The sequence below is a fragment of the Olea europaea genome, chromosome 6 (assembly GCF_002742605.1).
Source record: "Olea europaea var. sylvestris chromosome 6, O_europaea_v1, whole genome shotgun sequence".
In the NCBI taxonomy this organism is placed as follows: domain Eukaryota; kingdom Viridiplantae; phylum Streptophyta; class Magnoliopsida; order Lamiales; family Oleaceae; genus Olea; species Olea europaea.
The window spans coordinates 7,282,093-7,354,181 of NC_036242.1; the positions used below are offsets into that span (position 1 = coordinate 7,282,093).

Consider the following 72,089-nt stretch of genomic DNA (forward strand, 5'->3'; position numbering starts at 1 on the left):
TTTCATTCATTTGTTAGACAATTGGGTGGTCAAGGAGACAAACCTTACTAAATGATAAACGAAGTAGCGAAAATTAAGGAGTCTAGTACTACACTGATAACTAAAGAAAACATCCAGCACTAGATCTCATATGCATCGCTTCATTTTACATCAAATTCCATATTTTCTAGGCTCCTCATAAGGGTAGTCATTGCCTTCATTTATACATGCAACAAGTTTTTTTAAGTTTAAATGCCTTATAAGCAATTTTGAACACTTCTATTGAACACATATGAACTACGCAAAATAATTCAAATTTAGGTTCTTAGTAACAATACAAACCTTTCTTCTACCAATGAAAATTCAAGCTATATCTAGCCATACATAAGACAAACTGTTCACCATTTGCAGTTTAAGATTTGCACATTTCAATCTAATTTTATCTTCTTAATAAAATCTCCACGTTCTACTAGAGAATAAGGGGCATTAGTGGAGTTTGAAGTCTCTTAAAGTTAATAAATTCTTTTGGATTATTAGAAGAATGCAATTTTCATTTGTGGAAAAACTTCCATAATTTCCATAATGAAAGATACCACATCCAATGGAATCGTTTCTCCGGTTTGATAGTCAAGCCAAGCTTGTTTTGTTAATGGAAAAAGTGGAGTGCATAATGGTGTGATGAGCACCACTCCTATATATTGTTGAAACCGTGTTGTGGAATTAATGAATTTTAAATTGAGTAAACGATTAAAAAACTTAAACAAGACAACTTAATCACCGTTTGTTGAACGCCAACCATAAATATCAAAAATATTTAATATATTAATTTTTCTTGACTAAGATGGTCATATCAACTACCAAATACCGTATGGAAAATGCTGACAAAAGCTATTGGAAATTTAGCGAAAAGACCAATGATGATTAGTACTTGTGCTTTATCTATGTCTATATATTGTAAGTTGAACCAAGTAAAATTAGCAGGAAACTTTTATTTAATATATACGCACACTTGTATCGAACGCATCATTAAAAGCCCATTTCAAATTAGCCATGGGAAAGAATGTCATCTTTACATTGCTGGCAATTCTTTACTTACTTATCAACGTTGTTGCATCTCTAAATAACTCCACTGATCATTATGCTCTTCTATCCATCAAATCTCAAATAACTTTCGATCCAAATAAAATTTTGGGAAAAAATTGGTCACAAGGAATCTCATTCTGTAGTTGGATTGGCATTACTTGTGGCAAGAGATATCAAGGAGTTAGGGGCTTGAATCTAGCAAATATGGGTAGAGGAGGTACTATTGCTAAAGAAATCGGTGAGCTCTCTTTTTGGGATCCTTGATTATTAGCAATAATAGTTTCCATGGATTTATCCCAGACGAAATTGGTAATTTAAGCCAGCTTCAAGAACTAGAGATGCAGGGCAATGAGCTAAATGGCCCTGTTCCAGCAAGTCTTGGATTTCTTGGAAACCTACAAAAGTTAAATCTCAGCGAGAACAGACTTTATGGGGAAGTTCCTAATAGCATTTTCAACCTCTCTTCTTTGACAGAAATTAGTTTAAGAGGAAGTAGTCTCTCTGGAAGTCTACCTATGGATATTTGCTACAATCTTCCAAAGCTAGAGAGCCTAAGGATTTCAAATAATCAAATGAGTGGCAACATTCCTCCAAGCTTGGGCAGATGCATGAATCTTAAACTACTTTCCCTATCATCCAATAATTTTTCTGGAACCATTCCAATGGAAATCGGGAACCTGTCAAAGCTTCAAATTCTCTATCTCCATCGAAATAATTTGATAGGTACGTTTAAAGCACTGTTCATATACATACATCTTCCAATGCACTAGATAATGTATTCCTAAATTTTTGAAAATTGACCAATATTGTTGTCCATTCACATCACAAAATATCTCTTACATGTATAGTGATCTTCGTGTTGATGCCAATGGAGTACGTCTTTTTACATAGCTACACTAAAAGTAGGCATATCCGAAACCTCAATTATGTATTTTGAAACTGGGAACCAATTTTGGCCCATAAAATTTTCTTGCAAAAGCATGTAGAAAAGTCCACCAACAAACTTATATAAAGAATTAAAGATGCATTCCTTTTTTCTAAAAAATAAAAAAAAAGGGACGCAAAATTCAATTTGACTTTACGGTACAATGAATAAAATCACCTTTGACAAATGTGTTTCACCATGTATAGCTTTTTCCAAATATTTATTAGATGTAATAACATCAAATTCTACGCACCCAATCGGCTTGGGATGAAGATGGATACTGAAAAAAATTATTTGACCTAGAACGCTTAGATACGCTAGAAAGTTCGACTAACGTGATACAGTATCAAGTTCAAATTGTATGCATTACCAAGTTTACGTTCTAGATTTCACTTTAACCAATTTGACTTTACGTGCGGAATTAATCTAACTAAAGCAACAAGTCACTTTAATTAGTTGTCTAGGTGATTAATCATACAAGTCAATTAACCTATGTTGGAATGCTGCAGTTTGTATATTATGCAAAGTAGTAAATAACAAATAATATGATGACGGAGAAACCCCAACATTGGTAAAACTCCGGGACCAAGCCAGTTACCTCCACTATACCAATTCAGTAAGTACAAGTTATACCAAACTCCGTACCCAATCAGACCCACTGTTCCAGTTTCACGATCTACTGCTGTAGATACTTCTAGCCTCTCGCTAGACTTCCTGATCTACCTCCTGCAGCCCAATCTGCTGTCCACTACAACCTCCTGGTCCTTAGCTAATTGTATCACCGAGTGGAACAACCATCCGTTCTTGTGCTTGTAACTGCGCCTCAATCCACCTCTCTCAATCCTCCAATGAGGGAGTCCCTTCCTCAATAAATTAAGGAAGCAAGGTGTTTTGGGTTATGTAGATTCGATGATTCCCCCCAAAACAATGGTTGCCAAATCAAAAGAATTATGTTGATGAATTCTCCAATTGATTTTGCCTTAGATCTCTTGAACAAAGATATGAAGATGTTATGTACTCAAAGAATAATGTGGCAACCTCTAAAATTTCGTCCTAGGGCTTGAGTATTTATAGTATGGGCCGAGTAAAACACTTCAACAATGCGAAATAGGGTTTTTTCCGCATAGGAGTGCCGCTCAAGCAAGAGCCAACGAGAATCGAGCGAGATGTATTCTGTTTTTGTCGCTCGAACGAAATGCCAGCAAGAAGCGAGCGACAGTGAGCAGTTATCAGTATTTTCATTATAACTTTCTCGTTCGATGTCCGATTGAGGTGATTCAAGTTTCTTTGGAAAGCTAACGCAAAGGGATATAATTATTCTAGAATTATCCTTGTCCAAATTCCAACGTTTTCTATGTGAAAAATACATTTCAAGTTATGACTGAAAATCTGGAACATAATTTGTGTGGCTCTTTGATACCCGTTAGACTTCCAATTGCATTCCGATGATCTTGTGTGATCTTCTTCGACATCTTGGACTCCTTCAACGACTGAACATTAATTTACCTCATCTATTCAAATTGCAACCTAAGTCCTTGACTTTTACACCAATGGTCATTAAGTCTCTAACTTTTATAATTATACAATTTAGTCCGTTTTGTCCACAGAATCGCCAATTACACTTTTAGACCTAACAGATACCACTCACAGCAAGCCTCATTATAAAGTTCAGTCAGTATTTTGTAATTGCTTCGGTATTAATTGGATTTTTTTTAAATTTTAGTTTGTTAGTTTGAGGATGTAGGATGCAGTTTCAGTTACGATTAATGATTAGGTGTTTCTTGGAGTATTTTAGATGTAATAACATCAAAGATGAACCTTGTGTTTTAGAGTATTTTGATTAAAACATTATAAAGTCGATAGAGATTTTCTTTTAAAATTTCTAACTTGAAATGCTTTCTGCGGAGTTAGCGATTGTTCAACTGAGATCAATTATTCGTTATTTAATTGTGAATCGACGAAGTATTGATTTTTAAAATTCTAGGTGCTTTTAAGAGTTAACATGGTTTTATATTAAAATTTGTAGCTCAATCAACAAATCTAAGTTTGAATGAATCTATGAATCAAATAATACAGTGGTTGAATCTAGAGATCAAAGAGTGATGATTGGATATTCAAGGAACCATCTCTATGGAACAATATGATTCAACACACTTTGGGATGTCCATAGGGAAGGATATATGCAAGAGAAAGTGTTTGGGATGAAAAGGAATTGAAAAATCAGTGTTTGAAGCAAAATCGAATTTTGGACATCGACCTGTCGCTTGAGCTTTGGGCTAGCAATAGATGAGCGGCAATTGAGTAGTTTTCAGTATTTTTATCATAACTTTCTTTTCCGATATCAGATTGAGGTCATTCAAAATACATTAGAAAGTTGACTCAAAGGACTACAATTCTTTTAGCAATGGTATTCTCCAAATTTGAATGTGTCTATGTGAAAAATGCGTTCAAAGTAGCGACTACGAATTTGGAGTATAATTTATGCGGCTCTTTGACACCTTTTAGACTTCTAATTGCATTCTCTTGATCATATTTGATTTTCTTGGACATCTTGGACTCCTTCAGGACCTAAACTATCAATCCTTAACTATTTTGACTTTGATTATAACTGGATAAACTTCTAATACAATTCAACAAGAACTTAATTTTGACTTAGAAAATTGCCAATTACAATTCGGACTTAACAATCTTCGCCTTTGGCATTCGATGATAAAATCATTTATTTCAAAGTCAAAAGTCCACTACACTCTACGTAATAAACACTTTTCAAACTACACTTCTGACCTGTTTCCTGAAACACACAAAAACCATAATACCAAGTGAAAAGTAAGAGGAAACTACCAAAACAAAAATTATATAACTAAGTTAAATAAAACAACATAATAAATATGTGTGACACCGAAAGGTACAATATCATGCGAATTATAAACTTAGAAATAAATCATAGAATTTTATGTCAATATAGACAAAAGACATCACTATATCAATAATAAAATTTCAACAAATATATCAAATGGCTTTCTCTAAGTCATCTATCAATCAACAGATTCAAATTTCTTAAAATTCTCCCCCTAACTCATAAAATCAACTCCTTGAAATATATATATATATATATATATATATCCCACGACTAATAGAGGAAAGATACAATAATGATGTAAAACACAGAGAGGAATGAGTAAAAAATATGCACATGTATAGTGATGCAAAGATTATGCAAAAACATGTGATAGGAAAATAAAAAAATTTCTATTTTGAGACCAACTGTTTTTTTTTTAATTGATTTTCATCTTGAACAGTTATTTGCTTACTTATACATGCATAGCTCATAAAAAAGAAAACTTTTCCCATATAACTTATTTTAAACCTAAATGGAGTAAATTGTATAAGCTACTCGTGTGATAAGTGGCATAAACTACGGCAAGCAAGTCTCAAAACCTTAAATCAATGAGAAGGATATGCAAAAATCACTTGTGAATGAATATATCCTTCAACTCATGAAATCAAACCCAGTGTCACTAGGGCGTTTTTTAAAAAATAAAAAATAAAAAATAAATCTTATATTGATTTTTCAATGTATAACTTTTCTTTCTCATCCTATAAGTGTGGTTTGATGGCAAGCCTCAACTTCGTGCTTAGACACTCATTTTAAAACACTAATTAAATCTATTCAATTTGTTTATTTAGGGCCTGTTTGTGCTCTTTTAATTTCAAAAAGTGTTTTATAGAATAGTGATTGATGTTGGTGTGGTTAAAAAAGAGGAAAAAGTTTTTTTTATTTTTTTATGTGTAATATCATTTTAATGAAGAATGTGTGGTTGAAAATGAGTACTGTAGAAAAATAATATGGTAGAATGTGGTAGAATGGTTGACAAACAAAGACTTAGTGTCTTGACAAAGATTTATGCCACAACTTTACCTATAAAATTGTCATTTATAACAAAGATTTTTATGCCGGTGAAAAATCTAAATGAGCTTTAGGTATCCACCTATGCATTTTACACTCTTTTGGCAAATATTTTTCAAAATGTGTGGTATTTTCCAAATAACTATAAGAAACACAAAATAATCACATCAAATGCTAAGTACCCAATATGACTATACTTTCTAAAATTTTCAATATTAATTGAATTTAGTTTTTTATTTTTAATTTCTTAGTTTTAGGACCTAGGATGCAATATCAGTTATGAAAACTTTAAATTTAAAATGCTCATCTTTAACAAAGATTTTTATGTTGATAGGAATCTAGCTGAACTTTAGGCTATCTCTTAGTCGTTTTAAAATCTTTTTACATATACTTTTCAGCTTGTATGACATTTTTCAAATAAATATTAGAACTATATCATGGAACAGCAACTTCATAGTAACTTAATCATCAATTTCAAATTAGTTGTTACTCCCCCTCTAGCATAAGATCTATTTTGTGTTAATTTAACATTTTATGAACTCCAGGTTTCCACCTATGCATATTACGCTCTTTTGACAAATCTTTTTCAAAATATATGGTATTTTCCAAATAATTGTCAAAAATACATCATACAACAATAACTTCGTAGGTTCTTCGCATCAAAATCAAATTAGTTTCTACTTCTTCTATTTCATTACATCTATTTTGTGTTTATTTAACATTTGATATTTTAAAATCTATAGGTTTAAATGGATTGACAAGAAATACTCCAAATGAAAATGGAAACCTATTAGCACTTGTATAACTAGATTTTGTGGACAATGGTTTTAATAATACGTAACTAGATCTCCCAAGCTTGTTTAATATATTAAATTCAGAAGCCTAAAAAGCATAAAGTATGAAGAGTCATGAATGCCAAACTTCGAGCTTTTACAAGCCTAAATGTGCTAGGCATAATAAATATAAAGTGTTGCTTGGTGTCAAAGCCCGGATTCATGCACGGACGATCTTTTCAAAACACCCATTAAATATATTTCAATTTTTTTGTTCAGTCATGACAAATATTTATAATAAAAATCTAAATTTAGAGATCTCATACATAACAGAGATTTTAATGTTGATGGAAAATCTTAATGAAATTTAGGTTCACGCATAGGCATTTTACAATTTTTGACAAATGTTTTTCGGCATGTATGCACTTTCCAAATAATTATTAGATATACATCACGTGACAAGAATTTCATTGGGACATCATTATTAAATTCAAACTAGTTAGTGCTTCTTGTTTATCATTAGATTTATTTTGTGTTAATTTAACATTTGATATTTTATATGTTTAAATGGATTGACAAAATATGTTCCGAATGAAATTTGAAGCCTTGTGTATCGAGATTTGGGGCCAAATGGTTTTAGCGGCACGTAACAAGATCTTCGAGGTCAAGGTTAATTAGCCTTCGGAGTTTTACAAGCCTAAACAGTCTAGACATACAAAAGTGACTGTGTGGCTAGGTGATAGGGCCAACTTTATGCCTAAACTCATTTTTTAGGACACCGATTAAATCCATACGATTTGTTTATTTAGTTTCATGACAAAGACTTATATCAAGATTTTAAATTTAAATTTTTCGAATACAACAAAAATTTTAATGCTGGTGGAATATCAAAATGAACTTCAAGTTACCACCTAGGTATTTTACACTCTTTTGACAAAAAAATTTCAAAATGTATGTCATCTTCCAAATATTTATTAGAAATACGTCACGGAACAGTAACTTCGTGTGTACTTAATTATTGAATTCAAATTAGTACATACTACTTCTCTTTCATTAGGTCTATTTTGTGTTAATTTAACATTTGATCTTTTAAAATCTATATGTCCAAATGGATTGACAGGAAATATTCAAAATGAAATTGGAAACCTATCAGCAATTGAATATCTAGATTTGGTGTCCAACAGTTTGAGTGGTATGTAACTACATCTATTAAACTTATGTTATATATTAAATCAAGTGTTTTAAAAATCGTGCCAGCAAATAAAAGCGTAAAGTGTGGTTTGGTGGCAGCGCTCAACTTTGTGCTTAGACACTTTTTTTAAAACACTAATTAAATCTATTCAATTTGTTTATTTAGTGTCTTGACAAAGATTTACACCACAACTTTAACTATAAAATTGTCGTGTATGACAAAGATTTTTATGCCAATGGAAAATCTAAATGAGCTTACCTATGCATTTTATATGCATTTGGTAAAATTATTTTTTGAAATGTGGTATTTTCCAAATAATTATTAGAAACACATCATAATCATATCAAATCCTAAGTACCCAACATGCTTATACTTGCTAAACTTTTCAATATTAATTGAATTTATTTATTTATTTATTTTTAAATTTCTTAGTTTAAGGACCTAGAATGCATTATCAGTTATGAAAATTTTAAGTTAAAAACGGTCACCTTTAACCAAGATTTTTATGCTTATGGAATCCAGATGAACTTTAGGCTATCTCTTAGTCGTTTTACAATCTTTTGACAAATAATTTTAAGCATGTTTGACATTTTTCAAATAATTATTAGAAATATATTATGTTACAATAACTTCATAGTTACTTAATCATCAACTTCAAATTAGTTGGTATTGATGCTCCCCCTCTTTCATAAGATCTATTTTCTGTTAATTTAACATTTGATGAACTTTAGGTTTCCACCTATGCATTTTACACTCTTTTGACAAATTGTTTTCAAAATATATGACATTTTTCATGTAATTATTAAAAATACAGCATAATTACTTGGAATCCAAATTACCCAATATGCTTGTGATGAAGATGGATAATAATAACGGCTAGTCTCACTATAATGTTTTACTTAGTACTTGCTAACCTTTTCAATATTAATTGAATTTATTTATTTATTTATTTAAACTTCTTTTAGATTGCAGACCTAGGATGCAATTTCAGTTGTGAAGACTCTGAAGTTAAAATTGTCACCTAAAACAAAGATTTTTTTACGTGGATTGAAAAATCTATATGAATTTCGGGTTACCACTTAGTCTTTTGCGATCTGTTAGAGAATAACATTATAGTCACTTAATCATTGACTTCAAATTAGTTGGTATTTTCTCCCTTTCGTAAGATTTATTTTGTGTTAATTTAAACATCTAATGAACTTTAGGTTCCCACACATTCATTTTATGCTCTTTTGACATTTGTTTTTCAAAACGTCGAGTATTTTTCAAATAAATATTAGAAATACAGCATAATTACATCAAATCCAAAGTAACTATTATACTTGAGATGAAGATGTATACTGCTAATCATTATACTATTTAGTTCGCACTCACTAATATTTTAAATATTATTTGAAATCACTTTTTTATTTTTAATTTCTTAGATTGAGGACCTAGGTTACAGTCTCACTTACATAAACTCTAAATTTAAAATAGTCACCATTTTAAATGGATTTTTGTATTGATGGAAAATCTAAATAAGCTTTAAGCTTACACCTACACATTTTCAACTCTTTTGACATGTTTTTCCAGCATTTATGGCATTTTCCAAATAATTAGGAAAAATATATCATACAACAATAACTAATAGTTACGTAATAATTAACTTCAAATTAGTTGGTACATCGAGTCTTTCATAAAATCTTTTTTGTGTTAATATAACATTTGATGAACTTTAGGTTTTCACCAATGCATTTTACACTCTTTTGACAAATGTTTTTGAAATGTATGGTAATTTCCAAGTAGTTGACATAAATACAACGTAACTACATCAAATCCAAAATACCCAATATGCTAGGGATAAAGATGGATACTGCTAGCGGCTAGCCTCATTATAATGTTTAGTTTCTACTTGCTAATCTTTTCAATATTAATTCAATTTATAGAGACTATGTGATGCCCCGAACTTAGGTTTCGGGGGTCACGTACTAAATATAGTAACTTCTGCCTTTGATACATGTAAATACTCTTAAATAGAAGTATTACATGTTAGAAAACTATTTTCGATTTCGTAAAATATCTCTCATGAAATTTAATGGCCAGCAAAAGTGCAAGTCGACGTGGAATTAAACTTTACAAAAAAAGGACTCGGTACTGCCACAGTTAGTTAGGGCAGCAAGTTCAACTATTTTTATAAAATTCATCCCAACTCCGTTTTCTATGAAATTTTTGGCATTAGAAAGATAATTTCAAGTAGTTTCCTAGGTTAAAATATGAGAATTTTCTGAGATCATATAGTATGGACGTTTTACTGAAAACAATGTAGTGTTGCACAGAAAATCCAGATTGACTCTTCAACGTTTAAAAATTCATATCTCAGGCCACGGACATCCAAATTGAGTGATTCTTGCGCCCATATTTAGAAAACTAAAAGACGAACGCAGTAATATTTTTAGATTCTCAAATGGATGTCTATAGAGTTAGAAATAATGTTTTGAAGATGACCCAGAAACTGCCCGGATTCTGCCCTTTTTTATCATTCAAGAAAAAGGTTTATAATAATGTCTCTTAACATAACATGGAAGATATAATTACATAATTTACTTCCGGTACCATAGTAGATCATGTCTTATACAAGTTTTTATACAACACCATAAGAAAAACATTTGGAGAGCACTCGAACAAACATGCAAAAATAATACTTCGATGCAAAATAACCTTCGTCCTTAATCCATCATCGATTATGCCAACTAACTTCCACCAACTTCACATCTATGGATCTGAAAATTTAGTATAGAACACTATGAGTATAAAGAATACTCAGTAAGATACCATGCTTGGATTTAACATGTTAATATTACACAAAAGAATGCAATCAAACACATTCTTGCACATTCCGGCTTGCCGGTGCCCTTCGGACTTGTCCTAAGGCATAGATATCTAACTTTGTGGACTTGTCCACACATTCATTATGGTTTTTCACACATAGTTTAGGCAAAAATATTATCATGAAATCCTACCACTTAAGCAAAGAATGTATCTTACAATAAAACTTGGAGAAACTTCGGTTGAAAAACAAGAACTTGAGAGTGTAGGCTTTGTTTTCCTTTTTCTTCCTTTCCTTTTCTTTTTTTTTTTCCTTCCTTTATTCCTGACGATTTTCTCTCTATCTCTCCATAAAAATTCTGACTTTGCAAAGATATATAGGCTGCTCATCTCTTGGTTATACATATATAGAAGCAAAGTGAAGATAATTAACCAAAATTGGTGCCTACATCTACACGTGGTTGCATGCATGTATCTCATAAACTTAACTCAACACCTAAGGTCAGGTTGTGCCATAATTTAACACCTCCTACCTGCTTAAACCACCTCATGCATGCATGTTACTACAAAGATAGCTTGACACCTCCTACTTGTTCAACAATTAACACCCCATGCATGCATTAGTTAAATCTTACTTGAACTCTTCTCTAATCTGCCGTCCAGCTGCATTTATATATGTATATTGCATATGTGTGTGTATAAAAAAAATGAGAGAAATGGTTTAATTTGTATTCCCACTTGTCCATGTATTAGTTAATTGCATTAATCCTCTACAAGGTGGCGGCAAAGTGATAGAAACAAAGGGAAAATATATTAATGTAAAAGGTATAGAATTTGACAATTATTCTAAACCCCTAATTAACTAATCTTGGTAAACATTTAATAAATCGACCAATGCAAATTTGGCAACCATTAATAATCTTGGCCATACTAAATTTTTGAAAAGTTAAATTGCTAGCTTAAAAATTAAATGAGCAAATTAAACGTGCATAAAATTTCGGAGTATTACAAAATATGACCGGGATAAAGATGCATGGATACTGCTCGTGGCTAGCCTCATTATATTTTTTAGTTAGTACTTGTTAATCTTTTCAATGTCAATCGAAATTTTTTCTTATATTATTTAGTTTGAGGAACTATGATGCACTTTAAGCAACAAAAACTATAAATTTAAAATGGTCACCTATAATAAAGATTTTTATGTTGAAGGAAAATCTTAATGAACTTTAGGCTACCACCTAGGCATTTTACTCTCTTTTGACAAATGTTTTTCAGCATGCATGGCATATTTGAAAAATTATTATAAAAATATCATGCAACAGTCACTTTATTGTTACTTAATCATCATCTTCAAATTAGTCCGCAGTTCCTCTTTTTCATGAGAGCTATTCTATGTTAATCGAACATTTTATATTTCAATTTCTATATGTTTAAATAGATTGACACAATGTTTTCCAAATGAAACTGGAAACTTATTAGTTCTTGTACATGTATATTTGAAACGCAATGGTTTCATGGGTTCATATCTAGTTCTCCTACATTTATTTTATATATTTTATTCAATATTTTAAAAAGTGTAAAGCATGGCTAAGTGTCAAGACCAAGCTTTATGTTACCATCTCGGCATTTCACACTCTTTTGGCAAATGTTATTTTACAATGTATGGCATTCACCTATTAATTACTAATAATACAAACATCAAATCCTATGTACACAATCAACGTGGGATGAAGATGAATACCGCTACTGGCTAGCCTCATTATAATTTTAGTTAGTATTTTATAATCTTTTCATCCTTAATTGGATTAAATTTTTTAATATAAATTTGGTAGTTTGAGGACCTAGGATGTAATTTTAGTTATGATTAATGATTTGGTGTTTCTTTGTTAGCTGCAAAGATGAGCTTTGTACTTTGGAGTATTTTGATTAAAACATTGTAAAAGTTGTGAGAGTTTTTCTGTTACATTTTTTTACATGAAATGCTTTTCTATGGAATTAATGATTTGTCGACCTAGATAAATTATTCGTCATTCAATTGTGGATCAACTAATTATTGATTTTTTAAATTCACAGAGGTTTATTCTTCATTATTGTATATTGTTCCTATTGCGTGCACCACCCTATTTACTAAATAATTAAATATTCTAAATTAATTTATACATTTGTCATTCTAGTATCATTCTTAATTTAATAATTTATTTTGAATTTGTATTTTGATTATATTTAATATTTAAAATTTCAGTATTATTAGCTGATATAAAATTTTTAATATTTTACTTTTGATTTCAATTTTTAATATCCTAAAATGTATTCACAGGAAGCATTCCATATGAAATCGAAAACTCCTTTGCACTTGAATATTTGTCCTTGGGTTATAATATCTTAACAGGTACCCATCTACAACTCATTAGTACTTTTGGTATTCATCAATTTGTGTTGACAAACACCATAATGCAGGCACAATTCCAAATTCAATTGACAGTTCAGTTGCTCATTTTTAGCAACAGAATTTTGGGTCAAATACCTTAATCTATCTTCAATCTCTCCATGTTACAAGCACTTTCTTTTAGTAGCAATAGTATCTCCGGCAATCTTCCATCGTCAATTGCCAATGGTCTCCCTAATCTTGATTGTCTTTTACTTGGTGGTAATCAGTTGAGTGGAAAAATCCCTGCCTCTATTTCCAATTTTTCAAAGCTTGTTAAGCTGGATCTAGGTCTTAACACCTTTTGTGGGCGAGTACCCGAGAACCTTGGGAATTTACAGAACCTTCAATTTCTAAGTTTCCAATCTAATCAGTTGACAAATGATCCTTCAATGCTCAAATTGGATTTTCTTATTTCATTGCAAAATTGTAGGAAGTTGAAGATCATATGGATGGGAAGCAATTATTTTGATGGAATATTACCAAAATCCTTGGGTAATTTGTCAACATTCGTTGAAAATTTTGATGCTGATCATTATGGTATTAAAGATATCATTCAGAACGAAATTGGTACTTTGAGCATCTTGATCAAGTTAGACATTGGAGGCAATGAATTGACCAGAAGAATTCCTAACACATTGGATCAATTAAGAAAATTGCAAAGGTTGATACTCTGTGTAAATAAATTACGGGGGTCATTATCTGCCAACCTTTGCTATTTGGTATATCTGTATTATCTGAATTTGGAAGATAATCAGCTTTCTCAACAGTTGCCAAAGTGTTTAGGAAATCTTATGTCTTTACGAGCAATTTATTTAGCTTACAACTCAATGACTTCTACTATGCCATCCACACTATGGAATAACAAGGAAATTCAGATTTTGAGTTTCTCTCATAATTTGTTGAATGGGTAGCTGACAACAGAAATTGGCAACATTGAAAGCATAAGAGGGTTATACATATCGGGAAATCGATTCTCAGGTGATATTCCAAACACTATATGGCAATTTCAAAATTTGGAAAATCTAACATTATCAAACAATCGATTACATGGTTCTATACCTGAATCGTTTGGTAATCTGATTTCATTGAAAATATTGGGTTTATCGAAGAACGAACTCGATGGTGTAATCTCCAAGTCAATGGAGAAACTTGAGTATCTTGTGTATTTCAATGTTTCATTCAATGAACTCACAGGTAAAATTCCAAATGGAGGGCCTTTCAAGAACTTTACCTCAAGTTTTTTCACTGGAAACGGAGAATTGTGTGGAGCATCTCAATTTAAGGTCCAGTCATGCAAAGGTGATACAACTCGATTATCAAGCAATACAAAATTCTTGAAGTACATTTTACCATCAATTGCTGTTGTATTGAGTCTAGCCATTACTATGGTTTATTTAATAAGACGCCACAATAGAAATACACTTTTTCTAGCCCAGTCTACTCCCCCTGTCACTGTCAAGAGAATTTCATATTATGAAGTGCTAAATGCTACAAATAAATTTGGTGAAGAGAGTCTAATTGGCAAAGGCAGTATTGGTTCGGTGTACAAGGGAATGTTTTCAGATGGAATGATTGCTGCTATTAAGGTTTTTAATCTAGATTTGGAAGGTATAAACCAAACTTTTTATATTGAGTGCCAAATGATGTGCAACATTCGTTTGAGAAATCTTGTCAAGGAAATTAGTAGTTGCTCTAACCTTGATCTTAAAGCCTTGGTGCTGGAATATATGCATAATGGAAACCTTACCAAATGGCTATCTTCAATCAACTATTTCCTAAATTTAGCTCAAAGATTGGAAATAATGATAGATGTGGCATTTGCACTAGAGTATCTACATTATGGGCATTACTCTTCGATTGTCCATTGTGATTTGAAATCGAGCAACATACTTTTAGATAGATGGTTTCCCACATTATAGACTTTGGCATTGCTAAGCTTTTCACGAAAGACCAGAGAATTACGATTACCAAAACGTTGGGCACCATTGGATATATGGCTCCAGGTAAATGGTTCTGACATCTATTTATGTATCTTCGAATGCTAACAATGTAACCATGTATTACTTATTAGTTCTTATTTATTTATCCATCATTTATCATTTCACTAGCTAATTTGATCCCACGTTCCAATGTTGTAGAATATGGATCAGCTGGATTGGTATCAACTATGGCAGATGTTTATAGCTATGGGATTATGCTGATGGAAACATTTACCAAGAAGAAGCCAACGGATGATATGTTTGTCGGAAAGTTCACAATTGGGTGCTTGAATCATTTCCAGATGCAATAGCACAGATAGTGGATGTTGATTTAGTGAATGCTGTTGAAGATAATATTCGAGCTAAGGAGAGCTGCTTCACATTAATCATGGAACTAGCACTAGAATGCATGACAGATTTGCCCGAAGAGAGGCTCAATGCTAAAGATGTTCTAGCGAGGCTCAAGAAGATTAAAACTTAATTTTGTTAAAGCACAACAGAGGTGGAACAAGATAAAAAGGTTTGGTTCTTAATGAAAACAGAAAAAAAAATGATAAGTTAATCAAAATCTATTTTCTATTTCATATTAATCTCTAAAGCTTATTAGATGTTTCTATTGCAGGAAACTTGGCTATCATTCTAAAGATTTTAAAACTCTTTTGGCTTCCATTGTTGTGTTGCAGTGTGTTGTAGTTGTGTTTGTGGCCCCAAAATCCTTAAGTAGACAACATTTAAAATTTTTGGTGTAAGAAAATGTTTTGATACCATAAATAATCTTCATTAAGTGAGAATATTGTTATCCTTTTTCTTATTCTCTTCATTTGTCCTTGACACCAGTCTTTAATATGAAGCAAGGTAAATTATTAGTACAAAATGCACAAAAATGAAGCTTTTTTGAAACATGAAAGTAAAAAATAATAACATAAGCTATTAAAAGTTGAAAAATACATGAAATTTTTTATCATAGTAAGAATGGAAAGGAAACAAGATGATAGTCATTCATTTCTAGTAACCAAAGTGGTACATCGTTTTATAAAGACTATAGTCACTTAACAGTTTGCCGAGTCAATCATTTTTATAAGTAATAAAGTGGAAATTAGAGTCTGAATGTCATCCCGTGGATATTAAGTAGTTTAATTCTATCTAACTCGGCCTTAACCGAAACTAGATAATTCAAACAAGACTTTTGAATTAGCCACCATTTAACCTAATATGCAAATCCGTATGACTCGGTTGAACTAGAATGCAAAAGTGATGTTTGAATGCAAAATTGGTGTAATCAATGAATATGAATCACATTAGGATCACGAATCCCCAAGCATTGTTCACTTTTAACCCTAGTTTCACAAATTTTAACACGTTGATATTTTGAAAAATCAATGCTTCTAATCAACAATCTCTCTCGAGTAAAGTTGAACATATTCTCATATACCACCGGTCATATCTTTATGACGGGTGTAAATATACAAAAATGTATATGGTTTTGCGAGCACTTAAAGATTCATACGAGATAGTATATCTCTATCCCCTGTAGGACCCAACGATGATTTATACCATGTCGAATTCATTTCCCTTCTTTCGAATACTGGAAATAAGTAACCATATTCATATAATTACGTGCACAAAATTATTGAAGCAATTGATAGTATATAAATCATTTAAACTTCAAGAAACGTGTTTTTAGGTCAAACTTGCAAAGCTAGAAATTAAAAAGTTACATCACGAGGTTCATTGATTTTCTAGTACATGAAAACCTAGCCTAGGATGGAGAAAATAACAAAATACACAATAACTCTAAGAAATGACATCACCGGTGTAGGATTTGGCGTGTAATCTCATTGATTTTCGTGTTTCTCTTCCTGATTGTGGTGTAAAATCTTCTTCAATATGTATTTTCTTCTTTCCCGAGGTGTTATCTCTTTCAATTGATGGCTCTAGGGTTTTTATATGGGTGCCACAGCTTGTTTCCATAAGAGTTTGAAAGGAAGAAGGAAACTGAAAATCGCACAACCCGAATGTACCATGTGATCGCATGGTATTGTGTGTTGCCTGACTCTGAATTGCTTAATGCCACCATGTGACCTCATGGTGATCCATTTTCTTCTAATTTTGACAATTAGGACCCTGATTTCCGATTTCTCGCGTCATGACTTCTTTTCTCCATTGTTCTTCTCCCACTATTCTTCCATAAATTGATCCTTAAATTTTTCACTTCTTCGTTTGTACCTCCAGTTCATCTTTTGATTATTTACATATTGGTCCCTAAACTTTTATTCTTTTCCGTCTTGATCCTTTTTCTCAAATTTCCTTCTAATGCCTCATACTATCATTGAAGTGGTACTTAGCGCGTTCATATTCTAGATTCGTCCTTCGGGTCAACTTTAGATTATTTGCGGTCCCTGAACTTTTTTTCTTTCGTTTTGGCCCTTTTCGCATCTTTTCTTTTAAATTCCGTCACATCCATCAATATGATCCTACAAAAATAAAATTGCATAGAATTAAACTATATTCAACCAATTTCATCAGCAATTAGTCATGTTCTGTGAACCAAATAAGTGTGTAAAAACGCACTTATCAAACCCCCCAAACTTGAACTATTGTTTGTCCCCAAACAAGATAATGATTTAACTCTACACAAAACATGGCTTGATAAACTCGTGTCTCAAGATTGGAATTCAGTAATTAAAGCAGGAAATGGCCTCAATAGTGCAAGAATAAAATCAACCTTTACCTCTAAGATGCAAAACTCAACGTATGTGTATAAACTCATGTCAACATATCAAGCTAATGATCGGATTATTCCCAACCCACGGTGATCAAATATATCTTTTCCCTGCTCGAGAGATGCACACTCCCTAAACTTATTCTTTTCACTCACTTATCCCGAGGTGTGCTCTAGATTTAGGAGTTTAAACTAATGCAGTCCTTTCCCTCTCTTAGCTTGGATAGGTATCACGATTACAAGTTCACATGTTAACAAGTAGAGGTTCTCCTATGTTTTGATAGCTTCAACCCTTAAGACTAAACTAGGCTACTAGCCTCGCATCAAAAATATAGTTTTATCAACCAAATATCCAAGGGCTTTCTTCACATTATTGTATCTTTCATTCATTTATTTTTTGAATTTTTTTGGGGTCATCTTCTAATTTGCTTTCTATATAACCCTTGTAGCGAACTTTAGGTAGGTGACTCTCAAAACAGTTGGCTTTAGTGCACCAGGTTTTAAACCCTTGCAAACTTATTCACTTAAGTTATAAAGGTTCGATAAGATGACTTTTTATTAACTTCTCCCTTTCTTGCTTTCTATATAACCCATGTATCGAGCTTTAGGTCGGTGACTCCTAAACTAGTTGGTTTTAGGACATCAGGTTTTAAAATATCCTTGGAGGCTTACTTGCTTGAGTCATAAAAGCTTAAAGTGAAGTGTTATTTTCACCAAACCTGGCTTTATGTCCTTTTTATTTTCTAGACATTCAGTCTCCAAAACCACCCCCCAACTTAAGGCTCACGTAATTTTCATCTTAGTGTTCTAGGCAATCTACACAATAAAATTTCATGTATGGAGTCCTCACCTATCTCAAAGTTCCCCTGTAACTGTTTAACCATCTCCAAAATATTCTAAAAAAGGGTTTATAGGGTTATACAATAGAGGGCTTTTGGTTTTCTTACTTTATTCATGGTCCCACTAACTAACCTAACATGTAAGCATGAGTACGTGTGCAAAAAAATGTCAAATATAATATCAACAATTTCAAGTTAATCAAATTTTGCACCATATCCACAATTCCTAAAGCATAACTATTTCAATATTCACATCGTAGTTGGCAGACTATTATGCCCACACAAGCACACAAAGACATAAAAACTGAATAAAACATCCAAATTTTATGATTTTTTTATTGAAACACTCGACATGCATGCAATACCGTAATTAAACACATTTATTGATGAACATATACAACGTGACGAATAATAGGTGCCATGCCAAAATTATACCATCTCTACCCAAACTTGTACAATACATTATCCTCAATGTAGGAATAAGTGTAAGTTTAAATAATTTAAGGACAATATCAAAATGCAAGCACAAAAGTGGGCTATTCAATACTTCTCTAATCAGTATAGTGGTGGTGATGGAAAGTTGGGATCCGCAGTGTCGTCTCCTGGTGATGGGGTTGTCGAGTCAGGATCTGCCTCATCAACTCAGACTACTGGGCCTGCTCGGCCTACATATCTTGAACTCCAAGTTGCCTAAAAGGTCCCATGTCTAATTTACTCTCAACTGGCTACCGTCCACCCGGTCGACGTACATACCCAACCGCACATTCATGGTTTCTACTTCTCTTCTCGAGGCCAGGGACTCTCTGCTGGCATTTGATGTAAAGTTTCATGTGATGTGCATGTCTTCCTATACTTGCTGAATTCCGTACTTAGACCTCTAAAGGTGAATGTAAAGCTTAGTCAGGATGAATGGGAGCTTTTATCTGATCCATCTCTATGTCGACGACTTGTAGGGAGCTTGAACTATTTGATGATTACTCGACCTAATATCTCATTTGCTGTGCAATAGGTTAGTCAATATATACAGGGTCCTCGTCAGTCTCACTATACGACGAATTCTTCATTATCTAAAAGGTTCATCTGGTCGTGGGTTGTTTTTCTCTATTGGCAACTCCTTACAGTTAATGGGTTGTAGTGATCCTAATTGGGCTGGTTGTATGGATACTCGTCGGTCAGTTACTAGCTAGTTCATGTTTCTTGAAAATGCTCTTATTTCTTACAAGAGTGAGAAGCAGGATAGAGTTTCGAAGTCCTCCACTAAGTTTGAGTACCATACCATGTCATCAGTCTATTCAGAGATTGTTTGGCTTCGTTGTTTGTCAGGCAAACTTTGCATTCCCTGAATTATTGCTGCTCCTTTTTATGCTAATAATACCAGTGCTATTCAAATTGCTATAAATCCAATATTTCACGAACGCACCAAACATATTGAAATAGATTGTCATTATATTCGTGAAGGTCTTGATCAGTAGGTAATTACACTTCCTCACATTTTCACTGAACATGAGACTGTTAATATTTTTAACAAAGCCTTATCTCGCCACCACCATCAGATGATGATTGAAAAATAGATGTTTCTTGATCATCCAGCATCAATTTGAGGAGGGATGTTAGATAGGATTATTCTTGTTACTTCAATTAGCATTTTTTTTATATAGAATAATATATTCTTTCTATATTTAGAGGGAGACAAATTGATGTAATTTCTTGTATATTAGTCATGTATAGAGCCATGACTCTCTATATATTGAAATGTAAATCCTCCATTGAGAAGCAATTGAAATCAAATTGATAGGAAACACTGGTATTATTGTAATTGTAGCAACCAACCGTGCATATATTCTTGACTCTGCATTGTTTAGACATAGAAGATTTGATAGACAGGTAAAGATACATTTTATGTCTGTCTCTAATTTTAGTGTTCTCATACTTTTGCAATTTTTAATCATTTTACAGGTAATTGTTGATGTCCCAGATATTCATGGAAGAACAGAGATCTTAAAGGTCCATGCTGGAAACGAGAAGTTTGATTCTGATGTATCTCTTGAAGTGATAGCCATGAGGACACCTGGTTTTAGTAGAGCAGATCTTGCTAATCTCTTAAACGAGGCTGCTATGCTGTGGGTTGATGTGGAAAGTCTGCAATCTCATCTAAATAAATTGATGATTCAATTGATAGGATAGTAGTCGGAATGGAAGGGACCGTTATGACGGATGGCAAAAGCAAGTCTCGTAGTATACTATGAAGTAGGCCATGCCATGCCATATGCGGGTAAGTACTGTAAAGAAGTTCCATCTATAGATTTTTTTTATATATATACATTAGGAATTTGGCATTTTTATCGTCTAGCTATATATATATATATATATATATATAAGGGAAAATTGCAGCCACGGTATCAAACCTTTCGTTTATTAGCAAATTTTGCCAAAACCTTTCATTTGTGCCATCGGAGGTACCAAACCTTTAAAAAAAATCTGAGCCAGAGTCCAAATGGATGGAAACCATTCGTTTAACCGTTAGTTGACCAAAATAATTAACTTTGACCAAATATAAAAGGGCAAAATGGTAACTTTACAATTTTAATATAAGATAACTTTAAAAAATTCAATAAAGAAAAGAAAAAAAATGAATACCACTATTTACCTTCTCCTTCATAACCCCATCCCACCCCACCCACCGCAACATGAAAATCAACCACCAACATCATTACCCTTTCACAGACTTGTATGTATTTGCTAGAATCTAAATCCCCTTGTATTTTACTTTGGAATCCTTATCGATTCTGGACCAAAACCCTTCATCTTCAATTCCAGATATCAAAAAAATCAAATATGTTCGCTTAGCGTATAAATCGAAAAAGTTTTCCTCCCCATTTCATGACAGTTCACTTTTGGTTCAATGCTAATAATGACAACGGAAAGTTAAATCCATGCTGGTGCAGATAAGCTCGGCGTGTAATTTCAAAGTATTGTTGGTACGAATCTGATTTGATGTTGAGGTGAAATTTGAGTTTGGTGAAGAAGGACCGCTGTAGAAGCGACGGAGGAGAATGGGATGAAGAAGATTAGTAAGAGGGGAATGAGAGGCGGAGGTGGCATTTTTCGGTGGTGGTTATGGCCTGAGTATGGTGGCTTATAGCAAAAAAAAATTGAAAATGGAATGGAAAAGAATGTTCAAGAATTTGATTGGGGTTCGAAAGTTGAGAAGAATAAACCTGCGGTGCCGATGGCTGTGCGATATTGGTGTTGCAGCAGATTTTCCTAGTGGGTTAGGAAGGGGAAGGGTTAATGAAGGAGGAGGTAAACAATGGTAGCCATTTTTTTCCTTTTTTTTTTATTGAATTTTTTTAAAGTTACCTTATGTTATTATTGTAAAGTTACTATTTTACCCTTTTATATTTGGTCAAAATTAATTATTCTGGTCAACTAACGGTCAAACGGATGGTTTCCATAATTTTGGACTTCAGCTAAGATTTTTTTAAAGGTATGGCATCTTTTGTGGCACAAATAAAATGTTAGGGCAAAGTTTGCTAATAAATGAAAGATTTGATACCATGACTGCAATTTTCCCTTCATTTTAGGAGAATTTGCGTTAAATTGTGTGGTTACACATGGTGTCTTTAGAATGAACTGTTTTAATATATATATATTTTTCATTTTATCTAAAATAGATAATTCGCACTCCTGATATTATAAATATAACCATTGTTTAAGCCATATTCTTCAATCAAAATACATTCTTTTATAGTGATTTGACATTATTTTAATCGCACATTTTTTAATAAAATAATGTTATATGCAAACTCAATTTTATTTTTTATTTTTTAACCACACATTTTTCAATATAATGCTATTTCAAAATGTATTTTTTGAAAAAAAAAAAAAAGGGACTCAAACAATCCCATAATTAAATAAACTGTTTTAAATAATTTTCTTATGGTCCACTTGATTGCAAGAATGAAATTTAGATGGAAAGAAAACGAATTACAAAGAATTAAATTGCCTATAACTTGTTTTGTCTGAAAATTGTCAATTAAATGTATTTGTTTGGTATATTTTTTTATTTGAAAAATGTGAAAATTTTGGATATTTTGATATTCTTTTGATTTTATTTTTCATAAAAATTATCAATTAAAGGGATAGGAAAAACTAGGGATGGGCAAATCTCTCGAACCGAACCCGAATCGAAACGAACCCGAACCCGACGGTTCTTGTCAAATTAAATACTCGAACGGGTATCTGAATTGAGAACCGATGGGTACGGTTCGGTTCTCGATTCTAGACCAAGAACAGAATAACCGAATAAGAACCGAATCTTTCTTATTTTTTTTATATTGAATAAATCAAATTATTTTAATTTTAATTTTTGCTAAACAAATTAACAAATTAACAATTTCTAAATTCAAATTTTTGGCACAATAATTTGTTTCATTTCTAATTTTTTAATTTTTGGCCCAATTACCCATTTTATTGTCTTATTTCTTAGCCCAACAAGATCCAACCTACTAAATAACCCTAAACACCTACACTAAAGTGCATAACACTATCTCGACTCTCGCAGTCTTGCTGACATTCCAAAACCTATACAATCGTCGACCGACGCTATGACTTCCGATCGAAGCTGTAACCTTCGCCAACCGAAATTTTGACCGTAGCGATCATTTGAACAAGGTAGTCTACTAGTCTCTGACATTTCAAAATCATTGAACGTGTCATTAGTTGTATTTATATAATGTTGTTATAAATGTTAAAAAATTTAACTATAGTAAAGAACCGAACTGAACCAAACGGAACCGAACCCGAACGGTTCCATAATTATATTTGGACCCGACGGTTCCATTTACTAAATACTCGAAAATTTTTGTTCGATTCGACTAAAAAAAACCCTTAAAAAGTGAATTTCTACCAAAACCATGAGAATTGAAATTTCATCAAATCAAACAAAATGGGTCGCGGGGTGGGGGTGGTTGCGGTTGGAAAATGAATTGGAGGAAAAAATTTAGCAATCAAACCATCAAAAATGGAAAAAAATTTCCATGAAAATTCTCCGCAGGCCCTCAGATTAATAAAGGATAATTTTATTCTTCACAAGAGTATTATTTTTGACATCCATGAATGATGAAGGATAATTTTATTCTTCTCAACGACTAAGTCCTACCTACCCGATTCATATCCACGTATCAAGAAGACGAAGCCAAGGAAAATTGAGTTGAAACCCACCAACAAATTCTTAATTTTCTGGGCAATTCTCGTTTCAGTAAGAGAGGTTTGTCGTTATTTTATTAATTTATTATAACTTTCTTAAATTGATCAAATGTGATGGATTGCATATTTTGTTCAATCAGTTTTTTTGTAGTTCCATGTAGATGTTGGTAGTATTTAACATGATGTAGATCAAGGCCAAAGTTTGACTTGGAGAGCTTAGTAAATTTGCAGATGTGGGGGTAACTGCATTCCAAATTTTTTATATGGCTTGTGAAACCCGTGGAAAATTTTGAAAATATTGAGGGTAGAAACTGCGTGCATTTTATCTTTACAGAGCAGAAAGGGTTGTCATTATGTAGAAAGCTGAATCATATATTTTGCTGGAAAAAATAAGGACACAAATTAGCAAAGCATATGTGTGAAAAGAAAGCTTCCATTTGTATGGTCTACATCAGACACTATGTGAAATTATAGTCCTTGATGCTTGGAATTTTCACATAATTGTTAGTACTTATGGGTAATTACTGAATTTTGATTCTAGTATAAAAATTGAAAGTAATAATACAATGTATGTTTTGCCTTGTGCTTGGGTAGTTTGGATCAAAGCCCACAGGGTGAGATATCTTTTAAGTTTTAACTGAGGAATTTTTTTTTGATCTAGGCAGAAGTTGAAGCTAATTTGTACAGAATCATTGATTGTGATAGTATGTGGGAGATTAGAGTCAAATATGTATCATGACCTAGAGAAAAAAAGTGAAGTTATAGGGTTATATATCAGGTTAACCGGAACACATTAAAGTTGTTTAAGCAATTGCTCACAAATAAGCCCTGGAGAATTTATTTTCTGCTACTTTTTTCCTAGCATCCGAAAGAACGCGAACAACTTTTTGGTTTTCTTTTTAAACGACATTACTATATGAAATGAATAATTGATGCAGAACATCACTTGAACATGGGGGTGAGACTATTTTTTAAGGTGTTGACCCTAGAAGAATAGCGCTTGGGGGTGGATTATCGGGCCTAATCATGGCTGATAAAGGGTTTGATTGTACCTCACCTGCTAGCTATAGATTTTGCTAAAAGTGGTTGCAACTCCCTACATCAACAAGTCTTACCAAATAATATAAAGATGCTGTTGAAATTAATCTTGGAGTTTTGGATTTGAAAGGGAAAAAAAGGTTTGATGAATAAGTGTTTCATGTAAATAGTAGAAGGTTGGAACAAAATATTGTGGGTAAAGAAGCAAAGTGAGGGAGGCGTACCGGTAAGTAATTTACTAATGTTCATTTATGATGCTCTGATAATTTGTTGGCTTCCCTCTCTAGATGTCTGTCTTTGAGATCTGTTTGATTGCTTGCATTGCAACTGGCAACCATTCGTCAGTTCCAGTGGTGTGCTTTAAAGGAGTTAAAATTGGCCGTTGCATAATTGGTGGACTCATTGAAACAATTGTTTGAAACTGATACATTGACAGAACTTCAATGTAGGTAACCAGGACCCATTTTCTTGTAGCTGTTTTTAGAAATACTTTCTTGCTGAAACAGTTTGTGGATCATTTTCTTGGGGCTTGACATCTGTCATCAACAGACTTTTACAGTAACTGTTTGCTTTATGAGTCACTTTCTGTTTGGATTGGCGCATGGTTGCCTCTTTAAATCCTATCTTTCAAGCACATACACACGTGACCTCGCTCAAAGTTGTGGACATTGTATCAAGAGTAACAGTCTTATATTATGGTACTATTAATTGATGTGCAACAATTCTAAGCATTATATATCAGGATTTTGTTCTCATTTTGTTTTCCATTGCAACTACGGGCTTCAATATGTTTACAACAAATAAATCTCCTGCTGCAAATTTATTTATAATGATCCTGGAAATATAATCTATTATTCTTATGACAATCTCATGTTTCCCAACATCCATGCAATTTGTAGGTGTGCAACTAGTATTCTGTTCAGCAGACACCGTTATTTTCATTGGCTTTTGATACATTTGTCATTTGCTGGATAAAGGCAAACTCTCAGATATCTAAGTATTTGTTCAAAGATGGCATCTGATAAAGGTTAAGTTTGTTTTCCAGATTTTTACTTTACCCTTCCTATTGACTCCATGATTGATATCTCAACAACCTTTATATAAAAACCTAAAAACATTAAACTTTTTCTTTTGATGTCATTTGATTATGTTGTCTCACATTTTGTTTGCTATTTTTTCACAGGAGTAGCTATTGTTCTTATGGGAGTCAGTGGTGCTGGAAAATCGTGAGTATTAAAATTCCATTTGATATGGCCTATAGTTTCATCACTATCCTTTTCCTTTTCGTGTACTTTTGCTTTTTCAGTTGATACCGACCTTAGTTAGTTATCCATTTGCTGCAATCATCTCACTATTTCTTATCTCTGTGTTTTATTTGTACAAGTGCTGAAGCCAGCCACAGTAAAATTGTGATTATAAATATAAGCGAACTCCATAAGATTTTGGTTCTCTATCCATTTCCTAGTTATGTGACATGGGAAATAGTGAATTTCCATCTCAACAGTCAGCATCTATGATTAGAAGCATTGTATCCTAAACTGCAATTTGGTAAATTAGATTTATGAAAAACTATAGCCAAGACTAAATGGCTCCTGCAAATTTGTTATCACTTACAATGCAAGTTTCACATGAAGTTGGATCATCACGATTTCTTCCAACTATTGGTTCACTGTGGGTTTAGCAAATATAAGCAGCCACTATAACAGCTCTTGTAACCAAATTTTGCATTTGTTTCTTCCTTAAATTTCTGTTTTAAGTTTCTCAAATTAATAATTATAGCTTAAAACTAATGATTTAGTTCCTTTTCAAATTTAGTTCCTTTTCAAATGAATCATTTCCATTTTCAAACCTCTTTGTCTCCATTTCTGTAATTTGCATTTTAATTCAAATCTTAGAACAAAATGTTCTGTCACTTGTATCTGCTCGCACTTGACTTATCATGTCATTTCTTCTCCAGAACAGTAGGCGCAATGCTGGCAAAAGTAATCAATGGACACTTTCTTGATGCTGATGACTACCATCCACAATCAAACAAAGGTAGGGATTTGCATTAGAAGATCACGTTGTCGTCAGATATATATAGGAAAAATTGTAACAGAGGTCCCAACCAATGCGTGATGTAGTACTTAGGTCCCTAACATATGTTTCATGATATCTGGTTCACTCCCTTTCAGTTTTATCACACTGGTGGATAGTTTCCATCCATTGATTCCATTTGACTGTTAAAAGCTCAGATGTTTCACACCTGAAACACTGGCTACAAAATTGAAATGGTGAGGACCTAGATGCCGATAAACTTAAGTTAGGTCACCAAGTGCTACATTGTGCATAGGTTGGGGACTTATCCAGATAGAATATAGTATGATAACATTTGTAACAACACAGAGAAGATGCAGAATGGGATCCCTCTTTCAGATGAAGATCGCATTCCTTGGTTAGAAACTCTACGCGATTCCCTACGGGTTGGCTTGTTGAATGGAGAAACTGCAATTCTTGGATGTTCGGCTTTGCAAAAGCGGTACAGAGAAATTCTTAGATCAGCTGATCCAGATTATATACCAGGTTCTTATTTATGTACGGTAAAGTTTGTTCTGTTGGAGGTTCCAGCTGAGGTGCTTGCTGCTCGACTAGAGAAAAGAGCTGCGGAGGGGAATCATTTCATGCCCGCTAAGCTCTTGGAATCTCAATTGGCTTTGCTTCAGATCGAGGAAGCCGAAGAGATAATGAAAGTGGATGCTTCACTAGACCCTCAAGCCATTGTTAGAACTATACAAGCTTCAATCTGAATTTATAAAGCCATTTATCTTGATGTATTAAGAGGGTGTTTGTTATTGCTTATAAGTACAAAAATGAGTATTGCACAATGCCTGATTACTTGATTTCGATTTGGAAGAGTTCTTGTAACTTGATATTTGTGGAAGAGTCTCCATTACCAAATTAATTCAAATATTAAATGATGATATTCTTGTCAAAGCCTCTTCGAAATAAATAGATATATGAATAAAATAAAATAAAAATAGAGAGAAAAAAAGAGAAGTTTCTGGAATTACAAAAATGCTACTTGCACTAGGAAATTTTACACACTGGCTTAGGGGGTTGATGTGACAAATTTGATTGGTTGGTTTAACTTTCTGTTTTGTCCGAAATTCAATGAGATCTCGCCACCTGTAAACCAATCTGTAAATTTTCCCGTACATGAAGCACTTGTCCTTGAATTATCAAACTGAAGCTGCTATGAAGCCATAATAGCCATTGTCGGGTACAACAATTTCCACTATTGGTGACAAATTATTGGGCCCATTAACTAACCTGAATGGGCCTCGTGTGGAGGCCCGACAAGCAAACACAGAAGATATCCCTCACGTGTGGGTGGGGTTTTGAGGGTTGGGGTCCACACGTGCAAGCGTCCAATGTCTTGTCAAGGTCAGACACGTGTGTGGTGACGCTTATAAAATTGCCTTCACAGCCACCCAAAACTACGGGCCTTAACTCACTAAAATGGGACAATTCCACGTGGGCTCTTTGGCCCATTTCCGGAAACTTTGGTGATTTGTTTCTTTGCTTGGCTAAATTTGTCTCTTAATTAAAATGTCAGTAAAATTATGAATAACCATGATTCATGCATCCCCAGTTCGGGCCAACATCACAAAATATAAGTCCTATAATTGATTTGATTGTTTGATGTTATGTTCATACACAATTTATACAAATAACAAAATAATTTGAAAAACGAAAACAAGTCAATTATTTGGCATACAATATTGGTATAATATGATCACTACTACAAATCAAATTTGGAATACAGAAAGAAACCCATTGGTTTCATCAAATGATGCGGAAAGTTTAAAACTAAAACCCACAAGCTCGTCTAGAACGCATCATAAAGGTCACTTGTTCACAAGTATTTTCACCGTTTGCCACAACAACATCGTTTATGGACCAACCCTAATTATTAGTGGATTAAGAAATGAAGGAGAGGAAGAGTTGGAGAGTATAAAGAAGAGTATGTTCTAATTAACCTACTTTCATGCATTAAAGTACCATCTAGATGCCCGAATCTAACTAACACAAATGAGTCACGGAGCGATAATCCAGTAAAGATGTACTACTTAATCAAAGTCACATAATCTAGTAAGACTCAACTAAATAGTTGCTCGAACATGACGACACCAATACCTTATGAGCAATTATTCATCTTATGGATTATCATTAACTTTAGAGTAAGTGGCTCATTGCTGTCACCCTCATTGCTGTGTGGATTGCCTGAAAAAGTTAAAACTAACTATCTCCCTATGAAACAAAAAGTTTTTTCCATTTTAATCTTTCTAACTCTATTATTGTTGAGATGATAAAATACCAGGCCATTTAATATCGAAAATGTGGAAATTGGTTAATTTCCTATCATAATTATTTTGCAGTACTTGGAATATTGAAATTCCACCTTTAATATATGTCCAATTTATTGGGGACAATTTGCAGAAGATTAGGCATGTCAACACTCAAGTAACTCAATGCTGTAATTTAGATGACCTTGATACTATTATCATACTATTATCACTAATTATCTCAGCTATTTAATAAAGTTGAGTGTGTTGGTATGTATGGCAATGGGTCGAATCAAGTCGTTCCATGAGTTCAAACTATAGGCTCAACTTGGCTCATTATCAAAATGAGCTTATACTTCTGGTCCCAAGATTCGGGCCGAGCCCCATGACTTGTTGCCTAAAAGTTGCGCTTGTAGTCCTAGCTCTTCATGAGTTGATTCAAGCAGGGCCACGAGTTCTGCACACCCTTTTTTTTTTTTTTCCTTAAAGTTATTGAAAAATAAAACAAAGAATTCCTCATAAGAAATATGACAAAATGTCAATGGTATAAAAAAATTACAAATATGTGATAGATTTACAAATATATATATATATATATATATATATATATATATAGGAATAAGTTTAGCGAGTCGATCCGTCAAGCCTACGTGCCTAGTCACATGGCCTCGACTTGGCTCACTTGGCTAAAATTTGTGTTCGGCCTGGATCCTGGCTCTTTTAAAAAGGAGTCGTAGCCCCGCTGGCAACTTCACACTTATCGACATGAATGAATCGTCCGGGAAGGGCCAAAAGTGGTAATACGGTGAACGGACACGTAGGTGGTCCCCTCCAAATATCCAATCCGGTCCGAATATTAATCCCGAATTTTACGCTTACATGAAACAAGCTACTACATGGAGCGTGGACCCATACACATAGTTTATTATTTCCAATTCTCTGTAGATATGTGGACAGTGGATGGTCTTTATCCATCTCTATCTTCGGCGTGTGCTCCTCGCCAATTAATTGAACCATCAATTCAGTGAGGAAATTGATTTTTAATTATTGTTATTTGTTTTCAAACAATTTCTCACACAATAATTATACAATTTTTTTGTCTTCACTTGAGCTGAGCTATGTGATCAAAACTTGCCAAATTGACAACTTTACCATCGAGCATTACTATAGAGTTGATGACAAAGTTTTTGAGTCCATTAATCGACTCCAGAAACTTTGTTACACCTTGATCTCAATCTACCTCGAGATTAGAATTATGAATTGTGTATTCTAGTGATCCCATTTGTTAGAATCAGATAGCTTCTCGTACATATTGAAATTACAATAGCTAAATGGCCACAACGTTCGAGTAGAGACATGGTCACTTGTGTTATTATAGAACATATGATAGTCTTTCAAATATCAAAATGCAAAGGTACACTGAGTTTGAATTACAATATTTTAAGTATCAGAGTATCTATCATCATTACGATCCCTTTTCTCGAGTCGCTAACAATTTCTCGTGTTTTTAATCCACACATTGGATGGTGTTTTCGAATTGAAGGTCGAGAAAATTGAGGTGGACAAAGCTTATTATTACAAAAACCTAAGTTATTATGTTTCGTAGGTAAGTTAAGAAATCAACATGATATCACAGCTTTAATGAAGATCTCGTTGTGCAGTAATTGTCTTGTCTGTGTGTTTTTGTTGAGCCTGGCAGGAACAATTTCTGCATAAATATATATTTCATTATCTTATCCGTCCTTCACAGCAAAATCGTTTATTGCCATACTTCAGTCAAAGATTCACTCTGGCCTCTTTACAAAGGAGTAACGATGAGACTTGAACCCGTGATTTTTCTTCTGTTTTTATATCATGATGAATCGATTAATCTAAAAATTTAAATTGTTAGATAAACATATTACATATGTATGTTATCTAGAGGTCTTAAACAAAGTGAAGTTAACAATATTAATGGAGTCGGTTCGAACAAAAACTCGAAACACAAGAAAATGTAGGGTAAACTAGATTCTTGAAAGTTCAAATAAATATACTTCAAATTGAAATGTTTTAGAGATAGTTTGACATAGTTTTTGCTTTTACTTGTGCTTCCTGTAGAAGACTGGTTCATTTTTATTTTTATTTTATTTTATTTTATTATTATTATTTTGGTAGAAAACTACCTCAATTTTAGTTTGATAACTAAATTTTAAAATAGCTTCTTATTTTGAAAATGTTTTTAAAGGAAGTCACGTTAGATCAATTTCCTTTCAAAACTCTTCTAATTCCTATAAAAAAAAAAAAAGAAGGGTTTCATAAAACTAATCAAATGGGTTCAAAAATAATTTTTGAATTTCAAAAGTTCCCTTTAATTTTTCAAAAGTCATGTTAGATGGATCCTTAGCCTACCCACCTCTAGAAGCTTGTGTAACCTAGCTAAGCTAGGCCCTTTTTAGGGTCTAAAAAAGGATAAATGAAGCTATCCATTAATTCATCTTTAATTGAATAAAGTCCTTGATCCCATTTTTTAAAATTCAATTTTCTAAATTTATTTTCAATAACAAATTATCTCAATATAGCATAATTCTGTACTTAATCTAAAAAAAAAAAAAATTCATACTTATTAATTATTAACCATGCAAACTCCAAAAATTCATTTTTCATAAAATTTATCATCGACCAAAAAAAAAAAAACAATTTTTAGGCGGCCTTTTGCTGATTAATCTACTTTAACTGAACAAATTGACACGAGATGAGTGGTAAATATTGGCTATATACTGCTAAATAACAGTACATATGCTTAAATAATAGAGACAAAGTTAACTTTGCTTTGAATAAAATTGATAAGAGAATGTTTAACTGTGTATAGAAGATAACTTTCTTAGAAAGTGATTCTATAAATAAATAAAAATGTAACTTAAAAGTAAGTTCAGCTTATTAAACACGGCCAAACATGCACGTAACTTACCGTTTTAGTACCCATTCCATGAGAGTTCAGTGGGCAGGATTTCTGGCTGGAAATAAGACAGAAACTCCCACAAAAATCAAAATGTGGCAAGATTTGCAACATAAACAGCTGGCACATTTGAAGTTGGACAATGAAACAAAGAGCCTACCTTGAAATAGGAACTGTTTTTGTACATGGCTACTCATTACTCATTCAGATTCTACCATAATAAATAAAGAAAACATTAAAATGATTAGTTAAAGTAAAACAGTTCATTGTTTTTGTGTTACCAAGGGTCACAAATGTCCTCAATCAATATTAATCCATTGCTTATGGCCAGGAGTCCATTTGGGGCACTTTGGACTAAAATAGCAAGACACCACCCTGAAGTTCAAAAGTTCGACAATCGGCGCGAATTTCACACACCGGGGCGTTTTGTACTGGTTAATCGAGGCCCCCAAACTAATCGCATAGTCCATAAGCTTATCGAAGGTCCCAGCTTCGACAATCTTGATTTCGAGAGCGCCAATTGATTTGTCGGAGACGCGGCCTTGACGGTAGACACTGTTGAGGGACTCTTCAATAGTGAGGCAACAGTCTTCTAAAACTGAAGGAGGGACCGGGGTGGAGCCATTCACACTTAGCTCCCAGTAGAGCACGTAGTGCCCTGGAATTGTTGTGGTGTCAGCATAACTCGTGTACTCGATGAGATGTGCATCGAATGGGATTAGATGGCTCACTGCATTTTTCACAGCATTTTGTAGCTCAACTTCATCTGTCTTATCAGAATCAATGCTCAGAACCACATTTTTCCTGCAAATAAAGTTGAATTGAGGGGCACTATTCTTGAATCCAGCAACTCGAAGAACATCTCCAACTCTGTAACGATAAAGCCCTGCAATAAAAATATTGAAAATAATCAAACAGATTACTAATTTTAATCCATTTCAGATTGGAAAAAAACAGAGGAAGCTTAATAAGTTTTACCAGCATAAGTGGTGACAACAAGTTCATAATCCTGTCCAAGCTTAACATCAACCAAGTCAACCAATTCTTGTTGTTCCTTTTCACTGAGGGATTTGGAGAGTGGAACAGAATTGGTTGTATCATTATTTTTGTGCACAGGCAAGAACTCGAAATAGGCCATGGTGGGAATGAGAGTATAAGACACTTCACTAGGTTTGCAAAGTGGGTTAAGATTGACACCAAAATAACATTCAGAGGAGGCATACATAGTACACACCAAAGGAAGACCATTGCTGTAATAATCAAGAGTAGGGATGTATTGTGACATTGTTCCTGTCACAATAACATCAACATACTTAGTATTTGGCCACAACCTAGTAATAATCCCCTGCCAAGATTGTCTACTACATTCTTGTTCGATGAAATTCGCAAGTTCGGGGTCGGCTTTGAGGATTTTCATCACTGCCTCTCTCACTGATGGATCAGTGATTTGGGAATTGAGCGTCCCTGTTCTAATATCATTACAAAGAAGGGACCAATGCTTTTCCAAGAACCGGATTGCCCGAATGAAACCCGAGGCGAAGACAGCTCCTACTCGAAGGACTTCATTGTTTTGGCAAAGGCCACAAAGCATTTGAGAATACATACCCTGGTAAGAATCAGAGCATAAAATGGTTTCATTTGGGCTGGTGTAGTTTGTGTAGGGATCATAAGGTCTCTCCTTGAAATGGGAACTCTTATAGTAACTGGTTAAAACAGGGCGTGCCACTAGCCCACCTGGGGTCTTACACTCGGATTTTATGAACAAGAAATACATTCCTTTGCCTTTTTCTAAACCAGGAACAAACTGGCTCATCACAGGCATCAGAAGGCCGTAAAGCAATGATCTCCTCTCCAGTTCTTCATCAATAGTTGGCATCAATTTCCTCTCCCCACCGGATGTCCCAGAACTGCATCAGAAGGCACACAAAGAAATTGAAAAAATAAATAAATAAATAAAATAAAAATGAAAACGTTCTTTAAAACAACTCAAAAAAAAAAGGTTCAAGAATATTAAACCCACCTTGTTAAAAACTCTGAAATAGGCTGTGAACAGAGAATGTGGGATTTATCGCCGTTAGCTATGAGATTAATTTCAGGCTGAATATCCTCATAGGTGATAACAGGAATGACTTTCTTGAAAATTTCTCTATCAGTAATCCCATTGAGTCCATGCCTTTTTAAGTACTCAACATGGGCATTTTTTGAGAGTATTTCAGCGAGAACTGTCTTTTGAACATCATCAGGCTTCTTAGTCACATCTTCAATAAACTCAAGAGTCTTCTTGTTGTTCTCAGCCACACTGTAGTCAGTGGCCTTCTGTTGCTCCTTTGGTGCCTCAGGCATGGTTAAGAAAATATTATACAACAAAAGACTGTGAGAGAGAGAGAGGGAGAAAAAGGGCTATGGCCTGGGGTGGAGAAAGAGAGAAGGGAGGTTTATATAGAGGACGAGGATGAAGAGTCTGGGCCGGGACTGTGGGGGGTTGAGGGTGGGGTCTACCTTGTAGTGTCTAAAAGTACAACGAAACAAAAAAACTGCAAATGGATGGCTTTCATTGTGAATATTTTGACATGGGAATCAAAATTTTGGGGCATTTTTGTTTTCCATTGATCCAAATAGACATACAACTTTCGTGCTTCATATAATTTGCCTGTTACAGTTCCAACAATATACTGTAGAATGTACTGCTCACTTTAACAACCCTAATTTCTTTTAGCTTTTTGCTTCTTTTTTTGCTTACAATTTACAATAAATAGGTGTATACGTACATGCGAATGTACGTATGAATGTATAAGAAGTTTTAGACATTTTAAGCTTATTCATACGTGCGAATGCATGTATGAATATATAGGAAGTTTTAGGCATTTTAAGTGTCAAGTTCTTTAGACGATCACCAATGATCTAGATCTACATGAACACACATTATGTATAATGTGGACATGAATTATTTCTTTAACCACCATTTTAATACTATAATAAAGAACGCATTTAAAAGTTTTAGTTGTTAAATGTATTGCAATATGTGCCAACTTCAAATTTTATACTTCATCTTGAATAAAAAGAAAATCAATTGTCATCATTTTGAGATCATGACAACGTATCAAAATAAGCAAATTTAAAAGATCACTACCATCAATACTCAATTATAAAAGTATTATATGTAACGTCTTTAATGAAATATGAATTTGGTAAATTTAAATAAATAACTATTTAACATTTTAATTTTTTGATAAATACATCATTACTATTGATGAAAATTAGAAAAAGAGACCAATGGAAAAGTTGTTTACAATGCAAAAAATTATTATCGTCATAACTAAGGTAGAATCACACATTTAGCCCCATGATTAGTGCAACTAATTTTTTATTCATAAGTAAATAATTAATTTTAACTATATATTTCATGAGATTTTCAATGTTTAACCCTTATTTGACAGAAACTTTTTTTAGAAAGAACGAGTTTTTAAATAGTAAACTTTGGAAGTATGTGTAGTTAAAAAGTAATGAAAGGTCTTAAGTTTATATGAAGAATATTTTATTGTGAGATTGCGTAATTGAAAATGAGTATGAGAAATAAAGAATGAGAAAGAACGGTTGTTAACAAGTGCTTATCAAGTTTTCAACCACATACTTCATCAACTTTTATATTAATTTATTGAAAGTATGATTTTTAGCTAAATGAAGCATCATGAGTTTAATATTTTACTAAAATTGTAAGTGAGACAATGAAAGGTTATTTTGTTTATCTAATTATTTATTGTAGTTTGAGGACTTTAAGAAACCGCTTATGACAAATCTTTGTTTGAAATTTGGTAACATGTTTAAATGTTAGTTTGAATTTTTAGACTATATTTTACCTAAAAAAAAGAAACACAAATTGCACAAGTAAAGCCGTATGAGGTTAAAAAATATGAAATATTAGTTAACCTAATCTTGACAATTTATTATCATAAAGTAGACTACAAACTAAAATTTGCAGCAAAATCCTTAGATTTATATCTAGTTCGACACGAAGAAGTGTATGCCATTTATTTTGGTACAAATCTTTTTTGATTTTTAAAAAGAAACAGTCTCAAAAAGTTCAATTGATCGAAATAAATTTCTAGACTCTCGAATTTATTGACATCCCATAACATATTTATTGATTACGGAGTGTCTTCGACCATTCATTCACTTCAAAATTGTAATGTCGATATGTTTCACTATTTATAGCTAATTAACTCAAAAACTTGTTTCAATGTGCCCTCTTCTTTATTATATATATATGAACCAATTATTGATGAAAAAACAAAAATGTCAACCATATCTTATAATAACCCGTACAAGAATGAGAATATTATAGTTTTTTTTTTTCCTCTCTAATTGGAATTTTTTTCCTCAACTCTACCTACCGTGCGCATATACAAATTTATTTTGACGTGCAAGCTATTATTTATTACTAATTATAATAGGTTAGGTTAGACTAGGCTAAACTAGGCTAGGTATGAAGTGCATGTACAAAATTTCAACAAAAATAACTTATAAAATTCCCAATAATAAACAGGTAAATACAAATCATAACGCAATGTAATTTTTAATTTCAATAAATCATTTTCATCATTATATATACTTAATTCGAGACTATATATTTATCAAAACGTGCAAAGCCTGTTTAAGATTTGTTTATAATTGATTTAAATAATAGATAAAAAAATGTGAACTGGATAAGTTAATAGTTGTCGTGAATGTCACGAAATGTGTAGATAAAAAGTTATTTACAGTCTATATACATTAGTTAACGAGCCAATGTGTGATCTTGCAAATATATAAGTTTCATTATAATGAATTCAAATAATAAAGGATTGGAATATCACGACACAAAATGAGTTATCCTTCACAATTATACAAGAAACATTTTGATTACTCGAGTCCTATTATTATTATTATTATTATCATTATTTTATTTTATTTAGCTAAAAATTTGATTTTTTACAGACTTGATAAAAATTGATGATATGTGTCATTTAAAATTTGATAAGAAATGTGGGTTCCATGAATTGTATTCAATTGCTACCTCCATGAATTGTATTCAACTGTTACCATAATTCAATTTAAGCCTTTAACAAGACAATGGTATTGAGTTTGAATTATGGGGACGCGAAAGAAATATTTCATGATGGATAAGAGGGGATATGTTTTCCAAAACAAATTATACGTATAATATAACGACTTGGCATTGAAACCCGGATTTTTAACATTCTTTTATTTTCTTTTTTTGAATAACTTAGGCATGTGACTCAAATCGTTATATTATACGTACTCTTAGCTTTGGAATAACGTAAGTACATATTACTCTTCGCTCATTTTTATCGCATTCTTAAAATTTGAACCCAGGACTTCTATCTTACTAGATATTTAAGATGAATCCCGGTACCAATTGAATTAAAATTGTTGATTTTAATTTTATTTTTTAACAAACCTATAGGCTGTATGTAGGTATTAGAAGGCGGGTGCATCAATGCACGTAGAATAGTAACTCAAGTGGGGTTCTTAGTGCTTTGTGTATGGAGGATTTTTGGGAGGCTTTATATGCATGAAGAATGTGTCTCTGTACTGTACATGTGGGGATGAGGGAGACACACACAGTAAGGCAAATCTTTGACCGCTGACTTTATTATCTCATATATATATTTTTTTATTTTTACTTTTTTAACATCTCGAGGAAATGTTTATGAAATTTTTTAGTAAATGTTCCAATGAAATACATCCTTTGTCTCCTCAAACTCCAGCTTGCTAATGTTGCTTTCTTAATTAAAGAATTTTCGACATTTAGGATTCGCCTCTTCATTATCAATCTTGGGATAAAGAAAAGAATGAATTCGTCATTGACTTAGCATAACAAAGCATTCTGAAACCATAAGGAATGTCTATTTTTTGGGTCAAAATCTCAATAATAAAACTGGTTAGGTTCTCCGGTCGAAGTACGAAAAATTTTGTTGTGGTTTTGTGAATACTCCCAAAAATAGGAAGATCATTTCAAGAAGTTCAAACATATTTGCGGGCCAACTTCCAATCAAATTCAAACTCGGATCCCCAAGTAAGAAAAAACAACTGAAACTGACTTTTCTTACCAAGGGCTAACCCAACGAAATGTGGGATTTTCTAGGTTTTGGTTGAATTGTAGGAAGTACGAGAATTGGTTGTTGAGTGGTTATGTATGGAATGTTCGAGCATTGATTGAGACCTGCATCAACACGAGATATATACACGCAACAATAACGATAGAATCATAATAAGTACCCGATGACATTTTAATAAAAGAATGAAAATTAGTCAATGCTAAAATAAGATACATTAATGTAATTATTATCAAGATTTATATCACGTGACACTTATTTTGATATCTATTACAACACAACATTTTGTTATTCGATTACATGTGACTATTAGAACTTTATTTTCCAGCTCAATTAAACCAAAACTCAAGACTGTGTGAACATAGTCAAATTGTGTTATTTATGTTTCCTACGAATTAATTTTTTTTGTTCTCGATTTGCTGCTCTTTCCATGTCAATTAAGGTTCTTAATGTCTGTGTAAACATAGTCAAATTTGATTGGATTATATAATTCTACAGTGCTGAAATCAATGTTGTATATTAATAATAATTCTGTATAATTTAATCTTACTCGAGCTCCAACATTTAATCTTGTTTGAATGCTTCTATGCAACATAATTAAATCAAAGCATTTTCTTTTCTTACTAAATAAGCCAGTCTAATTACGCGTGTATTCCGCACACACATATTTAGTCCATGTTTGATGGCCATTATTTGGCAAAAATAAAGTTTTGAATATTGAATTTTTTGAGAATGTGTGGTTAAAAATTAAACAAAAATTTTGGATTTATGTGTAGAATATTTTATTGTATGAATATGTAATTAAAAATAAGTACGTAGAAAAAAATTTAAAATAAATTGCATCAAAAAAGGGCTTAGGTTTGTTTGGAAGAGATTATTTAAAGTAAATATGATTTTTTTTTTCGAAGAATGCGTAGTCAAAAAGTAACTTCGTACCACGTTAAGACTCATAATTTATATATTTATATTAAAGCAAAATGACTGGCTGATCAACCCACTTTTAACTCATATTAATTTAATTAAGAGACCAAATTATGTGGTCCCTAGTTTTGTGTTACCATTGCAGTATAACAAGGAAGATATATAATTCAAGTTTAATAATTGCATTAAATTAAATAATAATTTTAATGTATAGCCGAATCGTTAAGGCAGGATCCTGCCTGAAATGTGACATTCTGGTCATGCCTATGATTTGAAACTATCTAGATTAGACTTGAACTTGATTGGCCATTTAACCATTCTAATAGGTGCAATTTGTGTGGTCCCTCACAGTTTTCACTCTTTCTTAAAAAGTAAGTAAAAACCTTACTGATTCAGTCACCGAACAATCAGACGACTCCTTGAAATCAAGGTTTATGATAAAGTCAGAAAAAATTTTGTGGTGTTATACCTTTGCGTAGTGTTGCATTTGAGAAAGGAGTAATAAATTGCAAGTAGTAGATGGAACGTTGGATTGGGTCTTATAATCGAGACTTCTTTTACAAGCTTGAAATATGAGGTCAATCGATGAAAATTCGTATGCTTCCCACCCGATTGGCGAAGGAAGATAGCTTTCTACCTATTCAAGCCAAGCTCGAATCTTTAAGACGTGGATTTGACTCAAAACCTAATACGCTTTTATTCAAAATAGACAAAAAATACTTTTAAAATATTTTTTCTTTATTTTTGATTTTCATTAAAATTTCCGGAGCACGTGCTGGTATGTATTATATGCCTTTGGACCGCAAAGGTACGTTAGATTTGGTGGTGGACTTGGTTTGGGTGGATCAGGATGAAAATTTTTTATTTCGTCTAACCTTGAATCGAACTTCTCTCTCGGAGATTAATGTCCTCTCTATCTAATTCAATAAAGAATGGACCAATAAAGAGATTTTTGATAAATGTAAAATTCAAAATATTCGAAGATGAAAGTGAGGGATCGTCTAGAATTCTTGAAGCACATACATTTTGAAAGATTTTGTAGGTTAATTTGATCTCGATTTGACTCCAAGTGTAATTGATCTTGATTTGATGGAAGAACATTATAAGTTTTTTCTTTGAATCGTTCCCAATGTCAGTTTATCAAGATTCGCTATCAAGAGAGGGAGAGAGAAGCAGTCGAAAGGCATATGCATTTAAACGTATGTCGGATTGTTGCACCGGTTTCTCTAACTTGACCCTTCTCTGAAGACTACTTGACAATTTTACTTAAACCTTGCATGATTAATTACATGACTTGGCTTAATTTCTCAGAGGTTCTTTCTTTTATTGTCTCAACTTTTATACACCAATTACAGTTCCATAGATAGAGCATTATCACATGTAGGATCATGTGCTGAAATGGCAGCCAACATATAGATATATATTGTATCCACAAATTAGTACTTTGTTTTGTAATCTTTACAAGTTCTTGAATTTGCATGCATTCTTTTGTGTGTCTATTTATACACACACATATATACACACACAATCTTATAAAGGACAAAAATTCATACGGGAAGAAAAACGTTAAACCTTAAAAATTACACTTCATGTGACCTAGCCATATTGATTTATTTGGACTTATTAATTGAGGAAGATTAAGCGAACTATGAAACTTCAAGTTCGGAAAGTACATAAATTCGTCATGTGCAAAAGTGTCTTCGATTCATTTCTTGCTCTTGAAAAAAGGTTTATCATGAATTTTCATATACATCCAGCCCTATATTGCTCGCAGTGTTATCAAATAAGTGTTGGACCAAATTCTTGTTCCAACAATGCAATAAAACCACCATACATGTGCCGCTCAAGAGCACAAGGTTGTGAAACCTATTTATTACAGGTCGATAATACTCTCTCCGACTTGGTCGATCGAGCTAACCCCTGATCGACACTCAAAACTTTTCAACATACACAAATAAAACTTTTAACTAAATCTTTCATAATATATTTAAATTGCGAGCTAATCTTGAGCAGGGGCGGAGCCTGGATTTTAGTTCAGTGTGGGCAAAATTTTTTTGACGACGAATGTCGAGGTTTTGGTCAAGGATTTAATGACGATAAAAAAATAAAACAATAGTACATTATTACTAAAAACGACATAATTTATATATTACACTTGTTCTTTGCGAGTTTTCATACTTTGATATTGTTGTATAATAATTTCATTATTGAACCTGAAAAATATATTTTTCTCCACATAAACAATTATGCTATCATTCATCCACTGATCACCCAATTACTACTAGGAGTGGGAGTAATTCGAGATGTCAAATGAATCACAAATACTGAAAGCAACTCAAAAAACTAGTGCAATTCACAATTTCACAAAATCTGTAGTAGAAATCCCTCTATAAATCTTGATTCCGGGCTCAAAAAATAATCAAACGAACACCGATTTACCTTGGCTCGACCCGAGACTTTCACCTTCACTTTGGACTACTCTCTTTCTCTCTATCCCCACAAAGGAGAAGGGTGGTGGTGTTAGCAATCCACAAAGGTATAGGGAAGAAGAAGAACATTGGTTGAATCTTACTCACAACCTCACATGCCTTCCCTCTCTCTCGGTTGCCTCTCTTCTCTCAACTATCCTCTCCATTGCTATAACACACACACCACTATCCTCTCCATTGCTACAACACACACACTAACCTATATATATATATATATAGGTTAGTTTAGGTCACTCTAATTGGGCCTAGGGTTCACTAAGCGGGCTACCAATTAACCTAAACTAATGGACCAATATTCAACTCCATATTAATCACTAAATGGTCCAACTAACCAAATAATCATCCAACCCAAACCCGAATCATTCAAAACTGTAGTTCATCTCCGAGTCGAGCCAAGTCCATGGTGTGGATAAATAATCCGACAACTGTTTTAAATCATCACCCGGATTATTGGGTATCAAAAAATCCAACAAAATCAATTCACAATCTCACAATGCAATATATACTATTTCCAAATACTTGGCAACTTGAACTTGCAATCACAGATTCCCAGAGAGCCAGAGCCCAGAGACAACAATGAACTGGTGGTCCACTGGAAGTTTGTGCCGCTTCGAGCAATTAAAGAACAAAGTGCTAATTTAATATGTTAAAAAAAAATTTATTACAATTTACACAAATTGAAATAACCAAAAAAAAAAAAATAAGGGAAAAAAATTTGGGGCTTCGCCTTTTGCTTTCTGGAATCTGGCTTCTTCTTTTGTCGGCGCGGTTGGTTGGCATTGGCACTTGGCGTCTTGGCGGAGCTGAGGATGTAAAGTCGGAGTCAGAGATGTGAGATGTCAAGATGAAAGCTTAGAGTAGGAGATATACAATAATGGACTGTCGAAGAGGGAAAGGGAACGACAGTTGTGCTGTGACGACTATCCAAGACGACGGTTGACGGAGAGGGAAGGGAACGGTGGGCTTTGTCACCGGTGGAGAGGGAAGTGGGTGGCGAAGTGTGAAATCGTCACAGACAAAGTCATGAAGGTAGAAATTTTGAAATGAATGAATGGGTTTGGGTCAACAATTGATTCAATTGAATTTTGATATGAATAGGTCTAAAACGAGTCATGATCTTGTACAATTGGGCTTCTCTCTCTATGCTGGATCGAGAATTGAGTTACTTGATTAAACAAACAAACAAACTTTAAAAAAAAAAAAAAAATTTTGGCCCAAAAGTCGAGTGCGGGCATCTGCTCGCACTGGACGTATAGTGGCTCCGCCCCTGATCTTGAGTATATGGCTCTTGTAATGATTCGTTAGTTCTCTGTCCCTATTTTATTTGGTCCTCGTCCCAAGTTGCCAAGAATCCCATAATTTTAACAGAATTATCCAAGCTACTATTACTTTCATTCTATACGAGTTTCAACGAACATGAACTACTGTTTGTCCATGAACTATTAATATCAATGACTAAGTCACGTAGTTTCTGTATAATATGACTAGACTCTACATAAACAATATGACTAGGCTCTACAAACTTGGCGTTTCATAATCACACTATTTCTTGACATCTTTTCTTCCGTTTTCATGTACAGTAATTTTATCCTTATGGGGAATGGGTGTTTCATCTTCATATTTTGTGCCATCTTTTTCTTGCCGGCTGGCTGCTAATTATGGGGATTCTGCACTGCTCTTTATCCACTTACTGTTCATGCATACTTGTCGGTCAACTGCTGCAAATATTAGGGACACTGTTTATTTCATATCAGCCTTCGACTCTTTTCTGCCAATTATTACTGTCAAATCCATGGAGGTTGAATTATTCTAGCTTCCATTTTTCTTTTTTCATTGAAAAGTCTTAGCTATGTGAAAGCACAAAAAATCTAAGCTACGTGGTAGAGTACTTGATGATTATCCATGTAAAGAAAACCTTATTGAAATCTTGAATTATAAATTCGACATGTATATATGACTGATTTTTAAGCTTACGACTAACAACGTTGTTGCTTCAACTTGCTTGGTTGCTTTTGACAAGATAATTGCCACTTGAAAATCCTATAAAGGTTATGCTTAAATTGTAATCATGCCTGTCAAGGGGAAAACCAATAAATTTTGAACAACTTCTTCTAGCATGGATGGCTAAATTGCCTACATTACACAGAAATCTTTGCAAACAAAAACTTCCTAAATAGGAAAGAAATTAATACAAATATAGAAATAATTATTTGTGGGCTTTCCCAAAATTCATTATAATATATAAGTTTTATATTGATAGTGGCATTTGGGAAGCAAAAAAGCAGGACTATCCAAATGGCAATCTTGGTTGGTGCCACCAAATTTCACTTGACACTAGCAATAAAATGAGTTTGTCCCTCACTTTAATTACAAAGGTTAGAAGATTTTATCTAGTGATAACATTAAGTATTTAGGTCCAAAATTTCATTATTGTCTAGAAATGTAGGCTAGGAGAGGATAAACTCATAATTAAAATAGGCTTAAAAACATGAAAAGATAGATCAAAAGTGAGAATATATAATTATACTTTCTTATCTTACTTTCAATTTGTGTGGTTCTAAAAGGACTAAAGGTGTTGATCCTTTTATTTCATGCTTAGATTCCCTTACATGGTATTTTGTTGTTTACTGTCATAAATTAAACAAAAATGGTCGAAATGTGTTAGACCTAAGCTAACTAGGGTTTGACTTTTATGGAAATAGAGAAACTTTTGGGCTATCGTTTCTTGTAGCCGGTTTGTCAAACCAGCGGGGCCATTTGAGGAATAACACCGCTTGACCCCCAAATATTAAACCCTAAAAAAATTGTCATCTTTTCGCCATGAGGAGTGAAGTGATATAACAATCATGCTACATCTATATTATTATTTATATCATTTTTTACGTTATGTCTTATGGCAGCACAATATTAGACAGTTTAAAAAAAAAAAAAAAAAAAAAAAAACTTTTCCTCCCACAAATTTTCGAACTACAATGGAACGTAAACAATGAGGTCAACCAAACAATATTCACTTAGCATTATTCAACATATGTAGAGGAGGTGCGAATTTGTGATTATTTTATTAAGTCACAATCATTTCTAATTTTAGAAAATTACGGTTGCAGTCCTCAACGTTTAACAACTTTTGTAAATGAATCTCCAAACTTTTATTTATTTATTTTTCTCTTTTTGGCCTTTTCACTGTCAGATCCCAACTTCAATGCGTAGTAAAATCGCTTTCTTTATTGAAATTTAAGTTCCATATTAAAAGGTGATTTTTTTTAAAGAAAAGTAATTCAATTCCTTGTAAGACATTCATTTATTTCATATCTTTAATTGGTGTGTGATATTACTCAGAAAAATTTTGAACTATTTGCATTATAAACAATGTACAACCACAGCCATAGTTCAACAATGGTTTGATCCTGGTTGGACAAATTGTGATGGCATTTGATTATGCATGTTCTAGCTAGTTAGCCATTTTTATTTCATGAATCATCAATGGCTGGTTGAAACACCAAAGTACGGTGACTAGTTCATGCACTATTTCAATTGTTTTTAATCTTGACAAGGGATCGGCGTCGAATTCAACCATAGATCAAGATGAATCCTTGCACATGACATCCCAGGAAGATCGGAGACACTGGGACCACAAATGTCCTATATATATATATATATATATATATATATATATATATATATTTTAAATTTTATATATTTTGCCCTTTTTTGGACCCAATTGTTAAAAACTCATTTCCAACTATATATTTTAGGAACCGCAACTTTTATCATCTTTTTAGCCATATATTTCATTACCTTTTATCAAAATTTATTTAAAATTTGATTTTTTTTGCCAAACGAAACAAGGGCTTTGTTAGTGGGTTTTTTCCTGTCTTATTTATCTTACGGTTTGTAATTAGTATTTTTGTTTATTTCATTGCTATCGCAAAATTTTATTTTCCCTAAAATTAATATCCATTTTGTTAGAAAAGCATCCAAATTAAAAGGATCACCATTGCTATAAAAAAATGAAAGGTGAGGACTAACAGAAAATAAATTCAAAAAGTTTAAAGACTTAGCCACTTAGTAGAAAGAGTTGGGTGTGACTAAACCATGTAATGTGGAGAACACATTCATGCAGAATTTGAAGAAATTAAAGAATACACGTATAGACACATAGGTTTCATGAATCTATTTGTTCCTTTATGTTGGCTCAAAGATTGCCAAATTTCCCATTATGAACAGTTGTAAAAACATTGGTGGACATTCTACATTGGAAATTCTAGGCTTGTCGGTGTAGTGCTTTGAACTATCGACATAAAATTTTCATTTATGTCGATTGTGTTAAATCATATAAATACCAATTATTGATAAATTATAGACCAGAATGACGATAACACAAAAAGAAAAATAGCATTTTACAACATTTGAATAACAGTATTCATTAATGACGTGTTACTAAAATGGATTTATTGCGGCAGCCATTAAATGTATGTTGTTATCTCAATTGAGATTTGACAACAATATTTAAATGCATATTACTAATATATCATGTCTAGAGGTATAAATCGGGTCACATTAGGTGGACAAGAACCAATTTAAAATGGTCTACGTTGCAAGACCCTTTTTTTATATGCACGTAACGCTTTGTGCAAAATTATTTTAGCCCGACACATCACTAGTCTATCAAGCTTACAATTTCTTTGTAGGGTTTTTGTTTTTTACGAAGTCCCTATTCAATGGGAGTCAAAATTAGATTTTTAATGTATTTTGAGAAAAATAGATAAAATATATGATTAAAATTAATTGTTGACTTTGATTCAAATTATAATCTTAATTTTAATTTCTACTAACAGAGGCTAAATATAAGCGGTATTGAGCTGGCTCATGCAATGTTAGCCTCGATAGCTGAGCCAGTAGAGCCGGTCAGGTCAGCCCACATCATGACTGCAAGAAATGAAATTAGAAATTTATGATATTTAAAGTGGAAATTACATAAATTCAGGTACTTAAAGATCACAGTTCAAAAGTCTGGGATGAAATTTCATTGTGCACAAATCAGGTCCCTATATATTAAAACCCTAATTCATTTCATTTCATATTCCTCTCTCGCTCAAACACACTCTCGCCTCTCTCTCTCTCGTCTGTATCATTTCGACAATCATTTCTCGTTGTCGTCGCCCGCCATCGTCGCCGGCCAGGAGCTCGACGGCCAAATATCTCCACCCAATCCTCCAAACTCCAATAATTTCAGCAGCGTCACTAGGTAAAGAATCGCCACCGAGAAGATGTGCTACGTCATTGCTTTTCAGACCGAAGATGGTAACCGATTTTGCAGAATGTTGAACGGCGATTTGTTGTGAGAATCGTGACCAGTTGTGCTGCCGAACATTGAACGGTAAAAGTCGCAGATGTTGATGGTGTTGGTGGTGGACCGGTGGTGGACGATGTTGATGGTGGTGCAGTGGATTTAGGGTGGATTTGGTGGTAGTGGCGAGTCTGTGACGGATTGGTGTCATCTGCTTATGATGGTATGTGTGGTGGTGTTGCTGGTACTGTATGCGGTACCTTTGGCAGTGATATGATCCAGGAGTCGAGCCCGACGAAGACAAGTGCGAAACGAGACCCGTTGATAGTCGATGGCGGACCAATGACGCGATCAAGGGCAAAGTAAGTGAAACAAGCGATGGGATTGCTCGTTCAAGAAACCATTGATGGAGTCATGTTCGGGACTCAAAATGGAGCAAATTTCATGTTCGGGTCGAAATCGAATCAACTTGGATCAATTTGTTATCAAGCGACGAAAGTGGAGGCTGAAGACAACACCATGCGGCTGCATAGGCAAAACCACATACGGCCGCACATATGCATACCGAAAACCAAAAGTGCAATTTCTGTTGAACCATGCGACCGCATGGCTTTACACCATGCGGCCGCACAAGCCAAAAAAATTGGCGAATTTTCTATTTTTGACCGAATTTCTTAGTTTCGATAGAATTCTTATGAAATCAAATTATTACCATAATTTGATTGTTTTGGACTTTTTTATTCATTAGTATAAATAAGAGATTACTTTTCATTGTAATACCTTTGAACTTTTGACTTTGGAATTAATATTATAGAGAGAGAAATTTCTTCTTTCAATTTATTGTTCTTCTTGAACAATCTTGGAACTTATCAAGATTCAACTTCTTGTGGCGTTCTATCAATCGGATTGTGGGTTCTTTTAATTGTAATCAAGGGGTTTTAGGTTCTTCGCTAATCTAGGGTTTCTTGGTTCAGTTCTTGGGGTTCAAGATCCAAAATCGGGTTAGCATTGGTGTTCTTGAGTTCCGCATCAATCTCGTTGTGGGTTTCGTAGTTTCCATTGCTACGGGGTTCGCATCAGTTGGTATCAGAGCTTTGACTCCAATTTAATCAGGTTATATCCTTTGTTTTCTAAATTTTTTCAATTTCTTGTGTTCTTGTGTCAAGAAAGTTTTCTTGATCCTTGATCCAAAAGTTTCATCAAAAATTTTCAAATTTCATTTTTGAGCTCAATTTTTGCCCAAATCAGTTTTTGTTTTCTTTGTTGGTTTTGTTATTGATTTTCGGATCAAAAAAAAAATTTACTCTTCATCTGTACGGTACTGTTCATCCGTACAATAAAAAAAAACTTGTTAAATATTATTGATCCGTCAAATACCAACTTTTATTATTTATTATCGTTTCTAAATTACTTGGACACATTAAATCATTTCATTCCTTCAATTCGAGTCAAGCTTTAAAAGTTTTCTTTGAGTCTTTTGTTACAATTATTGAGTCACATCCGGTTTGGGAAATTCTACACGAATTGATTGATTGATTGAGTTCATTGATTGTTCCTAGAGGCAATTGTTGAAATAACTGAGTTGTAAAAGGTAGAGAGGTGAGCTTAATAGAGGGTAAAAGCCCTTGTGTGTGTTCCGAGTGACTTTTGGTGAGACAGTAAAATAAAATTTTAGTGTTAAGATATTAGAAATGGCAGAATCAAACTCAAGCTGACAAGGTAATAAAAGCAATGCATCGGAGGATTTAGTGCAAAGGTTTGAGAGGGCGTTTGGAGATGTGAAAGATAGGTTGGAGAAGCAGGAGGCTTGGATGAATAGATTAGATATATCGGTGGCTAATCTTAGTCGGGGGCATCGAGTGGATGTATCCAATGCCAAAGGACCGGATAGATGGGAGCCTAGGAGGGAAAGGCGAGAGGAGTATGGATATGGGAGTGACATGGGCGAAGATGACTTTCACGGTGTTGAGATGGGAAGGATGAGGAATAGAGGCGATAGGTTTGACAGACGGGATCGGAATGATCACGGGGAGGAGTTGGATGGAAATTTGGGAAATATAAAAATGACAGTTCGTTCATTCAAAGGAAGGAGTGATCCCGAAGCATACCTGGATTGGGAAAGGAAGGTTGAAATGATCTTCGAGTGTTATAACTACTCGGAGGAGAAAAAGGTGAAGTTAGCAGTTTTGGAGTTTAGTGACTATGCAATTTCATGGTGGGATCAAGTGATTACTTCACAACGTAGGAGTGGGGGAAGATAGCACTTGGGAGAAATTGAAGTCATTGATGAGAAAGAGGTTTGTTCCTAGCCACTATTATTGAGAGATCCATCAAAAACTGCAAGGTCTATATCAAGGGTCGAAAAGTGTAGAGGACTATCATAAGGAGATGGAAATACTCATTATTAGGGCCAATGTGGTGGAGGATCGGGAGGATACTATGGCACGATTCTTGAATGGGTTGAATAGGAAAATTGCCAATATAGTGGAGTTGCAACATTATGTGGAGTTGGAAGACATGTTGCATGTGGTTATGAAGGTAGAGAGAAAATTGAAGAGGAAAGGGGCAGCTAGGTAGCCGTTAGGAACTTCGAGTGTTAATCCATCTTGGAAGCTAGGGTGGAACAACAACAACAAAGGTGATAAAGCTGTACCTAAAGGTAGGAATGAGTGGCGGAAGGGGAAAGAAGAAAGTGCTAGCAAAACAGAACCCAAAATAGATTCACAACCATCAAGGAATCGAGACATCAAGTGTTTCAGATGCTTGGGGTCAGGGCACATTGCTTCTCAATGCCCAAATAAAGGGTAATGGTTTTGTTGGATAATGGAGAGGTGGTACGTGAAAGTGAAGGAGAGTTTGAGGACATGCCTACATTGGAGAACGTTGAAGAAGAAGAAAAATTGGAGTTTACTGTTGGGGAATTGTTGGTGTCAAGGAGAGCTCTTAACACCTAAGTCAAAGTGGATGATTTGGAGCAGTAGGGAGAAAATATATTCCACACACGTTGTTACGTCAACGATAAGGTATGTAGTATGAGTATTGATGGTGGGAGTTGCACGAATGTAGCTAGCACAACTTTAGTTGAGAAATTAGGACTAGTATTGTTAAAACACCCTAGGCCTTATAAGTTGCAATGGTTGAATGAAAGTGGGGAAGTTAGGGTGAATAAAAGAGTTTTAATTAATTTCTCAATTGGGAGTTATAGTGACAAAGTAGTATGTGATGTGGTGCCTGTGCATGTGGGTTATATCTTGTTAGGAAGACCATGGCAATATGATAGAAGCGTCACACATGATGGATATAGGAATCGTTATAGCTTTGTCAAGGATGGGAAGGCTATTACTCTTGCGCCATTAACACCGGCACAAGTGTATGGAGATCAAATCAAGCTGAAAAGTGAGGAAGACGAGAGAATAAGAGAGTCGGGAAAAAGGAGAGGCAATAGTGAAACCATCAATAAGAGAGAAAATAGTGAGGTGGTTGAGAGTAGAGAAAAGAGAGAGAAGCCACATGAGCGGAGAGAAAAAGAGTCAATTGAGAGGAGAGAAAAAGAGTCAGCTGAGCAGAGAGAAAAGCCAAAGATCAACTTCTATGCAAAAGAGAGTAAGTTGAAAAAGGCTATAAGCGATAATAGGCAAATAATATTGTTAGTGTACAAGGAATCCCTCCTCAATTTTGAGAATTCTAGCACATCCCTCCCTAGTTTGGTTAAGTCTTTATTGCAGGAGTTCGACGATGTGTTTCCTGAGGAGATGCCAAGTGGATTGCCACCAATCAGAGGCATCGAGCACCAGACTGACTTTATACCCGAAGCTGTCATACCGAATCGACCAGCTTACCGAAGCAATCCCGAGGAGACGAAGGAGCTTCAAAAGCAAGTGGAAGAGTTGATGAGCAAATGTTATATCATGGAGAGCATGAGTCCATGTGCTCTACCTGTCTTACTGGTGCCTAAGAAGGACAGGACTTGGAGAATGTGCGTGGATTGTCGAGCTATCAATAATATCACGGTAAAGTATCGTCACCCAATACCTAGGCTAGATGATATGCTTGATGAATTGCATGGTGCTTGCATTTTTAGTAAGATTGATCTTAAGAGTGGGTATCATCAAATTCGTATGCGGGAGGGTGATGAATGGAAAACGGCGTCTAAGACTAAGTATGGATTGTATGAATGGTTAGTTATGCCGTTTGGACTCACTAATGCACCGAGCACTTTTATGCGTTTAATGAACCATGTTTTACGTGCTTTTATTGGGAAATTTGTTATAGTTTATTTTGATGACATCATAATCTATAGCAAAAACCTAGATGAGCATTTAGAACATTTAAAATGTGTGCTTGTTGTGTTGCGAAAGGAACAACTATATGCTAATTTCAAAAAATGCACATTTTGCATGGATAGAGTTATTTTCCTAGGATTTGTGGTTAGTGCTAACGGGGTGGAAGTCGATGAAGAAAAGATAAAAGCTATAAAGGAATGACCAACACCTAAGACTATAACTGAAGTTAGGAGTTTTCATGGATTGACTAGTTTTTATAGGCGATTTGTAAGAGATTTTAGCATCATCACCACATCCTTGACTGAAATAGTGAAGAAGAGTGTAGGTTTTCATTGGGGAGAATCTCAAGAAATTGCATTTAACACAATTAAGGATAAGCAATGTAAAGCACCTGTTTTGGTATTACCAAATTTTGATAAAACATTCGAGGTTAAGTGTGATACATCAGGAATAGGTATAGGAGCAGTGTTAATGCAGGAAAGGAGACATATTGCTTACTTTAGCTAAAAGTTGAGTAGAGCAGCATTGAATTATCCAACATATGACAAGGAGTTGTATTCGCGTGTTCAAGCATTGGAGACTTGGCAGCACTACTTATGACCAAAGGAATTCGTGATACACACCGATCATGAATCTTTAAAGCATTTGCGAGGTCAAGGTAAGTTGAACAAAAGACATGCGAGATGGGTGGAGTTTATCGAGACATTTCCCTATGTCATCAAACACAAACAAGGTAATGAAAATATAGTTGCTGATGCGTTGTCTCGAAGGTACGTGCTTTTAAATTCATTAAGTACTAAATTACTTGGTTTCGAGCATATTAAGGGCATGTATGAATCTGATTGTGATTTTTCTAGTATTTATGCTTCATGTGACAAAGGTGCATTTGATAAATTCTATAGGCATAAAGGATATTTGTTTAGGGAAGATAAGTTGTGCATTCCTAATTATTCTTTGCATGAATTGTTGGTAAGGAAAGCACATGGGGGTGGTTTAATGGGACACTTCGGGGTTCAAAAACTTTAGACATGTTAGGGGAACATTTTTATTGGCCTAAAATGCGACATGACGTAGAACAAATATGTGGAAAGTACATAACTTGTAAAAAGGATAAGTCTAAGGTTCAACCCCATGTTTTGTATACTCCTTTGCATGTACCTAGTGAACCTTGGGTAGACATATCTATGAACTTTGTGTTAGGTTTGCCTAGGACAAAAAGGGGTCGGGATTCAATATTTGTAGTGGTCGATAGGTTTAGTAAGATGGCGCACTTCATACTATGTCATAAAACTGACGATGCTACTAATATTGCAGACTTATTCTTTAGGGAAATAGTACGTTTACATGGAGTACCTAAAAGTATAGTGTCTGATAGGGACGTGAAGTTTTTGAGTCATTTTTGGCGTGTTCTGTGGAGTAAGTTAGGAATTAAGTTATTATTTTCTACAACTTGTCACCCACAAGCAGATGGACAAACTGAGGTAATTAATCGAACTATGACTCAACTACTTAGGACAGTAATCAATAAAAATCTGAAATAATGGGAAGAGTATTTACCGTTTATAGAGTTTGCATATAATCGAGTTACACATTCTACTACTTCGTTTTCTCCTTTTGAAATTGTTTATGATTTTAATCCACTAACGCCTATGGATTTAATACCTTTGCCTGTGCATGAACGAGATAGCTTGGATGGGAAACGAAAAGTCGAGATGGTGAAAACACTCCATGAAAAGGTTAGGATGTAGATCGAAGAGAAAGGAAAGCTGATTGCATCAAAAGCAAATAAAGGAAGAAGATGCGTTACATTTGAGCCTGGAGATTGGGTCTAGGTGCATTTCAGAAAAGAGCGTTTTTAAGAATAGAGGAAGTCAAAATTGCAACCACGAGGTGATGGACCGTTTCAAATTATCGAGAGGATCAATGACAATGCATATAAAGTGGATTTACCTGGTGAGTATAATGTTTCAGCTACTTTTAATGTATATGATCTCTCTCTATTTGATGTAGGTTCAGATTCGAGAACGAATCCTTTTGAAGAGGGAGGGGATGATATGATCCAGGAGTCGAGCCCGACGAAGGTAAGTACGAGACGAGACCCGTTGATAGTCGATGGTGGACCAATGACGCGATCAAGGGCAAAGCAAGTGAAACAAGCGATGGAATTGCTGGTTCAAGAAACCATTGATGGAACCATGTTCATGATTCAAAATGGAGCAACTTTCATGTTCGGGTCGAAGGCCGAATCAACTTGGATCAATTTGTTATCAAGCGACGAAAGTGGAGGCTAAATACAACACCATGCGGACGCATAGGCAAAACCACATGCGGCCGCACACATGCATACTGAAAATCAAAAGTGCAATTTCTGTTGAACCATGCGACCGCATGGCTTTAAACATGTGGCCGCAAAAGCCAAAAAAATTGACGAATTTTCTATTTTTGGCCGAATTTCCTAGTTTCGATAGAATTCTTATGAAATCAAATTATTATCATAATTTGATGGTTTTGGACTTTTTTATTCATTAGTATAAATAGGAGATTACTTTACATTGTAATACCTTTGAACTTTTGACTTTGGAATTAATATTATAGAGAGAGAAATTTCTTCTTTCAATTTATTGTTGTTCTTGAACAATCTTGGAACTTATCAAGATTCAACTTCTTGTGGCGTTCTATCAATCAGATTGTGGGTTCTTTTAATTGTAATCAAGGGGTTTTAGGTTCTTCGCTAATCTAGGGTTTCTTGGTTCAATTCTTGGGGTTCAAGATCTAAAACCGGATTAGTATTGGCGTTCTTGGGTTCCGCATCAATCTCGTTATGGGTTTCGTAGTTTCCATTGCTATGGGATTCGTATCAGGCAGTGTTGATGCTGTGGTGGTGGTGGTACGGTGTTGGGTAGTGGTTGTGCTGGTGGTGGTGCGGTGGTGATGGTGGTATGATGTTGATGTTGTGATGCTGGTGATGGTGTGAGGGAGATGTTGGTGGCGAGTGACGGTGGTTTATGACCAATTATTTAGTTATCTATGACCAAAAAATTTTATAACTTGTGATTTAAAAATAATTCGTGATCAAATCTGTGATGGACAAATAAACTGTGACCTAAAAATTCGATAACTTGTGACTTAAAAATAATATGTGACCAACTAATTTGAAAATCCGTGACCAACAAAAAAAAATTGTAACTTATAATATTTTCGATCTGAGACCGATGAAAAAATCCGTGACCAATTAATTTTATAATATGTGATATTGTGACCTTTAAGTACGTATCTGTGAACATGAATCGTATATATATGATCTTAATATACTTGATTAATAAAATATTCTTAATTAATTAACAGAAACCTGATTTGAAACTTTGGGCCTGATATTTGAAGTAGTCACACTTAAAGCCTGGTTTATGATTTTTTCCCATATTTAAAAGATCAATAGAAAAGAAAGAGAATCCAATGGGCTTCTCGCAGTAGATCAAGTTTGTAACGGATGGTGTCTTCATTATCCATCAGTAAGCCCATTTTCCTGGGCCTGGTTGTCGGAAGAGACATTTGATTGATTACATAGAAAGAAACCTGAAATATACGTATCAAATGAACAAAAATGGGGTGGCATTTAAATAAATTCTTCGTTTTATAATTCCACGTAGATTAGATGTTTCTATTAGCGAGTAAAGAGAAATAGAATTTGAAATTCTACTGAAGTTGATCAATGCAACATTATAGATATTGTAATTTAGATCTACAGATTGTTGGAAATTTAATTGTCATTCACAACGGAATTTAAATAATATTTCAATTTTCATCTAAGATCTGCTTTGTATTTAGAAAAAATTGTGATAAGAATTATATATTTAGGGCTTGTTTGATTGGTTCATTTTTCATGGAAAATTTTCACCATTTTTGTGTGCTTGATTGCAAGAAATTTTCAGAGAATTTGTTTTCCAACTTTCCTCCTCACGTGTGCCACTTCCATGGTTTTGTGAAAAATAAAATCTCACCATTTTGGTGGGAATTGGTTTTCCAACCAATTTTTTTTTAGGCAATTGGAAAAAAATTTATTTTCAATTTTAACAACTTTTGTCCCTTTAATTAGCAATTTTCAGTAAAAAAAAAAAAAAAAAAAAAAAAAAAAAAAAAAAAAAAGTCAAACAGACACAAAAAGATAAAAAATTTCAACATTTTCTAGCTTCTAGGCAATTCAATTCCTTGGAATTCATTTTTTTCCATCCTTACAATCAAACAGACCCTCAGTTAATTTTGTGGAGAATAATTTTGATCTGCAATCTACAATTGTCGAATTGTTCAGCCTCTAATAAAAACCCACTCAAGGATCAAGAATGAAAGAATTATGTTTTTTACTTTTCTTGTGCTAAAAAGATAATGAATTGTATGTTTTTTAACCTAACAACTTATAACAGAAGTTCACACGAACTTGACCCATTACTTAAACTCAACCTGATCCAATATTTAATTAATCTAAACGAAATTCTCATATTTAAGAGATTAATTATTGCGCGTTTCAAAATTAAGAAATAAGGTTTAAAATTTTAAAAATCAAATATTAATTAAATTATGTTTATGAAATAATTAATTAAAATATGTTTTTATTATTTAAATATATTAATGTCATAATTCTATAGTATTTGGTTAACGCTTACAGCGAAATTTAAATAATATTTCAATTCCCACCAAAGATCTGTTTTGTATTTAGAAAAAAAAATTGTGCTAAGAATTATACATTTAATTAATTCTATGGAGAACAATTCTGATTTGCAATTCACAACTGTCGAATTGTCTAATCTCTAATAGAAATCGATACAAGGAACAAGAATAAAAGAATTATGGTTTATCTTTTCTTGTGCTAACAAGATAATGAACTTTATGTTGTATGTTTTTTAACCCTAACAACTTATAATCGAAATTCAACCGAGCTTGACCCATCAATTAAACTCAACCAGGTTCAATATCTAATTAATCTAAGAGAAAATTTCATATTTAAGAGATTAGGTATTGCCCATTTCCAAAATAAGAAACAAGGTTTAAATTTTCAAAAATCAAAGTATTAATTAAATTATATTGATGAAATAATGAATTAAAAATACGTTTTATTAATTAAATATATTAAAGTCACAATTCCATACTATTTGGTCACAAATTATTTCTTGATCACGAATAAAATTTTTATTGATTACAAATTATTTTACGGTCACAAATGAAAAAAAATATATGTAATAATTTATTCATTGGTTACAAGTCAAAAAAAATTTTAGGCCATAGTTTATTTATCATTCACAAATCACAAATTTTATAAGTCACGATTCATATTTTTAGGTCACGAAATATTTATTGGTCCCAAGTTATCGATTACATTAGTCACAAAATATCCAATTTGTTGATCACAATCTCAAATAATTTGTCACATATTATTTAATGATCACAAATCAACCAAATAATTGGTCACAAACCTCACCCAAGGCCATCCCACCCAAAATCACCACACTACCGTCAACACCTACAACAAAATTCTGATTTTGCGACAAGTTTTTTCGCGACATACAAAAAGTTGTTACAATAAGTGATTTAGCGCGACACATTTTTATGGTTTGTCGCAAAGATTGTGGTGAAAAAATTAAGTATAAAAAAATATAATGCGGCATAAAAAATTGTTGTGAAATGTGAAAAGTTGCGACAAATAATTAAGATTGTTGCCAAAAACATAAGGGAAGCAAGGAGCCAAAATATTTTTTGGTGGGAAACTTATGGCGACAACATTTTATTTTTTGCAACAAAGTATTTGTTATGCAATCGAGTATACTTTTTGCGACAAGAAACATTGGTTGCTAAAAATTCTATATATTGAGGAAAAATCGCTGCAAGAAAATTTATTTTTTCCAACAGACAAAAAATGTTGCCATAGGTCTTTAACAATGTTCACATGTATGTCACAAACTTTGATGTTGTCGTAGAGTAGAATGAAACCACAACGTGTAATGTACGTTGCTCAAGGCCTCAAATGCAAGTTATTGTTAAGTTTTTGCGACGTTCTTCATCCGTTGTTTTTATTATATTTTACTATATAATCAAAAATATCATAAAATAATTTCATAATTTTAAATAAAATGCGTTTTTTGACTTTTATTTTGAGAAATAGTTTTTGAAAATGACAAGTCAAATGCATTTTCAGAAATTTTAAATTCAACCCTCAAAATAAAATATTGAAAATGACTCAAAATTGAAACACAAATAAAACCAACCTTAACTTTTTGCAACATCCCTTAAATATTGGCAAAACCCATTAGCCCGTCACCATTAAAATGCCCATTATAATACCCTAAATTTTTTCGAGGAAATGGTGACAGATAGCCACAAAAAACATACAATTTTTCAAAATGGCCGTTGACTACTGTTTAAAAATAAAAAATAAAAAATTTGTAAAAACCTTAAAAATATTGAAAATCCAAAATTGCCCTGGACATTTCACTCTCAAACCGACGTCTGGAGAAAGAAGGGGAAGAAAAAACAAGGAAATCGACGAGTTTTTCTTGGGAGGAGACCGACCGGCAACCATTAGAAGCGAAGAAAATAAGTTTTGCTTAATTTTTCCCCCATTAATCTATGTTAAAGGTTTATTTTGTTGGAAATAGTGGTAGAAGTCTTTGTAGAATATGTAAAATTACTAAAAACTAAGTTTTTTTTTTTAAGGTTTGGTTGCTGAAGATTGTCGGAAATGGCGATCTCCGGGCTGCTGTCTCTTGCAGACGGCAGCAAAAGGAAGACGGGATGTGCCGTCTGTTAACAGACATCCTGTGCCGTCTATTAACGATCGTCTGTTAACAGACTGTCTGTTTGGGCCGTCTGCAGCATTAATTTTTTATTTTAATTTTTTTTCATGAGAATTAAAATAATTGAAATGTTGTTAAATTATTATTTAAATAATTATTTAAATATTATTTAAATGATAAAAGAAAAATGTAAATAATGAATAAATGTTAATAATCAAAATACGCAATTAAAATTTATTTACAGATTAATTGAAAGAGATTTCTAACATTTGAAATAAATAATTAAATATTTACGTTTACTTTTTTAATAAATAATTTAAATAATCAAATAATTAAATCAAATAATTTAAATGAACAATTGAAATGAAAAATCATTGGAATAAATAATTAATTTCTCACAAAAATGAATAATGAACATTTAAATAATAATTAAATGATTATTTAAATGATAAATAAATAAATGTTATTAATCAAAATACGCAATTAAAATTTAATTGATACAAATTTCTAACATTTGAATTAAATAATTACGTTTGCTTGTTCAATAAATAATTTAAATAATCTTTCCATATAAGTAATTAAATCAAATAATTTAAATGAACAATTGAAACAAATGATGAAAACCAATTGGAATAAATAATTAATTGAAATGCTCAAAAATAAATAATGAACATTTAAATAATAATTACATTATTATTTAAATGATAAAGGAATAAATGTTAGTATTGAAAATATTAATTAAAGTTTAATTGAAATAAATTTCTAACATTTGAAATGAATAATTAAATATTTACTTTTGTTTGTTCAATAAATAATTTAAATAATCTATTCATATAAGTAATTAAATCAAATAATTTAAATGAACAATTGAAACAAATAAATGGAAAACAATTGGAATAAATAATTAATTGAAATGCACAAAAATAAATAATGAACATTTAAATAATAATTAAATGATTATTTAAATGATAAATGAATAAATGTTAATAATCAAAATATTAATTAATGTTTAATTGAAATAAATTTTTAACATTTGAAATAAATGATGAAATATTTGCGTTTGCTCTTGTTCAATAAATAATGTAAATAATCGATCAATATAAGTAATTAAATCAAATAATTTAAATGAACAACTGAAACAATTAAATGAAAAATTGGATAAAAATAATCAAAGTAAGTAATTAAAATGTAGATAAACAATTGAAATAAATATTTAACATTTAAAATAAATAATTACATATTCGCTTAATAATTAAAATAAATATTGAATAAACAACTAAAGAAAAATATAACAAATAATTACATATTTACGTTTAAATGTTCAATAAATAATTTAAAAAAATAATTAAATATACAATTATAATAAATAATTAAAATTAAGCATTCAATAAACAATTAAAATAAATGTTAAATAAACAAATAAACAATCGAAATAAATAATTTAGATAAACAATTGAAATAAATAATGAACATTTAAATAAAAATAAACAATTTAAATAAGTAAGAAATATAAATTTTCAAAATAAATTATTTAAATATGTAATTAAATATAAATAATCAAATTTAATTAAATAAAGAATTGAAATAAATTTTTAACATGGATTAAAATAAACTATGAAATAAATAATTTTATGAAAATTAGTTTTTCCCTTTTTTATAAGTTATTGTGTAATTTTTAATTCATTTTCTTTATTATCTGTTATTTCGTGCTTATATTACTTACAGTTCGGTTAGTTGAATTTTATGACATTATATTTCAAATGTTCTAACATTTGAAATTTTGTAGGATGGATTACCATTTGGATGCAGCCTTGAGACAGGTTCCTAGCAAAGTTAGGTCGAATTGTAACTTTGTCAGCTTCATAGCAGTTTTAGATTCACTGGACGAGGAGCACGCAGAGATATTACTTCGATCCTGCCTATAGCCCATGTATTCACTGCGATCTATACAGTTCTCTGGACAGTTGATCGATTCATTACTGTGTCGGCTACTTAAGCTAGTTGACGGAGATTCCCTCCACTTTGATCTTGGGGGTAAGGTTGCTACATTTTTTATATTCGAGTTTGCCCTCATCACTGGATTGAGATGTACGGGCGAAGAGGCAGCGAGGGCCAGTATTTCGACAGACAAGAGGCTGCTGAATGATTATTTTAATGGGCACACGACAGTGACACTGGCGCAGTTAGGAAATGCATTCAGGGGATGTGACCAGAGTCCGATAAGTTGAAGTTGGGTATAGTGTTTATACTAGAGAGCGTACTGAGGTGTCATCACAGGAAGACGTCGATTGACGTTTTTCATTTGCAAAGTGTTGATGACATCAATACGTTCAATAACTATCTGTGAGGGGAGAGATGCTTTTTCGATATTTTACACGTCTTCAGGAGGGGCATTCAATGCCTAGGAGAGATAGGTCAGAGCGTAAGTACGATATATATGGCCTACCGTTAGCTTTGCAAGTAAATGTTTAACAAATGCGTTATCCATTTTTTAATTAAATTATATATGTAATAATCGTAATTGTTGCAGATATGGGTCTACGAGATTGTTCCCATCCTGGCTGGTTGGTATGCAAGGAGAGGGGATACATGCATCCCTCGGATGCACAGCTGGCGAGCACAAGACAAGCCCTTTACAAAACAGTTATCAGTTATCCTAGACGATCTTGAGGTACGTATTATATATTTGCGCTTTCTATTGTATGTCATTTTTGAAGCTGGATACGTGGTCAATAATTCGATGAAATGTCAATATGTCAGCTTGAAGTTCTCACTGAGCTGACACCATCGATCGAGGAGGAAGATCAGACTTATATCCGTGAGTTGTTGACAGATCGTGCTGCTCGAGAGAGGCCTGAGTCCATCGTCGATCGGGACATGGTATGTTAATTGAATATAATATGTTGATTCTCATTATAGTTTTTTAATTAAGCTATTGATTTGTAATGTTTCTTTTTTTAGGAGCGCCGTCGACTATCACCTCCGTCGAGGGTGTCACATTCCCCGAGGATGTAGCATCCGTCGAGAGTGTCCCCTCCCTACATATGATCACCTCCATCGAGAGTGTCACCTTCCTGCATGAGATCACCGTCTCCTGCGTCCGGACACCTTCTACGTGGATCAGCTGTACGTAGTCAGAGTGCTTCCATCGATGATATGTTCCGACTTATGATGGAGATTAGAGGCGACGTAGCTGGCTTACGAGTCGAAATAGCTGACTTACGATGTGATGTCGGGATGGTACATGTCAGTTTAGGAGAGCTTTATGCTGAGGTCGTAGCAATACGGGGCGACATAGTAGGCCTGCATGGGACTGGCGAGTATCGAAATGGAAGGGGTGGCGGAGGGACAGACGGATATCAGGACGGAGGGGGTGATGAAGGGACAGGTGGCTATCGGGACGGAGGGACAGACGGCTATTAGGACGGAGGGTGTGAGGAAGGGTCGGTGGTTATCAGGGTCAAGGAGGTCAGACGGGGTATGTTGATTCGTTGTGGGCATCGGATGATGCATTAGCTTCATATCTCGATGACCCGATAGATATGGAGATGGAGATGGAGGATCAAGCCCCGATGGAGACGGAGGAGGAGGTCGAGAGGGTACCGGTTGGGAAGGTGTCGGAGGAGGAGGGGGTACCCGAGGCGACGGTCGGGAGGGTGTCGGAGGCGGAGGTCGTTACGGTGTCGAAGGAGGGTGCCGAAGGAGGAGGTCGTGAGGGTGTCGGAAGAGGAGAGGGTGCTGGAGGCGAAGGTAGGGTGTCGGAGGAGGAGGGGGTCGGGCGGGTGCCAGAGGAGGAGGTCGTGAGGGTGTCCCCGGAGGAGGAGGTCTTCAGGGTGTCAGAGAAGGAAGGGGTACCCGAGGCGGAGGTCGAGAGGGTGTCGGAGGAGGGGGGTACCCGAGGCGGAGGTCGTCAGGGTTTTGAAGGAGGAGGGGGTACCCAAGGTGCCGGAGGAGGAGGAGATATCCGAGGGAGAGAGGGTACCATATCAGACGCTAGACTCGCCGGACGTAATTTTTGTGTCGGAGGGGACGAAAGAGGTGGTCCCAATGGTAGGTGAGGGAGTGTTGGATATCGGGAAGGTTTCGCGTACTGTTGATGTGCCGGAGCTGATGGTCGACAAGAGGCCGAGGGCACCATCACAGTACTCGTTTCTCCATTTACCGCGGAGGCGAAAAGGAGGAGGTAAGTATTGTATTATTCGTTAAGGATTAATACATTACGCAGATGCTGACATACTATATTTTTACTTAACAATTTCTTTTCTTATTTTTCAGAGTCAGTCATAGGATTGCTCATAAAACGATCTCAGACGCTTACAAGTGGTTTCACGACATCACAACTTTGGGGGCTTGGCTTGCCGATGATGTAAGTGAAGTAGTAATATTGTTATTTATTACGTATACATATTTTTGCGTTTTGCATTTATGAAATTAAATAACTCATTTTTTAATTGGTGCTTCCTGGTGCAGCACATTGACTTCGCCATGGATTTGCTACGAGATCGAGCTGAACGACATTCAAGATCGTTCAACATTCCTGGTTGACTCATATTGAACAATGAGTTCGTACGTGCCATTGATATTGAGTACTAGACGTTGCAAGCTATGGGTAGCGAGGACACGGTGCCTACATACATGATGGAGTGGGTTGTAGGGATGTGGCCGAGTGTCGGGGAAAAGCCATGGGAGGGTTGTACGCATCTGTACATTCCGGTGTGTGTCAATCATCACTACATTGCAGTGGAGATTGTATTTGCCGACTCGACTATGTATTTGTATGACCCCGATCATTCATACCTAACACAAGGTTAGCTCGAGCAAAATCTGGAGTCGGTGTCTGTGATCGTCCCCATGCTGGCTAGACGAGCGAACATTACTGTGCAGGACAGACTAGCTACCATGCGGGACATGACGAGGGCGAGACAGCAAATATCGTAAGTGTTTATTATTTTATTTTTGTAATTTACAACTTACGTTCTAATTAGACGGTGATGTTCTAATACAATATTTTGTAATTATATGGGTGATTGTGGCATATTCGCTATCAAGTACATAGAATTTTTTAGTGTAGCACAGAAGGTTGACGCAATCAACCAGGCGTGGATACAAAATTGGAGAAATAAATTAGCTTATGATTTATTTGAATTTAATGATGATCCGTAGATATTGAGCCGTGTTTCTTTAAAATAATTGTATATATTGTAACGTTTAAATATTGTATATTTATTCATTCATTCATTCATTTGTAATTATAAAATAATTGTAAAACATATATTATTTTTTAAAATTTAATATTTATTTTTTAGTTTATGTTTTATTTAAATGTTTCATGACGTATTTATAATGTTTGGGTATATTGTAAAGAACACAGTGAGTTTTAAAAAAGGATTAACTTCAAATATTACGCAACTAATTAATGAAATATTAAAATAAAAAATTAAATCTAATAATTAACATAAATAATTAACATTAAGAATATGCGTGAATAATTAATATCAATGTTATAAATAATGTTACATAAACTTCAATTATACATCTGTTACGTGTCATGCAGAGAGATCTGACTTGTACAAAATCTTCTAGTATGTCCTGTTGCACTGCACCTGCCGCACTTACGAGGTCTGGAAAATTCTCCGGTCGATGGTATTCTAGACGTACGTGTATGTTCAGGAGTACGTGGGTCGACTGCTGGTGGCAATAAGTTATTCAATGAGAGAATGTGATCAGGAACTTCCCACTTGACTTCATTCGGTACAGAAAATATGGTTTTGGCATATGCTACTATCTAAGAACCAATCGTATTATAAGCACTGCATAAGGTGTGGTGAAATTCCTCTATAAATAGCCACCGCCACTGCATGTGTACATGAAAAACCCTCTAACTGAAACTGTCTACACGTGCAGGTGCTATCATTCAAGTCGATGATGTATCCGAAATTACGTGCACATCTCGCGGAGAAGCGAAACTGATTTAGTGGTTCTACATATACCTTCCTTGCCATCTCTAAAATCTTGAAGAGTTTATCTTCCTGAGCCGGGGTTAGCATACTTGTGCAACTCTGTGATTCCTCATGACGATCATGAAACCACTGTTGCAGTTTGTCACGAATGTTCTCAAGCACTGCGAGAATTGGTAACTCTCGATCCTTCTTAAATAAAGCATTGAGCGACTCCACATTGTTCGACGTCATCATATTGTATCGACATCCTGGAAAATGTGATCGTACCTAATGTTCGATCCCCATCTCTGTTAGATACTCACATGCATCATATGATTTACTTTCAATTTCAACCATAAACTTTTCAAATTCTTGAAAACTGTAAGCCTCTGCAGCTCTCCTAAACAACGTAACGATGCCCTTGCCTCGATACTTGATCTTCAGATTTCCTTTTATATGGTACATACAATAACCATGATGTGCCTTGGGGAATACTTCGGCGATACCGTTAATTATTGACTGTCCTTGGTCGGTTACGAATGCAATGTTCTCGACATCCCCAATTACTTCCCTCAACTTCGTGAAAAATCAACGCATTGCCAAATTATTTTCTCTATCAACTATGCCAAATGCAAGAGAGTAAATTTGAATGTTAGTATCTTGACATGTTGCAATAATCAACTTGTCCCCGTATCTCGCCTTGAGGGTTGTACCGTCGACTAGAATTAAGGGTCGCATTGAGTTTCGAAATCCTCGAACGCATTGTCCAAGGGCCATAAAGTATTACTTGAAGCGATTCTCGTCATCTTCTCAATAAAAAATGCAGATTCAATATTAATTCTTCCTATGTTATAGCAAAACCTGACCAATTAAATAAACAATAATCATAATTTAAATAATTAAATAAACAATATTAAATAATTGAAAAATTAACAATTGAATTAAATAATTAAGTACACATCAGATAAAGAATTGATAAATAATTGAAATTAATGATTGAATTAATTAGATAACTATTAAATAAACATCTAAACAAAGAAATACCTGGCCAATTTAGCATAATTCTCATCGGTTGAACCCATCAAGTCCTCTAACATGCATTCTTTGGCCTTCCAAGCCTTCTGATAGCTCATGACCACCCCGCACTCTCGACGAACGTCATTAATAATGTCGGAAGGTCTGTAGATTGTTCGTGAGTCCTGAAACTTGTGCATTACTTCTCGACCAATGAACCATGATCAGACTTGCCTGTGATCATTTCGACGAATACCCACTTCGTAAGTATGTTCCCGTGCATACTTACGAACCACAAAGAACTCATTCGTGTCCATTTTCGTTGCTCACAAGCGCCAAAGACAACTGTAGTCAACGCAGACAATTGTGTATGTCGACTTGTTTAATTTCTTCACTTTAAACTCAAAATTGTGTTTCAAAGCAATCCGGTGAACAGCTTCCCACAAATCTTTCTTCGTGTCAAACAGTTGCTCGACATACAAATCTTCATCATCGGGGACTATACGCGAACAATTAGAGGACCGTGCACTCGGTCCAGCATGTGAGCTCCCACTCGGCGCATGTCTCAAACGGGATAAAGCAATCAAATTCTCATTTGTAAAGTCATTATCTCTTTCCTTGTCTTGAACTACCGAGCAAATTCTGTGTGTAACAGTGAGATCATGGTGAGGAGCAACTGCCTCTGGAACAGCTACAACATCATCACGCACTATTTCCTCCGTGTCCCAAAACTCATTCACATTATGATCCCCTCCATCGAAATCTTCCTGTTCACTCTCGGGGACATTCTTCTTCATCAAAGTTACGAAAATAGGAATCACACGTTTCTGGTTCATTTCAATTAGAACCTTCTTTTCGGCTTCGGAAGCAACCGTTATAGGTGGAATTGAAATGGATGTATTCTCGCTCATTAGAAATCCCAATTTCATGGCGTACTTAGAGGGATCGACTTTCAGCAAGTTTTGTATCTCATTGTACATTTCTGCATATAATATACTGTATGTTATTACAATTGCAGTACAACCATGTCTTTCACTCGTCCATTTCCACACCCATTGATCATTGTCATTATTTTTAAATTCATCAAAGTAACAAATCGGGATAGCAGCTGATCCCATATCTGCATTAGGAAGGCCGGCTATTAACAGCCAGCTGTTAAACATCCGGTCCGGACACATTTGGCCAACTGTCTTCTACATTTTGCATTTGAACATATGAATTTTTTTCCTCATTTTTGCTAAAAAAATTATACATCCATTTAAGATTGTAATATTTCATTTTTCTAAAATCATATGTTGAAATAAAATTTAAATATTCAAACAACGTACAAATTTAACTAAAATGAAATTAAACATACGTATTTATACTTACCAATTTCAAGTGCCAACTGTGAGTAATTTTTTTTGTTGAGTCTTTGATAATTTTTTGAAATTTCAATGTTCAAACAGATGGAAGAGAAAATTTCTTTTTAACTGTGTTGAAAAATCTGATAAGGAAAGTGATTTCGTTTTGAGATTTAAGTGAGATTGTTTAGATTTATTAATTTTTTAAAGAGAGTATTATTGTCTTGTGGGCAAATAATATGTTTTTGTAATTACAACTTATATTAAGGGTGAAAATGACATTTACTCTTCAAAAGATCCTTTCGATGAATGAAAAAAAAATAAAATTGGCGAAAGTCAAAATTTGATATTTTGACCTGGCCATTCTAAAAAGTACCCCAAAATTTTCCTACTCTCCAATCCCTCTTCTCATCCTCACGCCATTTAGAGAAGATGAAGTTATTATCACGGTTGGGTCTCCATCCTCACGCCTCTTTTCATAGTTGCCTCTCTCCACTAAAAATTTTCATCTTCCTCTGATTTGAGCCTTTTGTAACCCTAATTTGGCAGATTTTGGGTCCTGTCGTCTTTAAGGTATGCCCACTTCCTTACTATTTATACAATTCTTATTCCCTTCTTCCTTAGAAAAATCTTAATTGACAGTCTTAGGCTTTTGTTCACCGTGAAGATTGCAAGAATAGTGAACAGATTTCTCATATCGTACCAAGTAGATTGTAGAAGGGTTTGAATTCTTTCTGTAAGTCGTCTGTTATTCTTCTGCAGTGATTTAGTTTGTTTACATGAATTTAACATTGATTTCAGGCCAAAGTTCAAGAGCTAACTGAACATATTTTGAAAAGTCACATTCCTCGATCAGTGACTGTTCATTTTAGAGAACTTACCAGGAAGGTTGGTGATATTTGACTTTTCTAATTTTTTTCCAAAGGAACCATCTCATAATTTGCATGTATAGCTACAGAATTCCTGTTCATAGCATTTGGGGCTAGACTGGATTCTTTATTATGCTGTATATTCTTTTTAAAGCATTGTTTTATTAAAATGCAAATTTTCAAAAATGCAAAACTTTGTCATTTTCTTAGTGACTCCACTATATCAGAGCTAATTTCAAAAGCGGGAATAGTGGACTATCTAGTTACTGTTTTATCTTTCAGAGCATGATTTTCTTGGTAGGTGCTTTTGATGGTTTCCAATACTCATTGCTGTTGTACATGTTAATGTGTGTCCTACATATGCAATAGAGCTTGTGTGCTTGTAGAGTTATAACACAGAACTTGTAGGGAAGTGAACCAGGATGTTTTGTATCATCTATCTTTTTAATATGAGATATTTGACATATTTATCCTGTAGCTAATATTTCACTACTTTTTATATGTTTGTCTTCAACTAAGGTTGTGGAATTTTTCCTTATAGGAATCCTCATTTAACCGAATAACAGATTGGGGGTGAGCTGAAAGTATATATTGGAGTCAAGAAGGTTATTTGCTTGTTCCATGAATTTTTGTTATTTCTTTGGTCTTTCTAGTTTTATTTTCTTCATTTTAGGTATGGTGGACCACACTAAGTAGTTCAAATATGAAATTACTTGTATATAATTTATTTGTATTTGTATTGATTTCGGAGTTAACTGAGTTTGTAAATAATACTTTGGCCTTAATCTATTTGGTCGACAATAATATGAATTTTTTTTTATATATATTCTGAATTTACATTTTAATAATTGTACATTGAAGTATTCTTTTTATAATGTCATGAGCTATACCGTGGTTACAATTCTATTGCAATGGAAGAAATTGAAAATTATATATTTATAATATAATCTACGGCATACATAAATAAAGATAAGATAAATTAGGCAAAAATTTTATGTCATTGATATATTAAAATATATTATGCAACATATCAAATGCATTTTAAACCATATTTCGCGACAAACATGACTTATTATTAAAGATATATCACCACAAGCATGTGGTGTTGCAAAATAGAATAGGCAACAAAAGTTATGCTTTTAAAATAATATTAGCAACAAATATTTTTTTCTAGCGAAAATTCTATTGCAATAATCGTTGTGACAAATGGACTTGTCACCCTTTTAATTTTTCGCGACAAATATGTGTTGCGACGACATTTAGGGGACAAATATCTTGTTGCTATTTCGTACATTTAGCGTCAAACAAATTGGTTGCGAATTTATTAATGCGATGAATGAGCAAAAGTTGTCGCGGAATACATTTCGTAACTCATATAGCGCGACAATACCCACAACAAACATCTTGTGTCACTAAATTACTTTTGCAACAAAATCTAAATTTTTTAACAATATTTTTTTTTATTACGAAATCAATTAATTTTTTTTTATTACGAAATCAATTATTTTTTGGTAGCACCTCAGCGCCAACACCACCTTACAATCTATAACAAACAAAAACAGAAAAAGAAATTTAAAAATGGGCATCGTCGCGGCCATCACCACAACCAACACCATCTCACAATCTGAAACCCATAGAACACAAAAGGCTGACACCACCTCATCGTCACATTGCCACCACCAACAACACAACCTCACAATAAACTTGATCCATTAATAAATAACCTAATTAATTAATTGTTCAACACTTGTCAATTAATTAATTAGTAAATATCATTTTGTCTAGTTTCACTTTTGTGTATGACTCATTAGGTTTTCGATCACGATGTATAACGACATGAATTATTATTTAGATCTAATCAGAATCGATAAATTAAAATACCCCTGTTTAATCCATCGGCAATTCACATTCATTGTTCCAGGTTGACAACTAGCAATGCGTTAAAGCAATACATGTGATGAAAAAATGTTACATGACATAACAAATCAAATTTGTCCATTTATTATGAAATTATAATCCTTTCATTAATATGATTTGATCATTTACAACATATGAATGTGTGTCAATTTCGATTATCGATCATATTTTTCATTCCAATCTTAAGTCAATGTAAGTCAAAAATTCTTTCAACTTATGAGTACATTTTGGTCAAGGATTTTGTTATTAACTTAACTAAATGAAAAATCATAATATTGTGTTATCTAAGAGTGACGAATTATCTATTGATCATTCACAACCTTCATCATATTAGTGACTCTTGGTAGAGCAACATTCAACACCACCAAGCTTGATTATTCTCATATAAGACACTATGATGACCTCAAACCAAAAGACTAATTTCACTACCGAACAATAGAGATTAACTATTGATACTAAGATAGTTATCCATGTAAAATATTTTCAGCTGATCTCTAATTCATGTGTTCATTTAAATGTTAACAATGTATTCATTTAAAAGTTATCACATTTTAGTTTGTGAGATCAATTACTGACTTTAGAAGTGCGAAATGTCACACATGATAGTCTATCCATACTAATGATATTCGCATTTCGTTATTAAGACCATGAATAATTTAAGATTCTATCATATGTAATTTTTTTTTTACTATCACGATTCCTTATAATTAACAAATTACTTGGACTTGAATCTACGAACTCTATTAATATAATTTATATGAATAATAATTCAATCAATTGAATAATAGATTTGTCATAAATAAAATGCATTAAACATATTAAAAGTGTTTACATTCAAAATCGATTGAATTTATGGCATACTGCTTATACAGATAACATGGCTTCAAAGAATTCAGATGAAGACTAGGAGGAGGCGTTCAACAATTTCATTTTCTAATCAAATAGTTGAAGTATTGTGATCCAACATATGTTGAGTAACTTTTGAACTACACGGGAGAAAATGAGACAACTTCGAAGTTGTTGAGTGACGAGCAAATTATTGAGAAACATCATGCAAAATGTCAAAAAAGAAAAGCAAAAAAAAAATTGAAGACGATAATTTTATACTGGTGCTTGTTTGGCTCAAAGATGCACTCCGAGCGACATTCAATCGCATAATTTTCTCTTACAATACGAGAACACTATGTTAGAGCTTCTTAATGCACGAAGAAAAGTTTGAGATGAGTCTATGAGGTCCAATGTGACATCAATTTCAAGAGGATGGAGTCATATTTTACAATTGCTTTCTAATTGAGTAGTTTATTATCTTGTAATTTAGTGAACTATTAACACATCACATTGGTCCCAAGTCCGGACTGATTAAAAACGTCTTTTGGATTTACAACCAAACAATCAGCAACTTTTTAATAAAACCTCTAATTACATTGTTGCGAACAAATCTAGACCGAAAGATAAATACTCAATAACATTATAAAATACGGATGAAAAAATTGAGGGAATTTTCATTTAAATTCATATATATGATATTAGTGGTTGACTTAATTGAGAGAAGTAGCAAAATAATTTCAAAATAATATTGAAATTTAATTATATAGCTAGAATAATGTCAAAACTGATCAATAGAGAGTCCGTTTGGTATAACTTTTGAGAAGTTAAAAGGAGCTTTCAAGACTAAATTTTTTTTTTTGACCTATTTTACTAATTTTATGAAAGTACTTTTTCTAGTTAGAAGAGCTTTTATAGAAAATTGGTCCAGTATGACTTTTTGTAAAAGCTATTTCTAAATAGGAAACCGTATAGAAGTTAGTTTTCAAAGAAATAAAATAAAATAACTTCTTCAAGAATCTATTCTACAAGCGAAAAATCATGCTCCTAAATCTTGTCCTGGTGCACGTAATTTCTTTAAAAATGTCACCATTGGCGCTACCCTTCCCTACAACAACGTAATTTTGTACGTGTATCTGTACCAAGTCTTGGGAAACATTGGAGGACAACTTACAAAAATACCCTAAAATTAGATGTGTTTTGAAAAATCATATTAAAAATATTTTGAAAGTAAAAATTACTTTGTAAAGTTGAGTGTCACTTTTTTACATACGAATTTAAAAAGTGACATGCAAATTAAAAATTGATGTTTGTCATTCAAAAAAAGTAACAAATAATGGAAAAAGCGACAAAAAATGACAAACACTAAAAACTTTTTCTATCCACAACTTTTTGAACTCCAATGGGATTTGCACAATGACGTCAACCCCACAATGTACACTTAGCATTAAGCTATTCGTCTTAAGCACGAAACAAGCAATCTCACTCGCTCCTGTAGTGGAAATGGGCTGAGACTCAAGTGGAATTAGAGAGTTGCTAAAAGATTCCAGTTGGCAAAGAGGAGATAGGGGTTTTCCCTACAAATTCAATGCAGAATTCCATGCTTTATGCCCTGTATGCAATGAGCCCTTGCCTTAAGTTGAGTCGGGCTTTCCCCTTTTTCATGCATAGAGTTAGCCGATACTTATTCTCCACATACCGTCATTGCTTCTTCTTCGGTAAAAGAAGTTCATGACCCATGGTCTCTTCTTTTGGAAGGATGGGATCATACCTATCGAAGAAAATCTTGGGAACATGACATTTGAGCGACAAGGTCTCATTAATCGTTATTGACCTTTTTTCTCCCAGATTCCTATCGTTCAAGGAATATCTTGGGAGCCAACCTGTTAATCAAAATGAGGATCCCAAATTGCATGAGCAATAGGTCTTACATGTAAAGGGTCCTAAACCCATGCTACATCTGAACCGAATTCTTTCTGGTTAAACAATCTCTTTCTAGTTGCTTTAGAACAATTAGAAGATTCTCAATAAGTTACGATTATATGGAAATGCCCAACTGGTAGTTTCACCTCTATAATAAAATGGCTAAAATGCATAACAAGATTTACATAATTCAACCAAGTTCCAGAACACATGTTTGGCTATAAAAACCTCCTCAAAATTCTA

At 33.7% G+C, this 72,089-nt stretch overlaps 6 protein-coding genes, 1 long non-coding RNA gene and 1 pseudogene across 10 annotated transcripts; 7 read left to right on the forward strand and 1 right to left on the reverse strand.

Annotated features, from left to right (window-relative positions):
• The first annotated feature begins 1,029 nt into the window (after positions 1-1,029).
• Positions 1,030-3,831, forward strand: LOC111395079 (receptor-like protein kinase). The gene is made up of 4 exons (XM_023021097.1): positions 1,030-1,279; positions 1,363-1,785; positions 2,676-2,799; positions 3,783-3,831. The coding sequence occupies exons 1-4, from the start codon at positions 1,030-1,032 to the stop codon at positions 3,829-3,831; spliced, it is 846 nt and encodes a 281-aa protein (XP_022876865.1).
• A 9,380-nt stretch (positions 3,832-13,211) lies between these two features.
• On the forward strand, positions 13,212-14,003 carry LOC111395080 (putative receptor-like protein kinase At3g47110). The gene has a single exon (XM_023021098.1). The coding sequence runs from the start codon at positions 13,212-13,214 to the stop codon at positions 14,001-14,003; it is 792 nt and encodes a 263-aa protein (XP_022876866.1).
• Positions 14,004-14,231: 228 nt separating this feature from the next.
• Positions 14,232-19,326, forward strand: LOC111395081 (probable LRR receptor-like serine/threonine-protein kinase At3g47570). The gene is made up of 7 exons (XM_023021099.1): positions 14,232-14,958; positions 15,012-15,095; positions 15,201-15,334; positions 15,388-15,530; positions 15,694-15,768; positions 18,541-18,580; positions 19,138-19,326. The coding sequence occupies exons 1-7, from the start codon at positions 14,232-14,234 to the stop codon at positions 19,324-19,326; spliced, it is 1,392 nt and encodes a 463-aa protein (XP_022876867.1).
• Positions 19,327-19,822: 496 nt separating this feature from the next.
• LOC111395082 lies at positions 19,823-21,774 on the forward strand (annotated as a pseudogene).
• A 1,849-nt stretch (positions 21,775-23,623) lies between these two features.
• LOC111395679 (gluconokinase) lies at positions 23,624-27,838 on the forward strand. 4 transcript variants are annotated; one of them, XM_023021787.1, is made up of 6 exons: positions 23,624-23,901; positions 24,779-25,104; positions 25,778-25,905; positions 26,062-26,104; positions 26,836-26,915; positions 27,264-27,838. In XM_023021787.1, the coding sequence occupies exons 3-6, from the start codon at positions 25,890-25,892 to the stop codon at positions 27,662-27,664; spliced, it is 540 nt and encodes a 179-aa protein (XP_022877555.1). In that variant the 5' UTR covers positions 23,624-23,901; positions 24,779-25,104; positions 25,778-25,889; the 3' UTR covers positions 27,665-27,838. The 4 variants fall into 4 exon arrangements, with proteins under 4 accessions (XP_022877555.1, XP_022877557.1, XP_022877554.1 ...); XM_023021789.1 differs by having other exon boundaries at positions 26,841-26,915; XM_023021786.1 differs by lacking the exon at positions 24,779-25,104 and having other exon boundaries at positions 23,625-23,901.
• A 4,435-nt stretch (positions 27,839-32,273) lies between these two features.
• LOC111395681 (indole-3-acetic acid-amido synthetase GH3.6-like) lies at positions 32,274-34,552 on the reverse strand. The gene is made up of 3 exons (XM_023021790.1): positions 34,159-34,552; positions 33,117-34,045; positions 32,274-33,024 (listed from the first exon to the last, which is right to left on the reverse strand). The coding sequence occupies exons 1-3, from the start codon at positions 34,479-34,481 to the stop codon at positions 32,438-32,440; spliced, it is 1,839 nt and encodes a 612-aa protein (XP_022877558.1). The 5' UTR covers positions 34,482-34,552; the 3' UTR covers positions 32,274-32,437.
• A 12,624-nt stretch (positions 34,553-47,176) lies between these two features.
• LOC111395083 lies at positions 47,177-60,244 on the forward strand. Its single transcript, XM_023021100.1, has 9 exons — positions 47,177-47,255; positions 49,802-49,874; positions 50,070-50,347; positions 50,444-51,375; positions 51,664-51,688; positions 57,937-58,074; positions 59,742-59,745; positions 59,803-59,836; positions 59,969-60,244. Exons 1-9 carry the CDS (start codon positions 47,177-47,179, stop codon positions 60,242-60,244), a joined length of 1,839 nt encoding a protein of 612 aa, XP_022876868.1.
• Positions 60,245-66,682: 6,438 nt separating this feature from the next.
• On the forward strand, positions 66,683-68,005 carry LOC111396474. Its single transcript, XR_002703009.1, has 3 exons — positions 66,683-66,885; positions 67,114-67,200; positions 67,723-68,005. It is a non-coding gene; the product is annotated as an uncharacterized LOC111396474 (long non-coding RNA).
• Positions 68,006-72,089: the final 4,084 nt, after the last annotated feature.

Bases quoted from the DNA above. Each gene is read 5' to 3' on its own strand.
- LOC111395083 (XM_023021100.1), top strand. From the start codon at position 47,177: ATGTGTGGTGGTGTTGCTGGTACTGTATGCGGTACCTTTGGCAGTGAT. The intron at 51,376-51,663 runs GTGGTTAGTGCT...AAAACATTCGAG, and splicing joins GAGTTATTTTCCTAGGATTT to GTTAAGTGTGATACATCAGG. The intron at 51,689-57,936 runs GTATAGGAGCAG...TTTTTTTTTAAG, and splicing joins GTGTGATACATCAGGAATAG to GTTTGGTTGCTGAAGATTGT.
- LOC111395081 (XM_023021099.1), top strand. From the start codon at position 14,232: ATGGAGAAACTTGAGTATCTTGTGTATTTCAATGTTTCATTCAATGAA. The intron at 15,096-15,200 runs GTAAATGGTTCT...TCATTTCACTAG, and splicing joins CATTGGATATATGGCTCCAG to CTAATTTGATCCCACGTTCC. The intron at 18,581-19,137 runs GTAATTTTCATC...AAATAATTTAAG, and splicing joins CCCCCCAACTTAAGGCTCAC to GACAATATCAAAATGCAAGC.
- LOC111395080 (XM_023021098.1), top strand. From the start codon at position 13,212: ATGTTACAAGCACTTTCTTTTAGTAGCAATAGTATCTCCGGCAATCTT.
- LOC111395079 (XM_023021097.1), top strand. From the start codon at position 1,030: ATGGGAAAGAATGTCATCTTTACATTGCTGGCAATTCTTTACTTACTT. The intron at 1,280-1,362 runs GTACTATTGCTA...GATTTATCCCAG, and splicing joins AGCAAATATGGGTAGAGGAG to ACGAAATTGGTAATTTAAGC. The intron at 1,786-2,675 runs GTACGTTTAAAG...CTACTGCTGTAG, and splicing joins CCATCGAAATAATTTGATAG to ATACTTCTAGCCTCTCGCTA.
- LOC111395679 (XM_023021787.1), top strand. The intron at 26,105-26,835 runs GTGAGTATTAAA...TTTCTTCTCCAG, and splicing joins GTCAGTGGTGCTGGAAAATC to AACAGTAGGCGCAATGCTGG. The intron at 26,916-27,263 runs GTAGGGATTTGC...GTAACAACACAG, and splicing joins CCATCCACAATCAAACAAAG to AGAAGATGCAGAATGGGATC.
- LOC111395681 (XM_023021790.1), bottom strand. From the start codon at position 34,481: ATGCCTGAGGCACCAAAGGAGCAACAGAAGGCCACTGACTACAGTGTG. The intron at 34,046-34,158 runs GTGGGTTTAATA...CTTCTGATGCAG, and splicing joins ATTTCAGAGTTTTTAACAAG to TTCTGGGACATCCGGTGGGG. The intron at 33,025-33,116 runs GTAAAACTTATT...TTTTTATTGCAG, and splicing joins TGTTGTCACCACTTATGCTG to GGCTTTATCGTTACAGAGTT.